This window comes from Oncorhynchus masou, unplaced genomic scaffold (assembly GCF_036934945.1).
Source record: "Oncorhynchus masou masou isolate Uvic2021 unplaced genomic scaffold, UVic_Omas_1.1 unplaced_scaffold_1751, whole genome shotgun sequence".
NCBI classification, from domain to species: domain Eukaryota; kingdom Metazoa; phylum Chordata; class Actinopteri; order Salmoniformes; family Salmonidae; genus Oncorhynchus; species Oncorhynchus masou.
The window spans coordinates 42,769-114,857 of record NW_027007671.1 but is presented as its reverse complement, the minus strand read 5'-3'; the positions used below and the strand labels follow the sequence as shown (position 1 = coordinate 114,857).

The window sequence follows — 72,089 nt, the reverse complement described above, 5'->3', positions numbered from 1 at the left end:
GTTTACAGTCTGCTACAGTATATTGGAGAATATGTTGGCAGTCTGCTACAGTATATTGGAGAATATGTTGGAAGTCTGCTACAGTATATTGGAGAATATGATGGTAGTCTGCTACAGTATATTGGAGAATATGTTGACAGTCTGCTACAGTATATTGGAGAATATGTCGGCAGTCTGCTACAGTATATTTGAGAATATGTTGACAGTCTGCTACAATATACTGGAGAATATGTTGGCAGTCTGCAACAGTATACTGGAGAATATGTTGGCAGTCTGCTACAGTATACTGGAGAATATGTTGGCAGTCTGCTACAGTATATTGGAGAATATGTTGGCAGTCTGCTACAGTATATTGGAGAATATGTTGACAGTCTGCTACAGTATATTGAGAATATGTTGACAGTCTCCTACAGTATATTGAGACTATGCTGGCAGTCTGCTACAGTATATTGGAGAATATGTTGGCAGTCTGCTACAGTATATTGGAGATATGTTGGCAGTCTGCTACAGTATATTGGAGAATATGTTGACAGTCTGCTACAGTATATTGGAGAATATGATGGCAGTCTGCGACAGTATATTGGATAATATGTTGGCAGTCTGCTACAGTATATTGGAGAATATGTTGGCAGTCTGCTACAGTATATTGGAGAATATGTTGGCAGTCTGCTACAGTATATTGGAAAATATGTTGGCAGTCTGCTACAGTATATTGGAGAATATGTTGGCAGTCTGCTACAGTATATTGGAGAATATGTTGGCAGTCTGCTACAGTATATTGGAGAATATGTTGACAGTCTGCTACAGTATATTGGAGAATATGTTGGCAGTCTGATACAGTATATTTGAGAATATGTTGACAGTCTGCTACAGTATACTGGAGAATATGTTGGCAGTCTGCTACAGTATACTGGAGAATATGTTGGCAGTCTGCTACAGTATACTGAGAATATGTTGGCAGTCTGCTACAGTATATTGGAGAATATGTTGACAGTCTGCTACAGTATACTGGAGAATATGTTGGCAGTCTGCTACAGTATATTGGAGAATATGTTGGCAGTCTGCTACAGTATATTGGAGATATGTTGGCAGTCTGCTACAGTATATTTGAGAATATGTTGACAGTCTGCTACAGTATATTGGAGAATATGTTGGCAGTCTGCTACAGTATACTGGAGAATATGTTGACAGTCTGCTACAGTATATTGGAGAATATGTTCTGACAGTCAGTCGCTACAGTATATTGGAGAATATGTTGACAGTCTGCTACATATACTGGATAATATGTTGGCAGTCTGCTACAGTATACTGGAGAATATGTTGGCAGTCTGCTACAGTATACTGGAGAATATGTTGGCAGTCTGCTACAGTATATTGGAGAATATGTTGACAGTCTGCTACAGTATACTGGAGAATATGTTGGCAGTCTGCTACAGTATATTGGAGAATATGTTGGCAGTCTGCTACAGTATATTGGAGTATATGTTGGCAGTCTGCTACAGTATATTTGAGAATATGTTGACAGTCTGCTACAGTATATTGGAGAATATGTTGGCAGTCTGCTACAGTATACTGGAGAATATGTTGGCAGTCTGCTACAGTATATTGGAGAATATGTTGGCAGTCTGCTACAGTATATTGGAGTATATGTTGGCAGTCTGCTACAATATATTGGAGAATATGTTGACAGTCTGCTACAGTATATTGGAGAATATGATGGCAGTCTGCTACAGTATATTGGATAATATGTTGGCAGTCTGCTACAGTATATTGGAGAATATGTTGTCAGTCTGCTACAGTATATTGGAGAATATGTTGGCAGTCTGCTACAGTATATTGGAAAATATGTTGGCAGTCTGCTACAGTATACTGGAAAACATGATGGCAGTCTGCTACAGTATACTGAAGAATATGTTGACAGTCTGCTACAGTATACTGGAGAATATGTTGGCAGTCTGCTACAGTATATAGAGAATATGTTGGCAGTCTGCTACAGTATATTGGAGAATATGTTGACAGTCTGCTACAGTATATTGGAGAATATGATGGCAGTCTGCTACAGTATATTGGATAATATGTTGACAGTCTGCTACAGTATATTGGAGAATATGTTGGCAGTCTGCTACAGTATATTGGAGAATATGTTGGCAGTCTGCTACAGTATATTGGAGAATATGTTGGCAGTCTGCTACAGTATATTTGAGAATATGTTGACAGTCTGCTACAGTATATTGGAGAATATGATGGCAGTCTGCTACAGTATATTGGATAATATGTTGGCAGTCTGCTACAGTATATTGGAGAATATGTTGGCAGTCTGCTACAGTATATTGGAGAATATGTTGGCAGTCTGCTACAGTATATTGGAGAATATGTTGGCAGTCTGCTACAGTATATTGGAGAATAAGTTGGCAGTCTGCTACAGTATATTGGAGAATATGTTGACAGTCTGCTACAGTATATTGGAGAATATGTTTGCAGTCTGCTACAGTATATTGGAGTATATGTTGGCAGTCTGCTACAGTATATTGGAGAATATGATGGCAGTCTGCTACAGTATATTGGATAATATGTTGGCAGTCTGCTACAGTATATTGGAGAATATGTTGGCAGTCTGCTACAGTATATTGGATAATATGTTGGCAGTCTGCTACAGTATACTGGAGAATATGATGGCAGTCTGCTACAGTATATTGGAGAATATGTTGGCAGTCTGCTACAGTATATTGGAGAATATGTTGGCAGTCTGCTACAGTATATTGGAGAATATGTTGCCAGTCTGCTACAGTATATTGGAGAATATGTTGACAGTCTGCTACAGTGTACTGGAAAATATGATGGCAGTCTGCTACAGTATATTGGAGAATATGTTGGCAGTCTGCTACAGTATACTGGAGAAAATGTTGGCAGTCTGCTACAGTATATTGGAGAATATGTTGGCAGTCTGCTACAGTATATTGGAGAATATGTTGACAGTCTGCTACAGTATATTGGAGAATATGTTGGCAGTCTGCTATAGTATACTGGAGAATATGTTGGCAGTCTGCTACAGTATACTGGAGAATATGTTGACAGTCTGCTACAGTATACTGGATAATATGTTGGCAGTCTGCTACAGTATATTGGATAATATGTTGGCAGTCTGCTACAGTATATTGGAGAATATGTTGGCAGTCTGCTACAGTATATTGGAGAATATGTTGACAGTCTGCTACAGTATATTGGAGAATATGTTGGCAGTCTGCTACAGTATATTGGAGAATATGTTGGCAGTCTGCTACAGTATACTGGGGAATATGTTGACAGTCTGCTACAGTATATTGGAGAATATGTTGGCAGTCTGCTACAGTATATTGGAGAATATGTTGGCAGTCTGCTACAGTATATTGGAGAATATGTTGGCAGTCTGCTACAGTATACTGGAGAATATGATGGCAGTCTGCTACAGTATACTGGAGAATATGTTGACAGTCTGCTACAGTATATTGGAGAATATGTTGGCAGTCTGCTACAGTATATTGGAGAATATGATGGCAGTCTGCTACAGTATACTGGAGAATATGTTGACAGTCTGCTACAGTATACTGGAGAATAGTCTGTTGAGAATAAGTTGGCAGTCTGCTACAGTATATTGGAGAATATGTTGGCAGTCTGCTACAGTATACTGGAGAAAATGTTGGCAGTCTGCTACAGTATATTGGAGAATATGTTGGCAGTCTGCTACAGTATATTGGAGAATATGTTGACAGTCTGCTACAGTATATTGGAGAATATGTTGGCAGTCTGCTACAGTATACTGGAGAATATGTTGGCAGTCTGCTACAGTATACTGGAGAATATGTTGACAGTCTGCTACAGTATACTGGAGAATATGTTGGCAGTCTGCTACAGTATATTGGATAATATGTTGGCAGTCTGCTACAGTATATTGGAGAATATGTTGGCAGTCTGCTACAGTATATTGGAGAATATGTTGACAGTCTGCTACAGTATATTGGAGAATATGTTGGCAGTCTGCTACAGTATATTGGAGAATATGTTGGCAGTCTGCTACAGTATACTGGGGAATATGTTGACAGTCTGCTACAGTATATTGGAGAATATGTTGGCAGTCTGCTACAGTATATTGGAGAATATGTTGGCAGTCTGCTACAGTATATTGGAGAATATGTTGGCAGTCTGCTACAGTATACTGGAGAATATGATGGCAGTCTGCTACAGTATACTGGAGAATATGTTGACAGTCTGCTACAGTATATTGGAGAATATGTTGGCAGTCTGCTACAGTATATTGGAGAATATGATGGCAGTCTGCTACAGTATACTGGAGAATATGTTGACAGTCTGCTACAGTATACTGGAGAATATGTTGGCAGTCTGCTACAGTATATTGGAGAATAAGTTGGCAGTCTGCTACAGTATATTGGAGAATATGTTGACAGTCTCCTACAGTATATTGGAGAATATGTTGGCAGTCTGCTACAGTATATTGGAGAATATGTTGGCAGTCTGCTACAGTATATTGGATAATATGTTGGCAGTCTGCTACAGTATATTGGAGAATATGTTGGCAGTCTGCTACAGTATATTGGAGAATATGTTGGCAGTCTGCTACAGTATATTGGAGAATATGTTGACAGTCTGCTACAGTATATTGGATAATATGTTGACAGTCTGCTACAGTATACTGGAGAATATGTTGGCAGTCTGCTACAGTATATTGGAGAATATGTTGGCAGTCTGCTACAGTATACTGGAGAATATGATGCAGTCTGCTACAGTATACTGGAGAATATGTTGGCAGTCTGCTACAGTATACTGGAGAATATGATGGCAGTCTGCTACAGTATATTGGAGAATATGTTGGCAGTCTGCTACAGTATACTGGAGAATATGTTGTCAGTCTGCTACAGTATACTGGAGAATATGTTGACAGTCTGCTACAGTATACTGGAGAACATGATGGCAGTCTGCTACAGTATATTGGAGAATATGTTGGCAGTCTGCTACAGTATATTGGATAATATGTTGACAGTCTGCTACAGTATATTGGAGAATATGTTGACAGTCTGCTACAGTATATTGGAGAATATGTTGGCAGTCTGCTACAGTATATTTGAGAATATGTTGACAGTCTGCTACAGTATACTGGAGAATATGTTGGCAGTCTGCTACAGTATACTGGAGAACATGATGGCAGTCTGCTACTGTATACTGGAGAATATGTTGACAGTCTGCTACAGTATACTGGAGAATATGTTGGCTGTCTGCTACAGTATACTGGAGAATATGTTGACAGTCTGCTACAGTATATTGGAGAATATGTTGACAGTCTGCTACAGTATACTGGAGAATATGTTGGCTGTCTGCTACAGTATATTGAAGAATATGTTGGCTGTCTGCTACAGTATACTGGGGAATATGTTGACAGTCTGCTACAGTATATTGGAGAATATGTTGGCAGTCTGCTACAGTATATTGGAGAATATGTTGACAGTCTGCTACAGTATATTGGAGAATATGTTGGCAGTCTGCTACAGTATACTGGAGAATATGTTGACAGTCTGCTACAGTATATTGGAGAATATGTTGGCAGTCTGCTACAGTATACTGGAGAACATGATGGCAGTCTGCTACAGTATACTGGAGAATTTGTTGACAGTCTGCTACAGTATATTGGAGAATATGTTGACAGTCTGCTACAGTATATTGGAGAATATGTTGGCAGTCTGCTACAGTATATTGGAGAATATGTTGGCAGTCTGCTACAGTATATTGGAGAATATGTTGACAGTCTGCTACAGTATATTGGAGAATATGTTGGCAGTCTGCTACAGTATATTGGAGAATATGTTGGCAGTCTGCTACAGTATACTGGAGAATATGTTGGCAGTCTGCTACAGTATATTGGAGAATATGTTGGCAGTCTGCTACAGTATATTGGAGAATATGTTGGCAGTCTGCTACAGTATATTGGAGAATATGTTGGCAGTCTGCTACAGTATATGGATAATATGTTGAGTCTGCTAATATACTGGAGAATATGATGGCAGTCTGCTACAGTATATTGGAGAATATGTTGGCAGTCTGCTACAGTATACTGGAGAAATATGTTGGCAGTCTGCTACAGTATATTGGAGAATAAGTTGGCAGTCTGCTACAGTATATTGGAGAATATGTTGACAGTCTGCTACAGTATATTGGAGAATATGTTGACAGTCTGCTACAGTATATTGGATAATATGTTGGCAGTCTGCTACAGTATATTGGAGAATATGTTGACAGTCTGCTACAGTATACTGGAGAATATGTTGGCAGTCTGCTACAGTATACTGGAGAATATGTTGGCAGTCTGCTACAGTATACTGGAGAATATGTTGGCAGTCTGCTACAGTATACTGGAGAATATGTTGGCAGTCTGCTACAGTATATTGAGTATATGTTGGCAGTCTGCTACAGTATATTGGAGAATATGTTGACAGTCTGCTACAGTATATTGGAGAATATGTTGGCAGTATACTGGAGAATATGTTGGCAGTCTGCTACAGTATATTGGAGAATATGTTGGCAGTCTGCTACAGTATATTGGAGTATATGTTGGCAGTCTGCTACAGTATATTGGAGAATATGTTGACAGTCTGCTACAGTATATTGGAGAATATGTTGGCAGTCTGCTACAGTATATTGGAGAATATGTTGGCAGTCTGCTACAGTATATTGGAGAATATGTTGGCAGTCTGCTACAGTATATTGAGAATATGTTGGCAGTCTGCTACAGTATATTGAGTATATGTTGGCAGTCTGCTACAGTATATTGGAGAATATGTTGACAGTCTGCTACAGTATATTGGAGAATATGTTGACAGTCTGCTACAGTATATTGGATAATATGTTGGCAGTCTGCTACAGTATATTGGAGAATATGTTGACAGTCTGCTACAGTATATTGGAGAATATGTTGGCAGTCTGCTACAGTATATTGGATAATATGTTGGCAGTCTGCTACAGTATATTGGAGAATATGTTGGCAGTCTGCTACAGTATATTGGAGAATATGTTGGCAGTCTGCTACAGTATATTGGAGAATATGTTGGCAGTCTGCTACAGTATACTGGAGAATATGTTGGCAGTCTGCTACAGTATATTGGAGAATATGTTGGCAGTCTGCTACAGTATATTGGAGAATATGTTGGCAGTCTGCTACAGTATATTGGAGAATATGTTGGCAGTCTGCTACAGTATACTGGATAATATGTTGGCAGTCTGCTACAGTATACTGGAGAATATGATGGCAGTCTGCTACAGTATATTGGAGAATATGTTGGCAGTCTGCTACAGTATACTGGAGAATATGTTGGCAGTCTGCTACAGTATATTGGAGAATAAGTTGGCAGTCTGCTACAGTATATTGGAGAATATGTTGACAGTCTGCTACAGTATATTGGAGAATATGTTGACAGTCTGCTACAGTATACTGGAGAATATGTTGGCAGTCTGCTACAGTATACTGGAGAATATGTTGGCAGTCTGCTACAGTATACTGGAGAATATGTTGGCAGTCTGCTACAGTATATTGGAGAATATGTTGACAGTCTGCTACAGTATACTGGAGAATATGTTGGCAGTCTGCTACAGTATATTGGAGTATATGTTGGCAGTCTGCTACAGTATATTTGAGAATATGTTGACAGTCTGCTACAGTATATTGGAGAATATGTTGGCAGTCTGCTACAGTATACTGGAGAATATGTTGGCAGTCTGCTACAGTATATTGGAGAATATGTCGGCAGTCTGCTACAGTATATTGGAGTATATGTTGGCAGTCTGCTACAGTATATTGGAGAATATGTTGACAGTCTGCTACAGTATACTGGAGAATATGTTGGCAGTCTGCTACAGTATACTGGAGAATATGTTGGCAGTCTGCTACAGTATACTGGAGAATATGTTGGCAGTCTGCTACAGTATATTGGAGAATATGTTGACAGTCTGCTACAGTATACTGGAGAATATGTTGGCAGTCTGCTACAGTATATTGGAGAATATGTTGGCAGTCTGCTACAGTATATTGGAGAATATGTTGGCAGTCTGCTACAGTATACTGGAGAATATGTTGGCAGTCTGCTACAGTATATTGGAGAATATGTTGACAGTCTGCTACAGTATACTGGAGAATATGTTGGCAGTCTGCTACAGTATATTGGAGAATATGTTGGCAGTCTGCTACAGTATATTGGAGATATGTTGGCAGTCTGCTACAGTATATTGGAGAATATGTTGACAGTCTGCTACAGTATATTGGAGAATATGATGGCAGTCTGCTACAGTATATTGGATAATATGTTGGCAGTCTGCTACAGTATATTGGAGAATATGTTGGCAGTCTGCTACAGTATATTGGAGAATATGTTGGCAGTCTGCAACAGTATATTGGATAATATGTTGGCAGTCTGCTACAGTATATTGGAGAATATGTTGGCAGTCTGCTACAGTATATTGGAGAATATGTTGGCAGTCTGCTACAGTATACTGGAGAATATGTTGGCAGTCTGCTACAGTATATTGGAGAATAAGTTGGCAGTCTGCTACAGTATATTGGAGAATATGTTGACAGTCTCCTACAGTATATTGGAGAATATGTTGGCGGTCTGCTACAGTATATTGGAGAATATGTTGGCAGTCTGCTACAGTATATTTGAGAATATGTTGACAGTCTGCTACAGTATATTGGAGAATATGATGGCAGTCTGCTACAGTATATTGGATAATATGTTGGCAGTCTGCTACAGTATATTGGAGAATATGTTGGCAGTCTGCTACAGTATATTGGAGTATATGTCGGCAGTCTGCTACAGTATATTGGAGAATATGTTGACAGTCTGCTACAGTATACTGGATAATATGTTGGCAGTCTGCTACAGTATACTGGAGAATATGTTGGCAGTCTGCTACAGTATACTGGAGAATATGTTGGCAGTCTGCTACAGTATATTGGAGAATATGTTGACAGTCTGCTACAGTATACTGGAGAATATGTTGGCAGTCTGCTACAGTATATTAGAGAATATGTTGGCAGTCTGCTACAGTATATTGGAGTATATGTTGGCAGTCTGCTACAGTATATTGGAGAATATGATGGCAGTCTGCAACAGTATATTGGATAATATGTTGGCAGTCTGCTACAGTATATTGGAGAATATGTTGGCAGTCTGCTACAGTATATTGGAGAATATGTTGGCAGTCTGCTACAGTATACTGGAGAATATGTTGGCAGTCTGCTACAGTATATTGGAGAATAAGTTGGCAGTCTGCTACAGTATATTGGAGAATATGTTGACAGTCTCCTACAGTATATTGGAGAATATGTTGGCGGTCTGCTACAGTATATTGGAGAATAAGTTGGCAGTCTGCTACAGTATATTGGAGAATATGTTGACAGTCTCCTACAGTATATTGGAGAATATGTTGGCGGTCTGCTACAGTATATTGGAGAATATGTTGGCAGTCTGCTACAGTATATTTGAGAATATGTTGACAGTCTGCTACAGTATATTGGAGAATATGATGGCAGTCTGCTACAGTATATTGGATAATATGTTGGCAGTCTGCTACAGTATATTGGAGAATATGTTGGCAGTCTGCTACAGTATATTGGAGAATATGTTGGCAGTCTGCTACAGTATATTGGAGAATATGTTGGCAGTCTGCTACAGTATATTGGAGAATATGTTGACAGTCTGCTACAGTATATTGGAGAATATGTTGACAGTCTGCTACAGTATACTGAGAATATGTTGACAGTCTGCTACAGTATATTGGAGAATATGTTGACAGTCTGCTACAGTATACTGGAGAATATGTTGGCAGTCTGCTACAGTATATTGGAGAATATGTTGACAGTCTGCTACAGTATATTGGAGAATATGTTGGCAGTCTGCTACAGTATATTGGAGAATATGTTTGCAGTCTGCTACAGTATATTGGAGTATATGTTGGCAGTCTGCTACAGTATATTGGAGAATATGATGGCAGTCTGCTACAGTATATTGGATAATATGTTGGCAGTCTGCTACAGTATATTGGAGAATATGTTGGCAGTCTGCTACAGTATACTGGAGAATATGATGGCAGTCTGCTACAGTATATTGGAGAATATGTTGGCAGTCTGCTACAGTATATTGGAGAATATGTTGGCAGTCTGCTACAGTATATTGGAGAATATGTTGACAGTCTGCTACAGTCTGCAGTCTGCTACAGTATATTGGAGAATATGTTGACAGTCTGCTACAGTATACTGGAGAATATGTTGGCAGTCTGCTACAGTATACTGGAGAATATGTTGGCAGTCTGCTACAGTATACTGGAGAATATGTTGGCAGTCTGCTACAGTATATTGGAGAATATGTTGGCAGTCTGCTACAGTATACTGGAGAATATGTTGGCAGTCTGCTACAGTATATTGGAGTATATGTTGGCAGTCTGCTACAGTATATTTGAGAATATGTTGACAGTCTGCTACAGTATATTGGAGAATATGTTGGCAGTCTGCTACAGTATACTGGAGAATATGTTGGCAGTCTGCTACAGTATATTGGAGAATATGTTGGCAGTCTGCTACAGTATATTGGAGTATATGTTGGCAGTCTGCTACAGTATATTGGAGAATATGTTGACAGTCTGCTACAGTATACTGGAGAATATGTTGGCAGTCTGCTACAGTATACTGGAGAATATGTTGGCAGTCTGCTACAGTATACTGGAGAATATGTTGGCAGTCTGCTACAGTATATTGGAGAATATGTTGACAGTCTGCTACAGTATACTGGAGAATATGTTGGCAGTCTGCTACAGTATATTGGAGAATATGTTGGCAGTCTGCTACAGTATATTGGAGATATGTTGGCAGTCTGCTACAGTATACTGGAGAATATGTTGGCAGTCTGCTACAGTATATTGGAGAATATGTTGACAGTCTGCTACAGTATACTGGAGAATATGTTGGCAGTCTGCTACAGTATATTGGAGAATATGTTGGCAGTCTGCTACAGTATATTGGAGTATATGTTGGCAGTCTGCTACAGTATATTGGAGAATATGTTGACAGTCTGCTACAGTATATTGGAGAATATGATGGCAGTCTGCTACAGTATATTGGATAATATGTTGGCAGTCTGCTACAGTATATTGGAGAATATGTTGGCAGTCTGCTACAGTATATTGGAGAATATGTTGGCAGTCTGCAACAGTATATTGGATAATATGTTGGCAGTCTGCTACAGTATATTGGAGAATATGTTGGCAGTCTGCTACAGTATATTGGAGAATATGTTGGCAGTCTGCTACAGTATACTGGAGAATATGTTGGCAGTCTGCTACAGTATATTGGAGAATAAGTTGGCAGTCTGCTACAGTATATTGGAGAATATGTTGACAGTCTCCTACAGTATATTGGAGAATATGTTGGCGGTCTGCTACAGTATATTGGAGAATATGTTGGCAGTCTGCTACAGTATATTTGAGAATATGTTGACAGTCTGCTACAGTATATTGGAGAATATGATGGCAGTCTGCTACAGTATATTGGATAATATGTTGGCAGTCTGCTACAGTATATTGAGAATATGTTGGCAGTCTGCTACAGTATATTGGAGTATATGTCGGCAGTCTGCTACAGTATATTGGAGAATATGTTGACAGTCTGCTACAGTATACTGGATAATATGTTGGCAGTCTGCTACAGTATACTGGAGAATATGTTGGCAGTCTGCTACAGTATACTGGAGAATATGTTGGCAGTCTGCTACAGTATATTGGAGAATATGTTGACAGTCTGCTACAGTATACTGGAGAATATGTTGGCAGTCTGCTACAGTATATTAGAGAATATGTTGGCAGTCTGCTACAGTATATTGGAGTATATGTTGGCAGTCTGCTACAGTATATTGGAGAATATGATGGCAGTCTGCAACAGTATATTGGATAATATGTTGGCAGTCTGCTACAGTATATTGGAGAATATGTTGGCAGTCTGCTACAGTATATTGGAGAATATGTTGGCAGTCTGCTACAGTATACTGGAGAATATGTTGGCAGTCTGCTACAGTATATTGGAGAATAAGTTGGCAGTCTGCTACAGTATATTGGAGAATATGTTGACAGTCTCCTACAGTATATTGGAGAATATGTTGGCGGTCTGCTACAGTATATTGGAGAATAAGTTGGCAGTCTGCTACAGTATATTGGAGAATATGTTGACAGTCTCCTACAGTATATTGGAGAATATGTTGGCGGTCTGCTACAGTATATTGGAGAATATGTTGGCAGTCTGCTACAGTATATTTGAGAATATGTTGACAGTCTGCTACAGTATATTGGAGAATATGATGGCAGTCTGCTACAGTATATTGGATAATATGTTGGCAGTCTGCTACAGTATATTGGAGAATATGTTGGCAGTCTGCTACAGTATATTGGAGAATATGTTGGCAGTCTGCTACAGTATATTGGAGAATATGTTGGCAGTCTGCTACAGTATATTGGAGAATATGTTGACAGTCTGCTACAGTATATTGGAGAATATGTTGACAGTCTGCTACAGTATACTGGAGAATATGTTGACAGTCTGCTACAGTATATTGGAGAATATGTTGACAGTCTGCTACAGTATACTGGAGAATATGTTGGCAGTCTGCTACAGTATATTGGAGAATATGTTGACAGTCTGCTACAGTATATTGGAGAATATGTTGGCAGTCTGCTACAGTATATTGGAGAATATGTTTGCAGTCTGCTACAGTATATTGGAGTATATGTTGGCAGTCTGCTACAGTATATTGGAGAATATGATGGCAGTCTGCTACAGTATATTGGATAATATGTTGGCAGTCTGCTACAGTATATTGGAGAATATGTTGGCAGTCTGCTACAGTATACTGGAGAATATGATGGCAGTCTGCTACAGTATATTGAGAATATGTTGGCAGTCTGCTACAGTATATTGGAGAATATGTTGGCAGTCTGCTACAGTATATTGGAGAATATGTTGCCAGTCTGCTACAGTATATTGGAGAATATGTTGACAGTCTGCTACAGTATATTGGAGTCTGCTAATATGTTGGCAGTCTGCTACAGTATACTGGAGAATATGTTGGCAGTCTGCTACAGTATATTGGAGAATATGTTGGCAGTCTGCTACAGTATATTGGAGAATATGTTGACAGTCTGCTACAGTATATTGGAGAATATGTTGGCAGTCTGCTATAGTATACTGGAGAATATGTTGGCAGTCTGCTACAGTATACTGGAGAATATGTTGACAGTCTGCTACAGTATACTGGATAATATGTTGGCAGTCTGCTACAGTATATTGTAGAATATGTTGCCAGTCTGCTACAGTATATTGGAGAATATGTTGCCAGTCTGCTACAGTATACTGGAAAATATGATGGCAGTCTGCTACAGTATATTGGAGAATATGTTGGCAGTCTGCTACAGTATACTGGAGAATATGTTTACAGTCTGCTACAGTATATTGGAGAATATGTTGGCAGTCTGCTACAGTATACTGGAGAATATGTTGACAGTCTGCTACAGTATACTGGAGAATATGTTGGCAGTCTGCTACAGTATATTGGAGAATAAGTTGGCAGTCTGCTACAGTATATTGGAGAATATGTTGACAGTCTCCTACAGTATATTGGAGAATATGTTGGCAGTCTGCTACAGTATATTGGAGAATATGATGGCAGTCTGCTACAGTATACTGGAGAATATGTTGACAGTCTGCTACAGTATACTGGATAATATGTTGGCAGTCTGATACAGTATATTGGAGAATATGTTGGCAGTCTGCTACAGTATATTGGAGAATATGTTTACAGTCTGCTACAGTATATTGGAGAATATGTTGGCAGTCTGCTACAGTATATTGGAGAATATGTTGGCAGTCTGCTACAGTATATTGGAGAATATGATGGTAGTCTGCTACAGTATATTTGAGAATATGTTGACAGTCTGCTACAGTATACTGGAGAATATGTTGGCAGTCTGCTACAGTATACTGGAGAACATGATGGCAGTCTGCTACTGTATACTGGAGAATATGTTGACAGTCTGCTACAGTATACTGGAGAATATGTTGGCTGTCTGCTACAGTATACTGGAGAATATGTTGACAGTCTGCTACAGTATATTGGAGAATATGTTGACAGTCTGCTACAGTATACTGGAGAATATGTTGGCTGTCTGCTACAGTATATTGAAGAATATGTTGGCAGTCTGCTACAGTATACTGGGGAATATGTTGACAGTCTGCTACAGTATATTGGAGAATATGTTGGCAGTCTGCTACAGTATATTGGAGAATATGTTGACAGTCTGCTACAGTATATTGGAGAATATGTTGACAGTCTGCTACAGTATATTGGAGAATATGTTGACAGTCTGCTACAGTATATTGAAGAATATGTTGGCAGTCTGCTACAGTATATTGGAGAATATGTTGGCAGTCTGCTACAGTATATTGGAGAATATGATGGTAGTCTGCTACAGTATATTGGAGAATATGTTGGCAGTCTGCTACAGTATATTGGAGAATATGATGGTAGTCTGCTACAGTATATTGGAGAATATGTTGGCAGTCTGCTACAGTATATTGGAGAATTTGTTGACAGTCTGCTACAGTATATTGGAGAATATGTTGACAGTCTGCTACAGTATATTGGAGAATATGTTGGCAGTCTGCTACAGTATATTGGAGAATATGTTGGCAGTCTGCTACAGTATATTGGAGAATATGTTGACAGTCTGCTACAGTATATTGGAGAATATGTTGGCAGTCTGCTACAGTATATTGAGAATATGTTGGCAGTCTGCTACAGTATACTGGAGAATATGTTGGCAGTCTGCTACAGTATATTGGAGAATATGTTGGCAGTCTGCTCATATTGAGAATATGTTGGCAGTCTGCTACAGTATATTGGAGAATATGTTGGCAGTCTGCTACAGTATACTGGATAATATGTTGGCAGTCTGCTACAGTATACTGGAGAATATGATGGCAGTCTGCTACAGTATATTGGAGAATATGTTGGCAGTCTGCTACAGTATACTGGGGAATATGTTGGCAGTCTGCTACAGTATATTGGAGAATAAGTTGGCAGTCTGCTACAGTATATTGGAGAATATGTTGACAGTCTGCTACAGTATATTGGAGAATATGTTGACAGTCTGCTACAGTATATTGGATAATATGTTGGCAGTCTGCTACAGTATATTGGAGAATATGTTGACAGTCTGCTACACTTTTTACCGATTCTCCCTGTAGATTTTGGGATTCTGTCCTGTGTTCCCTTTACCTGAGAGCCAAGGGCTGAATCCCCCAACTTGAGAAACGGAATGCCAACTTGAGGTTGTGCATACATTAGGCATCGATGGTAGTAAGAGATTTGTTAGGTAACTTCATAAGCCCCAATAGAACAATTGCTTTGTGCTTTGAGATACCAGTTAAAACACAGACTGGATTAGACTTGGCGTAGTCATGAATTATATATTTTTTAAAGACAGACATTTCTAAGTATAATCAAACATTTTTTTTACAGTGTTTGTTGTTTTACAAATTTAGGGTTGGGCTTTTCATTTTACTCTGTCATGAGGCAACTTCACATCGCCCCTCATAACGCCATAGGACTTCATAAGCCCACAGGACTTCATAAGCCACAGGACTTCATAACGCCACAGGACTTCATAATGCCACAGGACTTCATAAGCCACAGGACTTCATAACCCCATAGGACTTCATAACCCCATAGGACTTCATAACGCCACAGGACTTCATAATGCCACAGGACTTCATAAGCCACAGGACTTCATAATGCCACAGGACTTCATAACCCCATAGGACTTCATAATGCCACAGGACTTCATAACGCCATAGGACTTCATAAGCCACAGGACTTCATAAGCCACAGGACTTCATAACCCCATAGGACTTCATAATGCCACAGGACTTCATAACGCCATAGGACTTCATAATGCCACAGGACTTCATAAGCCACAGGACTTCATAACGCCATAGGACTTCATAATGCCACAGGACTTCATAACGCCATAGGACTTCATAATGCCACAGGACTTCATAATGCCACAGGACTTCATAAGCCACAGGACTTCATAACCCCATAGGACTTCATAATGCCACAGGACTTCATAACGCCATAGGACTTCATAATGCCACAGGACTTCATCATCCATAGGACTTCATAAGCCACAGGACTTCATAACGCCATAGGACTTCATCATCAATAACGCACAGGACTTCATAAGCCACAGGACTTCATAACGCACAGGACTTCATAATGCCGTATCAGATATTCTCTATTAGCGTTCCTCAACACCACATAATTACACCCATCAGCAAGACAGGGCATCATGATGATCATCAATCGCATCAGATTCCTAATCATCAGCAGGGTTCATCATCAATCGCATCAGATTCCTAATCATCAGCAGGGTTCATCATCAATCGCATCAGATTCCTAATCATCAACAGGGTTCCTCATCAATCGCATCAGATTCCTAATCATCAACAGGGTTCCTCATCAATAGCATCAGATTCCTAATCATCAACAGGGTTCCTCATCAATAGCATCAGATTCCTAATCATCAACAGGGTTCCTCATCAATAGCATCAGTAGAACAGACACCAGGTAGCTGCATACATGATAGAGCCAGTAAAACAACAAACAAAACATACATCAAGGCTTTCTTCACAAGCACATTGTATTTCATATAATAACATCTCCAATTGGTTGTTTTGTTTGTATAACATATAGGACCATTATATATAGGTACATTATGTATGTTGCGTGTATATAAAATAGTCACTTCATTAAAAAAAGTCAGAATTCATCTCAGATAAATCAAGAAATCTGTCATTCATTTAGACATTTTTTTTTTTGCTGAGGAGATCTTCGTTGCGCAATTTAACATCTAGCTAAGGTGTTTGGTGCAGTATTTCTCCATTTCAAAATGTGCCTGAAAAACTGGTCAGTGCACTGCATTCAGTCTATCGAGTCGGGAAAGTCTGGCTGTGCTCAGGACTGATTTCTGAGAACTATAACCTGTCTACAACTTCATCATCCGCAAGCTGTCAAACTATGGTAAATAAAGCACAAGCTAAATGCTGTTTATCAGCCCCCCCCCCAAAAAAAATGCTATTTGGCTAAGTTCTAACTCTGTGTTTGTCAATGAGGCTAGCAGTCACATGGAGCAACCAGGCCACAATTTAATTACATTTTTATTTATTTAACTAGGCAAGTCAGTTAAGAACAAATTCTTATTTACAATGACGGCCTACCCCGGGACAAACCCGGAGAACTCTGGGCCAATTGTGCGCTGTCCTATGGGACTCCCAATCAACTTATCAAGTCACTGGGCAAGTGGGCATGATCCTAATCAAATCAAATTGTATTTGTCATATGAACCTAATCCATATCCACCCATCCTGTATGTCAAACATAGTTTTGGACGAGTCTGACTTTATGGCCAAAATGATCCTATTTACACTTTGTAGTCAATTTTGACACTATAATCAATGTTTCTGACTCATACCCAGCTAGCACAGTGGATCTGGGCTGATTCCAGCTGAGTCGGGGGACTCAGCCAAGAGTCAGGTGTGAGTTATCTGGCCCAAATGTATCACTTGGACCTCGGGCCGATTCGGGCTACTCTCTGGCAGATGATTACAAGGGCTGCTTTATATAATTAACATATGGTTATTTATTTTTCCATATTTTCTCATTGTTTCTGTGATCAAAAAATACAAATAACATTTAAACTAAATTATTTAAGAGTACTGTGTAGTATTTTAGTATTTTGATACTTTGTGCAAGGCAATTGATAGGCATTAAAAACTTTGTGGATGGAGCCTCCCGACTGTATGTATAAAATGTATAATAGTGATATTTAAAATTACTAAATTGGGTAGTTTTGTATACATTTATAAAAATTTGGATCGGGCCGCTTCTGGTGATTCTGGTGAGATGCTGGCAAAGTCGGCTGAATTCCAGTAGATGGAAACAGGCCGATGTACTTGGGCCGGTTCTGGGCAGTCGTTAATTTTGATTCTGTGTCGAGTCCAACACCCGATTCTGGGCCGATTCAATCAGTTCCGGTCTCCCGGAAGATGGCCGCTTCTGGGCCAGATTCCTCATTGCTAGCTGGGTATCGATGCCACTTAGGCCGTTTAAAACCACAGAAGTTGGTTCTAAAGGAAAAGGAGCATTGGAATATGTCTGATCACATCTTATAGTACTTTCCGCATCCCAAATGACACTCTATCCCAAATATACGGCCCTGATCAACAGTAGTACGCTATATAGGGAATAGGGTACCATTTGCGACGCAGACCCTAGTCCCTTTGCACTATTTCAATCTGATGATGTCATGGGCTCTCCAGTAATGTCCAGTAATGTCTACGTATGTCCTGTAATGTCCTGTAATGTTCAGGAATGTCCTGTAATGTCCAGTAATGTCCTGTAATGTCCTGTAATGTCCAGTAATGTCCAGTAATGTCCTGTAATGTCCTGTAATGTCCTGTAATGTCCAGTAATGTCCAGTAATGTCCAGTAATGTCCTGTAATGTCCTGTAATGTCCAGTAATGTCCAGTAATGTCCAGTAATGTCCTGTAATGTCCTGTAATGTCCAGTAATGTCCAGTAATGTCCTGTAATGTCCTGTAATGTTCAGGAATGTCCTGTAATGTCCAGTAATGTCCTGTAATGTCCTGTAATGTCCAGTAATGTCCTGTAATGTCTACTTATGTCCTGTAATGTCCAGTAATGTCTACGTATGTCCTGTAATGTCCTGTAATGTCCAGTAATGTCCAGTAATGTCCAGTAATGTCCAGTAATGTCCTGTAATGTCCAGTAATGTCCAGTAATGTCCTGTAATGTCCAGCAATGTCCTGTAATGTCCAGTAATGTCCTGTAATGTCCAGTAATGTCCAGTAATGTCCTGTAATGTCCTGTAATGTCCTGTAATGTCCTGTAATGTCCAGTAATGTCCAGTAATGTCCAGTAATGTCCTGTAATGTCCAGTAATGTCCTGTAATGTCCTGTAATGTCCAGTAATGTCCTGTAATGTCCTGTAATGTCCTGTAATGTCCTGTAATGTCCTGTAATGTCCTGTAATGTCCTGTAATGTCCTGTAATGTCCAGTAATGTCCAGTAATGTCCTGTAATGTCCAGTAATGTCCTGTAATGTCCTCTAATGTCCTGTAATGTCCTGTAATGTCCAGTAATGTCCTGTAATGTCCAGTAATGTCCTGTAATGTCCTGTAATGTCCTGTAATGTCCTGTAATGTCCAGTAATGTCCAGTAATGTCCTGTAATGTCCAGTAATGTCCTGTAATGTCCAGTAATGTCCAGTAATGTCCTGTAATGTCCTGTAATGTCCAGTAATGTCCTGTAATGTCCTGTAATGTCCTGTAATGTCCTGTAATGTCCTGTAATGTCCTGTAATGTCCAGTAATGTCCTGTAATGTCCAGTAATGTCCTAATGTCCTGTAATGTCCTGTAATGTCCTGTCCAGTAATGTCCTGTAATGTCCTGTAATGTCCTGTAATGTCCTGTAATGTCCTGTAATGTCCTGTAATGTCCTGTAATGTCCTGTAATGTCCTGTAATGTCCTGTAATGTCCTGTAATGTCCTGTAATGTCCTGTAATGTCCTCTAATGTCCTGTAATGTCCTGTAATGTCCTGTAATGTCCTGTAATGTCCAGTAATGTCCTGTAATGTCCAGTAATGTCCTGTAATGTCCAGTAATGTCCAGTAATGTCCTGTAATGTCCTCTAATGTCCTGTAATGTCCTGTAATGTCCTGTAATGTCCTGTAATGTCCTGACCTTGATTTTTTTGCAGAAGTATTTTTAGAACTCAGACTTTCGAAGATGAGTCTTTAAAAAAAATGTAAAACTCAACAACAACAAAAAAACATCTGCTTAAGTGTGTGTACATTACTGTATTTACTTGGGATATTGTTTTTCAATGGGAAAGGCTCCAAACTAGCTGAATCTGGAGGGCGTCTTTAATGACCCGTCATGTTCTATGGAGTTCAGAGCACTTCTCTACAGAGCTACGGTAGCTACAAGTATCATCTACAAAGACATTTCAAAAACACAATGGTCAAAAGAAAGACAAAACCGAATGTAAAGTGAGCGCTGTCTATTGTTAGGAGGAGAGGTCAAACCAGAATGCAGATCTAGAAGATGACAGTTAGGGGGTAGAGCAAAGGCTTGGATAACAACCTTGTGTGTGTGTGTGTGTGTGTGTGTGTGTGTGTGTGTGTGTGTGTGTGTGTGTGTGTGTGTGTGTGTGTGTGTGCATTTGCGTCATATGCATGTGCACATGCGTGTTGGCCCACAGGTTGAAATTGTGTACTGTATGTATGATTATGAGAAATCAGGTCGTAGGGAAAGCAACCCGTTTAATAGCTGCCTATGTTTGGCTGTTACAGTACATAACTCTCCTCCCTCCTCCCCCTGTGTGGTTGGACTGTGTTTGGCTGTTACTGTAGGTGTACGTACCCCTCCTGACTCTACACCCTTTGTGGTTGGGTCGTTCTGCAGCTGTGGTGATGAGACAACAAGGCCGTTCTCTCACTGGGGCTGAAAATCTCCTCTGGTGAGATGGCCTGGTCTATATGAGGACAGTCTTCATTGGCTAGAGCTGCGTTGGCCGCCTCCCCATTCAGCTTGGAATCTTCAGACAGACACACAGGAGATTCCATGGAAATAGAATTAGAACAGGAGATTCCATAGAAAGAATTAGAACAGGAGATTCTGTGGAAACAGAATTAGAACAGGAAATTCCATGGAAACAGAATTAGAACAGGAGATTCCATATACAGTGGTGCAAAAAAGTATTTAGTCAGCCACCAATAAGGCAAGTTCTCCCACTTAAAAAGATGAGATAGGCATGTCATTTTGTCTGTCATAGTTGACCTATGATGAAAATTACAGGCCTCTCTCATCTTTTTAAGTGGGAGAACTTGCACAATTGGTGGCTGACTGAATACTTTTTTGCCCCACTGTAAATATAATTAGAACAGGAGATTCCATAGAAATAGAATTAGAACAGGAGATTCCATTTAGAACAGGAGATTCCATAGAAATAGAATAAGAACAGGAGATTCCATAGAAATATAATTAGAACAGGAGATTCCATGGAAATAGAATTAGAACAGGAGATTCCATTGAAATAGAATTAGAACAGGAGATTCAATAGAATTAGAATTAGAACAGGACATTCCATGGAAATAGAATTAGAACTGGAGAATCCATGTAAATAACATTAGAACAGGAGATTCCATAGAAACAGAATTAGAACAGGAGATTCAATAGAATTAGAATTAGAACAGGACATTCCATGGAAATAGAATTAGAAGAAATAGAATTAGAACAGGAGATTCTATATCAATAGAATTAGAACAGGAGATTCCATAGAAATTGGAATTAGAAAAGGACAATCCATAGAAATAGATTTAGAACAGGAGATTCCATAGAAATAGAATTAGAACAGGAGAATCCATGTAATTAACATTAGAACAGGAGATTCCAAAGAAATATAATTAAAATTAGAACAAGAGATTCAATAGAATTAGAATTAGAACAGGAGATTCTATATCAATAGAATTAGAACAGGAGATTCCATAGAAATAGAATTAGAACAGGACAATCCATGTAAATAACATTAGAACAGGAGATTCCATAGAAACAGAATTAGAACAGGAGATTCCATAGAAACAGGATTAGAACAGGAGATTCCATGGAAATAGAATTAGAACAGGAGATTCAATGGAAATAGAATTAGAACAGGAGATTCCATAGAAACAGAATTAGAACAGGAGATTCCATGGAAATAGAATTAGAACAGGAGATTCCATGGAAATAAAATTAGAACAGGAGATTCTGTGGAAACAGAATTAGAACAGGGGATTCCATAGAAATTGAATTAGAACAGGAAAATCCATGTAAATAACATTAGAACAGGAGATTCCAAAGAAATATAATTAAAATTAGAACAAGAGATTCATTAGAATTAGAACAGGAGATTCCATAGAAACAGAATTAGAACAGGAGATTCCATAGAAACAGAATTAGAACAGGAGATTCCATAGAAACAGAATTAGAACAGGAGATTCCATAGAAACAGAATTAGAACAGGAGATTCCATAGAAACAGAATTAGAACAGGCGATTCCATAGAAACAGAATTAGAATAGGACATTCCATAGAAACAGAATTAGAACAGGACATTCCATAGAAACAGAATCAGATCAGGAGATTCCATAGAAGTAAAATTAGAATATAATTTCTCCAGGAGATACAGACAACAAGGTCAAACACTCTGATCAAATAAAACATTTAAATGCTTCTTGTCCAACTGCCAACCAAGAGACCAGAGCAGAGAACTGCAACAATTAGATAAACGGGCATCCCAATTCAATTCAATACAACTTCATTCCTTCCCTCAGAGGCTAACCTCCCTTTAATCAGTGCTGAAGTCTGGCAAAAGTTAATCATATGATGTTTAGTAACAAACAACAACATTACCAGCTTAAAGGAGCTACATATAGGATTTTTTAAACAACAAAAACATAATTTAAAGAAAATATCCATAATATAGCTGCAGTAATAGGGGAATGATATTGTTTTAAAGTGCTACTTACCCGCCAGTGTTGTGCTTGGCTGTGATATTCGCCTATTGATTTCTGCCGCTGGAGAGGCATCTGTTGTCAAAATGGGAAAACTGTTTTGACTTTGTGGCTGTGTTATCTAGTGGAAGTAGGGTCAAGTGACCAATATAGAAAATTCATAATTTCCTGGTTACTAAAATTCGACACTGTTTGCTCTATTTTGGGTTTATGTGAGGAAACAAGCATTGAACAGCGTAAGGAATTATTGTGTTATCTAAATCGCTGTGAAATATCTTTTAACCAAAATCAAAAGTGAAAAACGTAACTCTCCGTTATGTTACAGGGAAATTGGATGCAGGGGAGAAAATAAGTTTTGAATGGAGCATAGTGCTGTTGCAATTCACCTATCTTACAATGCTTTTTAAATGTATTTAACCTTAACTAGGCAAGTCAGTTAACAACAAATTCTTATTTACAATGACGGCCTACCCCGGCCAAACTCGGACGACACTGGGCCAATTGTGCACCGCTCCATGGGACTCCCAATCACGGCTGGATGTGACACAGCCTGGATTCGAACCAGGCACTGCAGTGACGCGTCTTGCACTGAAATGCTGTGCCACTCGGAAGCCCACATAGGGGAGAAGGTCTGAGAAATTCTAGGTGCAGCACCTTCAATTAGAAGGTACAATACATTCTGTATTGCACATATCCCAGCATGATTCAAATAAAATATTACTGACTGTTTAACCTCTCATGGGTAGGGGGCAGTATTTTCACTTCCGGATGAAAAGCGTGCCCAAAGTAAACTGCCTGTTACTCAGGCCCAGAATGGCTGTCACTTTAATTATAAGGCGAAGTCTTCCCAGATTGCAGTTCAAAGGGCTTCCACTAGATGTCAACAGTCTTTAGAAAGAGTTTCAGGCTTGTTTTTGGAAAAATGAGCCCGAAATTGTAGTTTTTCTAAGTGGCTCCCATTGTGGCTGTAGTTTTTCCAAGCGAGTAGACGAGAGTGAGTTCTTTGGTATTCTTCTCCGGTAAAGACAATAATGATTCTACGTCTTAAATTTTTACATTTATTTACATATTAGGGTACCTAAGGTTTCATTAGTAACGTTGTTTGACTTGTTTGGAATAGTTTATTAGTAATGTTTGGGATTCATTTTTTATGCATTTTGATGGAGGGAAACTGGGTGGATTATTGACTGAAGCGCGCCAGCTAAACTGAGTTTTATGGATATAAAGACGGACATTATCGAACAAAAGGACCATTTGTGATGTAACTGGGACCTTTAAGAGTGCCAACAGAAGATGATCATCAAAGGTAAGGCAATTATTATATTGCTATTTCTGACTTTCGTGTCGCACCTGCCTGGTTGAAATATGTTTTTCATGGTTTTGTATGCGTGGCGCTGTCCTCAGATAATCTCATGGTCTGCTTTCGTCGTAAAGCCTTTTTGAAATCTGACACAGCGGCTGGATTAACAAGAAGTTAAGCTTTATTTTGATGTATTACACTTTGCGATTTTATGAAAGTTAAATATTTATAATTCTGTAGTTTGAATTTCGAGCTCTGCAATTTCACCGGATGTTGGCCAGGTGGGACGCCCATAAGAAGCTAAATAAATTATACTAGCACTGATTCGGACAGTCAAAAGCAGGATTTGAAGCATGCTACAGAAGGATATTACAGTGTGTACAGTAGTAGTGGTGGTGATGGTGTCTGGACTCAGATGGTTAGTGGCGGGTGCATTTCAGTATGCTACGTCAGGTTAGTGGCGGGTGCATTTCAGTATGCTACGTCAGGTTAGTGGCGGGTGCATTTCAGTATGCTACGTCAGGTTAGTGGCGGGTGCATTTCAGTATGCTACGTCAGGTTAGTGGCGGGTGCATTTTAGTATGCTACGTCAGGTTAGTGGCGGGTGCATTTCAGTATGCTACGTCAGGTTAGTGGCGGGTGCATTTTAGTATGCTACGTCAGGTTAGTGGCGGGTGCATTTTAGTATGCTACGTCAGGTTAGTGGCGGGTGCATTTCAGTATGCTACGTCAGGTTAGTGGCGGGTGCATTTTAGTATGCTACGTCAGGTTAGTGGCGGGTGCATTTCAGTATGCTACGTCAGGTTAGTGGCGGGTGCATTTTAGTATGCTACGTCAGGTTAGTGGCGGGTGCATTTTAGTATGCTACGTCAGGTTAGTGGCGGGTGCATTTTAGTATGCTACGTCGGATGGTGCCAACGTGAGACAAGTATGTCAGCCTTAAAAAACATCAACCCACTTGACCTGACAAGTAGCAGCCTATTACCTCGGTAGCGCATGTTAGTCGCCTGCATTCAATGATCAGCACAAGTTTATGTGTGCCATGCTTGTCCATGTTAGTTAATGTGTGCCATGCTTGTCCATGTTAGTTCATGTGTGCCATGCTTGTCCATGTTAGTTCATGTGTGCCATGCTTGTCCATGTTAGTTCATGTGTGCCATGCTTGTCCATGTTAGTTAATGTGTGCCATGCTTGTCCATGTTAGTTAATGTGTGCCATGCTTGTCCATGTTAGTTCATGTGTGCCATGCTTGTCCATGTTAGTTCATGTGTGCCATGCTTGTCCATGTTAGTTAATGTGTGCCATGCTTGTCCATGTTAGTTAATGTGTGCCATGCTTGTCCATGTTAGTTCATGTGTGCCATGCTTGTCCATGTTAGTTCATGTGTGCCATGCTTGTCCATGTTAGTTCATGTGTGCCATGCTTGTCCATGTTAGTTAATGTGTGCCATGCTTGTCCATGTTAGTTAATGTGTGCCATGCTTGTCCATGTTAGTTCATGTGTGCCATGCTTGTCCATGTTAGTTCATGTGTGCCATGCTTGTCCATGTTAGTTAATGTGTGCCATGCTTGTCCATGTTAGTTCATGTGTGCCATGCTTGTCCATGTTAGTTAATGTGTGCCATGCTTGTCCATGTTAGTTCATGTGTGCCATGCTTGTCCATGTTAGTTCATGTGTGCCATGCTTGTCCATGTTAGTTAATGTGTGCCATGCTTGTCCATGTTAGTTCATGTGTGCCATGTACGGGTATTTAGTTTTACAGAATCTTTTACATATCTTTTCATTGCCTTGATGTAAGCCCCTTACACATATATGAATCTTCATTACATAATTATTACTATATAGGTGTGTGTGACACGGATGCAGACGCCTGACTGGCTGTGAGAGTGCTAGGAAGGTGGCAGTGAGTCATGTGCTACGTCCCAAGGGCTACATCTCAATCTGCTAATCATGAAGCTTATTGATCTTTTAATAAATGAGAGATGAATTTGTTCAATCAGAAGTTGCCGAGTTACCTGGTTGAGCCACTGGGAGTAGAGGGAGGGCGTCTACAGATAAACAGCGAGACAGACAGCGAGACAAACAGCGAGACAGACAGCGAGACAGACAGCGAGACCGACAGCGAGACCGACAGCGAGACAGACAGTGAGACCGACAGCGAGACCGACAGTGAGACCGACAGCGAGACCGACAGCGAGACAGACAGTAAGACAGACAGCGAGACCGACAGCGAGACCGACAGCGAGACAGACAGTAAGACAGACCGTGAGACAGACAGCGAGACCGACAGCGAGACAGACAGCGTTACGGACAGCGAGACGGACAGCGAGACGGACAGCGAGACAGACAGCGAGACAGACAGCGAGACAGACAGCGAGACAGACAGCGAGACCGACAGCTGGACCGACAGCGAGACAGACAGCATTACAGACAGCGAGACAGACAGCGAGACAGACAGCGAGACCGACAGCGAGACAGACAGTAAGACAGACAGCGAGACCGACAGCGAGACCGACAGCGAGACAGACAGTAAGACAGACCGTGAGACAGACAGCGAGACCGACAGCGAGACAGACAGCGTTACGGACAGCGAGACGGACAGCGAGACGGACAGCGAGACCGACAGTGAGACCGACAGCGAGACCGACAGCGAGACAGACAGTAAGACAGACAGCGAGACCGACAGCGAGACCGACAGCGAGACAGACAGTAAGACAGACCGTGAGACAGACAGCGAGACCGACAGCGAGACAGACAGCGTTACGGACAGCGAGACGGACAGCGAGACGGACAGCGAGACAGACAGCGAGACAGACAGCGAGACAGACAGCGAGACAGACAGCAAGACAGACAGCGAGACCGACAGCTGGACCGACAGCGAGACAGACAGCATTACAGACAGCGAGACAGACAGCGAGACCGACAGCGAGACAGACAGTAAGACAGACAGCGAGACCGACAGCGAGACCGACAGCGAGACAGACAGTAAGACAGACCGTGAGACAGACAGCGAGACCGACAGCGAGACAGACAGCGTTACGGACAGCGAGACGGACAGCGAGACGGACAGCGAGACAGACAGCGAGACAGACAGCGAGACAGACAGCGAGACCGACAGCTGGACCGACAGCGAGACAGACAGCATTACAGACAGCGAGACAGACAGCGAGACAGACAGCGTTACAGACAGCGAGACCGACAGCGAGACAGACAGTGAGACAGACCGTGAGACAGACAGCGAGACCGACAGCGAGACAGACAGCGTTACGGACAGCGAGACGGACAGCGAGACAGACAGCGAGACCGACAGCGAGACCGACAGCGAGACAGACAGCGTTACAGACAGCGAGACAGACAGCGTTATAGACAGCGAGACAGACAGCGAGACAGAGTGAGACAAATAGTGAGACAGACAGCGAGACACACAGCGAGACAGACAGCGAGACAGACAGTGAGAGAGACAGCGAGACAGACAGTGAGACACACAGCGTTACAGACAGCGAGACAGACAGTGAGAGAGACAGCGAGACAGACAGTGAGAGAGACAGTGAGAGAGACAGTGAGACACACAGCGAGACAGACAGTGAGAGAGACAGCGAGACAGACAGTGAGACACACAGCGAGACAGACAGTGAGAGAGACAGCGAGACAGACAGTGAGAGAGACAGCGTTACAGACAGCGAGACAGACAGTGAGAGAGACAGCGAGACAGACAGTGAGAGAGACAGCGAGACAGACAGCGAGACAAACAGCTGAATAGGATGTTGCAGGAGAGTTTGACTACAGAGAAGAGAAGAAATTAAGAGAGAAGGAGAGGAGAGAAAAGAAGAGATTTCTCACCTGGAAACTTCACTTTGAAGACGTCATCGTGTGTCAGAGTAATGTTTTGAGCCAGAGCCAAAACGGGGTGGACTAATTTCGGGCTTTCAGGAAGGAGCGGTGCTTTATGGGGCGTTGGAGGAGAGTTGATGCTGGACTTATAGTAGTTGGGTGATCCTGGTTGGGGTGCTCGTGGGATATGCTTGTTCTTCTTCTTTGGTAGCTTCTGCTTCGCCATGGCCAAGGAGTAATACATTCCAAAGTTGTTGACGATCACGGGGACGGGCATGGCGATGGTCAGTACACCCGACAAGGCGCACAGCGCTCCGACAAGCATGCCAGACCACGTCTGGGGGTACATGTCGCCGTAACCAAGGGTCGTCATGGTAACGACGGCCCACCAGAATCCGATGGGGATGTTCTTGAAGTGTGTGTGCTCGCTGGCGCGCGGGTCGGTCGGGTCCGCTCCCATCCGTTCGGCGTAGTAGATCATCGTGGCGAAGATGAGGACTCCGAGTGCGAGGAAGATGATGAGGAGTAGGAACTCATTGGTGCTAGCTCGTAACGTGTGACCCAGAACCCTCAGGCCCACGAAGTGACGGGTCAGCTTGAAGATACGCAGGATCCTGACGAACCTCACCACCCTCAGGAAACCCAGAACGTCCTTAGCCGCTTTAGACGACAGCCCACTCAGCCCGACCTCCAGGTAGAACGGTAAGATAGCCACGAAGTCGATAACGTTGAGAGCTTTCTTCATGAACTCCATCTTATCCGGACAGAATATGACTCTCATCATGAACTCAAAGGTAAACCAGACCACGCAGACGCCCTCGATATAGGTGAGATAGACCACCGTCTCCGTCTCCTGGTACACATGCTCCACCGTCACGTTGTCCACCAGCTCCAGCTCGGTGCGGTTCACGATGGGGTTGAAGAACTCGTGGGTCTCCAGGCAGAAGGTGGAGATGGACACGAGGATGAAGAACAGAGAGGCCAGGGCTATCCACTGTGGAGGGAGAGATGGGAGGAGAGAGGAGGGAAATGGAGAGGAGGACAGAGAGAAAGAGAGAGAGAGTGAAAAAGGGAGAGAGTAATGGGGGAGGGAGAGAGTGGGATAGGGAGTGAGGGGAGGAGTGGATAGAGGGGCGAGGAGGAGAGAGGGGAGTGGAGAGGAAAGGAGTGGGGAGGAGAGGGGAGGGGTATGGGAGAGCAGAGGAGTGGAGAGAGGGGAGGAAAGTGAGAAGTAGAGAGAGGGGAGAAGTGGAGAGAGGGGAGTGGAGGAGAGAAGAAAGGGGAGGAGTGGAGAGAAGGGAGGGGAGGAGAGAGTTTGGGATTTAGGGAATGATTTGACCCAAATACAATGCTTTTAGTTTTTTAAATATTTAGGACTAACATTTCTTGCCACCCATTCTGAAACTGAGTCGTTGCTGAGGAGCTGCTGACTTGACAGGAACTAATGGGGATCCATAATAAACCCCAGGAAGAGTAGCTGCTGCCTTGACAGGAACTAATGGGGATCCATAATAAACCCCAGGAAGAGTAGCTGCTGCCTTGACAGGAACTAATGGGGATCCATAATAAACCCCAGGAAGAGTAGCTGCTGCCTTGACAGGAACTAATGGGGATCCATAATAAACCCCAGGAAGAGTAGCTGCTGCCTTGACAGGAACTAATGAGGATCCATAATAAACCCCAGGAAGAGTAGCTGCTGCCTTGACAGAAACTAATGAGGATCCATAATAAACCCCAGGAAGAGTAGCTGCTGCCTTGGCAGGAACTAATGAGGATCCATAATAAACCCCAGGAAGAGTAGCTGCTGCCTTGACAGGAACTAATGGGGATCCATAATAAACCCCAGGAAGAGTAGCTGCTGCCTTGGCAGGAACTAATGAGGATCCATAATAAACACCAGGAAGAGTAGCTGCTGCCTTGACAGGAACTAATGAGGATAATTAATAAACCCCAGGAAGAGTAGCTGCTGCCTTGGCAGGAACTAATGGGTATCCATAATAAACCCCAGGAAGAGTAGCTGCTGCCTTGACAGGAACTAATGGGGATCCATCATAAACCCCAGGAAGAGTAGCTGCTGCCTTGGCAGGAACTAATGGGTATCCATGATAAATATAAATACAGGATATTTTGTGTGAAGTGACAATGTAGACCTCTTTCTGGGTTTATGGAAAAGTATGTGAACCCTTGGATTTAATAACTGGTTGACCCTCCTTTGGCAGCAATAACCTCAACCAAACGTTTTCTGTAGTTGCGGATCAGAACTGCACAACGGTCAGGAGGAATTTTGGACCATTCCTCTTTACAAAACTGTTTTCATTTCAGTAATATTCTTGTGATGTCTGGTGTGAACCGCTCTCTTGAGGTCATGCCACTGAATCTCAATCGGCTTGAGGTCAGGACTCTGACTGGGCCAATCCAGAAGGCGTGTTTTCTTCTGTTCAAGCCATTCTGTTGTTGATTTACTTCTGTGTTTTGGGTTGTTTCCTGTTGCGTCACCCAACTTCTGTTGAGCTTCAATTGGCCGACAGATAGCCTTACATTCTCCTGCAAAATGCCTCGATAAACTTGGGAATTCATTTTTCCGTCGATGATAGCAAAGCAGTCTGGGCCCTGAGGCAGCAAAGCAGCCCCAAACCATGATGCTCCCTCCACCAGACTTTACAGCTGGGATGAGGTGTTGATGTCGCTGTGCTGTGCTTTTTTTCATAGTGATGTGTGTTCCTTCCAAACGACTCAACTGTAGTTTCATCTGTCCACAGTTACCTTTGCAGGACGGCCACTCCTAGGGAGAGTAGCAACAGTGCTGAACTTTAGAGACAAATTGTCTTACTGTGGACTGATGAACGTCAAGGCTATTAGAGATACTTTTGTAATCCTTTCCAGCTTTATGCACGTTAACAATTCTTAATCTTAGGTCTTCTGAGATCTCTTTTGTTCGAGGCATTGATTCTCATCAGGCAATGCTTCCTGTGAACAGCAAACTAACATTTTGAGAGGTTTTTTTATAGGGCAAGGCAGCTCTAACCAACATCTCCAATCTTGTCTCATTGATTGGACTCCAGGTTAGCTGACTCCTGACTCCAATTAGCTTTTGGAGAAGTCATTAGCCTTTGAAGGTTCACATACTTTTCCCAACCTACACTGTGAATGTTTAAATGATGTATTCAATATAAACAGGAAAAATACAATAATTTGTGTGATAATAGTTTAAGCAGACTGTGTTTGTCTATTGTTGTGACTTAGATGAAGGTCAGATCAAATGTTATGGCCAATTTATGCAGAAATCCAGGTGATTCCAAAGGGTTCACATACTTTTTCTTGCCACTGTGTGTCTCCTCCTCACTACGCCCCGTGCTACGGGGTGGCAGGAAGCCTAGTGGGTAGAGCGTTGGGCTAGTAACCGAAAGGTTGCTAGATCGAATCCCCGAGCTGACAAGATAAAGAAATCTGTCATTCTGCCCCAGAACAGGCAGTTAACCCACTGTTCCAAGGCCGTTATTGTAAATAAGAATTTGTTCTTAACTGACTTGCCTGGTTAAAATGAAAAACAGGTCTCCTCCTCACCTGTTTCTCGTCTGTCTGTCAATAAATCTAATATGGAAGGAGAGTGACACTCCACTGCTGAAAAGAAAGACACTAAGAACGAGGTTGTTGTTACAGTAGAACAAAACACAAGCATCATCGTGAGGAGACAGAGTCGCGCTCAGGTTGTCATCTTGATAACACGACCTTGTCGCCAAGGACTCTGTTAGACGGCGTAAGTGGGGAAAACCCACTGCTAAATAAATTAGTTAGGTTCTCAAGGGTTTTGACTAGAGTGTTGACAACTACTGACAGAAGAGACATTTTCATACCAGCTTAGTAGAACCTTCGCAAAAGGTTAGGAGAATTAGGTTAAGGTTACCTAAAATTCTCTCCTTCTAACCTTCTACGAAAGTCACTTCTGTTCATAGCTGTACTCCATCTAGTCACAACCGTTTTCTAGTGCAGTCGTTAGTCTCACGTCACCATACTGCCAAGTTTAGTTCATTAACTCATGCAAGAAGCCAGCTAGAATCAAAGCTATAGGTTGTTCTAAGATTGTATTTTTCAAGCCGGAGAGTGAGGTTACAAAATCCAATTCTTACAAGAGCAACAGAAATTAATTTATACACTAAGCCAGGTGTTTTACACAGTGAGCTGCAGAAGTACATTCATCCTTTGTACCCGTAAGATATGGGTTCAAATACTGTTCAAAAATAGAATACTTTAGCCGAGCTCGATTGAGTATGTGTAAAGGAACTAATAGAACAGCCACAAAAGTGCAAACCCCTACCATCTGGTACTCCAGACAGGCTAAAGCAAGCACTCAACGTCTTTGAAAGACTTCAGATAGTATTTGAACCCAGACCCAGTACTCACAGAGACATGTCTATGCTTGTACCAACCAGCCAGTCAGGCAGACTAATGGAATGAATTATACATCTGGGAGGGGTGGGGGTGTGTGTGTGTGTGTGTGTGTGTGTCTGTGTGTGTGTGTGTGTGTGTGTTGCTAAGTGAGAGAAGTCTGGGTATGATTGAAGCTCAGAGTTAATGCAACACACACACACACATACTGTACACACACACACACACACACATACTGTACACACACACACTCAGTCATCGTCAGACCTTAAAGAGAATACATAGTAGAAAGAGTAGTTAGGTAGTCAGTGGGGTTTTACCTGGGAGAGAGCAGGCTGGGCAGGTAACAGGTTGGCTACAGTAGAGCTATAGCTGAGTTTTGTTTAAGGCAAACAGTTGCTGCCGGAAGAGTTCATTTCTTAGTCTTTGTCAACATCCTGTTTATTTTCTGTACAAAATGTATTGACCAATTAGTCTCGCATATGTTAATATTGTAAATAAAATCCTCTAAGATAGGTGAGCACCAGAACATCCTGTCTGTCTCCTCACTGTCCGTTCCGCCTCTTCGGGTACAGAACATCCTGTCTATCTCCTCACTGTCCGTTCCGCCTCTTCGGATACAGAACATCCTGTCTCTCTCCTCACTGTCCGTTCCGCCTCTTCGGGTACAGAATATCCTGTCTGTCTCCTCACTGTCCGTTCCGCCTCTTCGGGTACAGAACATCCTGTCTGTCTCCTCACTGTCCGTTCAGTCTCTTCGGGTACAGAACATCCTGTCTGTCTCCTCACTGTCCATTCCGCCTCTTCAAGGGTACATAACATCCTGTCTGTCTCCTCACTGTCCGTTCCGCCTCTTCGGGTACAGAACATCCGGTCTGTCTCTTCACTGTCCGTTCCTCCTCTTCGGGTACAGAACATCCTGTCTGTCTCCTCACTGTCCGTTCCGCCTCTTCGGGTACAGAACATCCTGTCTGTCTCCTCACTGTCCGTTCTGCCTCTTCAAGGGTACATAACATCCTGTCTGTCTCCTCACTGTCCGTTCCGCCTCTTCGGGTACAGAACATCCTGTCTGTCTCCTCACTGTCCGTTCCGCCTCTTCGGATACAGAACATCCTGTCTGTCTCCTCACTGTCCGTTCTGCCTCTTCGGATACAGAACATCCTGTCTGTCTCCTCACTGTCCGTTCTGCCTCTTTGGGTACATAACATCCTGTCTGTCTCCTCACTGTCCGTTCTGCCTCTTCGGGTACAGAACATCCTGTCTGTCTCCTCACTGTCCGTTCTGCCTCTTCGGGTACAGAACATCCTGTCTGTCTCCTCACTGTCCGTTCTGCCTCTTCGGGTACATAACATCCTGTCTGTCTCCTCACTGTCCGTTCTGCCTCTTCGGGTACAGAACATCCTGTCTGTCTCCTCACTGTCCGTTCTGCCTCTTTGGGTACATAACATCCTGTCTGTCTCCTCACTGTCCACTCAGCCTCTTTGGGTACATAACATCCTGTCTGTCTCCTCACTGTCCGTTCCGCCTCTTCGGGTACATAACATCCTGTCTGTCTCCTCACTGTCCGTTCTGCCTCTTTGGGTACATAACATCCTGTCTGTCTCCTCACTGTCCGTTCTGCCTCTTCGGGTACAGAACATCCTGTCTGTCTCCTCACTGTCCACTCAGCCTCTTCAAGGGTACAGAACATCCTGTCTGTCTCCTCACTGTCCGTTCTGCCTCTTTGGGTACATAACATCCTGTCTGTCTCCTCACTGTCCGTTCTGCCTCTTCGGGTACAGAACATCCTGTCTGTCTCCTCACTGTCCACTCAGCCTCTTCAAGGGTACAGAACATCCTGTCTGTCTCCTCACTGTCCGTTCTGCCTCTTCAAGGGTACAGAACATCCTGTCTGTCTCCTCACTGTCCACCCAGGCTCTTCAAGGGTACATAACATCCTGTCTGTCTCCTCACTGTCCGTTCCGCCTCTTTGGGTACAGAACATCCTGTCTGTCTCCTCACTGTCCACCCAGGCTCTTCAAGGGTACATAACATCCTGTCTGTCTCCTCACTGTCCGTTCCGCCTCTTCGGGTACAGAACATCCTGTCTGTCTCCTCACTTGGAGGCTGAGTTAAACATTTTGGGAACCCCTGGCCTAAAGTGACATCCTATTCTTGTCTCCTTGTCTCCTTCCCCAATCAGTAGTGGTATGGAGGTATTTGACTGTTGAAAGATACAATCGTCTAGGCATGGTTAATGTTGCTTTATCCTTCCCATGTGTTATCAGATAGGTGTGTAGAAGAAGGAGAAGAGGTGAAGAGTGGAAACCAGCCGGATCCCTCATCAACTTATCTTTGCACGAACAGTCAAGTTAGTACTCAATCACAACATCAGCTAAAATAAAGCCCCTTGGTCTTCTGCCCTCTGAACAACTGAAGCCCTCTTCATTACCGTAGACTAGATTACATTTTCAGTTCTGATTAATGTGTAACTCCATGTATCTGCTATTTGTGTTTCCAGATAAGACCCGTCATATGTTCCCTGATTTAAGAGGTGATGACCAATCCACTACCAGTGTCAACTCTTCTCCTGACATGAACTGAAGCCATGTACCATGTGCCCTCATCCATTGGAGCATTGCATGCTTCCTCTTCAAGCACTGTGAGTAGCCCAGCCAATGTTATTTCATTACTGTGTGAACGGTCAATGAAAATTCAGTAACAAAATCACATTATTACACATCAATGAGATTTTACTCCCTGCTTGGACTAGATCATTCATTCATAGCTGTGTTGTCTAACTGTGTTGGGTATTGGTGTTTTTTTTGTTGTGTTTCCAGTGAAATCCTGTCCTGCCCTCAGCGGAAGATTTGAGCTCTTCTCCAACACCCTCCATCCAAGATGAGCCTGTCATGCCCTGAAGTCAAGCTTCTGAAGACATCAAACCGTCCTGTCGTGCCCTGAAGTCAAGCTTCTGAAGACATCAAACCGTCCTGTCATGTCCTGAAGTCAAGCCTACATCACTATAGCCTGAGTACCGTGGATGGTTTACATCACTATAGCCTGAGTACCGTGGATGGTTTACATCACTATAGCCTGAGTACCGTGGATGGTTTACATCACTATAGCCTGAGTACCGTGGATGGTTTACATCACTATAGCCTGAGTACTGTGGATGGTTTACATCACTATAGCCTGAGTACTGTGGATGGTTTACATCACTATAGCCTGAGTACTGTGGATGGTTTACATCACTATAGCCTGAGTACGGTGGATGGTTTACATCACTATAGCCTGAGTACGGTGGATGGTTTACATCACTATAGCCTGAGTACCGTGGATGGTTTACATCACTATAGCCTGAGTACCGTGGATGGTTTACATCACTATAGCCTGAGTACTGTGGATGGTTTACATCACTATAGCCTGAGTACTGTGGATGGTTTACATCACTATAGCCTGAGTACCGTGGATGGTTTACATCACTATAGCCTGAGTACGGTGGATGGTTTACATCACTATAGCCTGAGTACCGTGGATGGTTTACGTCACTATAGCCTGAGTACGGTGGATGGTTTACATCACTATAGCCTGAGTACCGTGCCTCACTTCAACAGCTGATGAACATAGAAATACAATAACCTGCATTCCAAAAGTCAACCTATTCCCTATATAGTGCACTACTTTACACCAGAGCCCGATAGAACCTTATTCCCTGTATAGTGCACTACTTTAGACCAGAGCCCTATTCCCTATATAGTGTACAACATTAGACCATAACCCAATTCACTATATAGTGCACCATCCTATTCCCTATATAGTGCACTACTTTAGACCAGAGCCCTATAGAACCCTATTCCCTATATAGTGCACTACTTTAGACCAGAGCCCTATAGAACCCTATTCCCTATATAGTGCACTACTTTAGACCAGATCCCTATAGAACCCTATTCCCTATATAGTGCACTACTTTAGACCAGAGCCCTATAGAACCCTATTCCCTATATAGTACACTACTTTAGACCAGAGCCCTGTAGAACCCTATTCCCTATATAGTGCACTACTTTAGACCAGAGCCCTATAGAACCCAATTCCCTATATAGTACACTACTTTAGACCAGAGCCCTATAGAACCCTATTCCCAATATAGTGCACTACTTTAGACCAGACCCCTATAGAACCCTATTCCCTATATAGTGCACTACTTTAGACCAGAGCCCTATAGAACCCAATTCCCTATATAGTACACTACTTTAGACCAGAGCCCTATAAAACCCTATTCCCAATATAGTGCACTACTTTAGACCAGACCCCTATAGAACCCTATCCCCTATATAGTGCACTACTTTAGACCAGAGCCCTATAGAACCCTATTCCCTATATAGTGCACTACTTTAGACCAGATCCCTATAGAACCCAATTCCCTATATAGTACACTACTTTAGACCAGAGCCCTATAGAACCCTAGGTCAGGCCCACCATCAGAACTGAAACAAATCAGTCAGGCCCACCATCAGAACTGAAACAAATCAGTCAGGCCCACCATCAGAACTGAAACAAATCAGCCAGGCCCAGCATCAGAACTGAAACAAATCAGTCAGGCCCACCATCAGAACTGAAACAAATCAGTCAGGCCCACCATCAGAACTGAAACAAATCAGTCAGGCCCACCATCAGAACTGAAACAAATCAGTCAGGCCCACCATCAGAACTGAAACAAATCAGCCAGGCCCACCATCAGAACTGAAACAAATCAGTCAGGCCCACCATCAGAACTGAAACAAATCAGTCAGGCCCACCATCAGAACTGAAACAAATCAGCCAGGCCCACCATCAGAACTGAAACAAATCAGTCAGGCCCACCATCAGAACTGAAACAAATCAGTCAGGCCCACCATCAGAACTGAAAGAAATCAGCCAGGCCCACCATCAGAACTGAAACAAATCAGTCAGGCCCACCATCAGAACTGAAACAAATCAGTCAGGCCCACCATCAGAACTGAAACAAATCAGTCAGGCCCACCATCAGAACTGAAACAAATCAGTCAGGCTCACCATCAGAACTGAAACAAATCAGTCAGGCTCACCATCAGAACTGAAACAAATCAGTCAGTCCCACCATCAGAACTGAAACAAATCAGTCAGGCCCACCATCAGAACTGAAACAAATCAGCCAGGCCCACCATCAGAACTGAAACAAATCAGCCAGGCCCACCATCAGAACTGAAACAAATCAGTCAGGCCCACCATCAGAACTGAAACAAATCAGTCAGGCCCACCATCAGAACTGAAACAAATCAGTCAGGCCCACCATCAGAACTGAAACAAATCAGCCAGGCCCACCATCAGAACTGAAACAAATCAGTCAGGCCCACCATCAGAACTGAAACAAATCAGTCAGGCCCACCATCAGAACTGAAACAAATCAGCCAGGCCCACCATCAGAACTGAAACAAATCAGTCAGGCCCACCATCAGAACTGAAACAAATCAGCCAGGCCCACCATCAGAACTGAAACAAATCAGCCAGGCCCACCATCAGAACTGAAACAAATCAGTCAGGCCCACCATCAGAACTGAAACAAATCAGTCAGGCCCACCATCAGAACTGAAACAAATCAGTCAGGCCCACCATCAGAACTGAAACAAATCAGTCAGGCCCACCATCAGAACTGAAACAAATCAGCCAGGCCCACCATCAGAACTGAAACAAATCAGTCAGGCCCACCATCAGAACTGAAACAAATCAGTCAGGCCCACCATCAGAACTGAAACAAATCAGTCAGGCCCACCATCAGAACTGAAAAATCAATGTGTCTCCCCGACAATTGTCAAAGATATCAGTCACCCCCCAAGAGACAAAGTACAATTTCCATCCTGAAACAGTCAACCACACACTTCCTCTGAAAGAAATTAGAAACAAACCATTAAAAACCTTTTTGTTGACAAACATGTCACTCTGTGAAAGTGAACCCCTTTGGATCTGTACTGTTGTTCAAAGGCTGTTTCAATTGAAAGCGGGCCGTGCTCCTGTTTCTGAACAGTGGACTGGGTACAGCATAGCCTGTAACACTATCCGTGCTGTCAAATGAGCTCAAAGCTTCTTTCATCAGTCGCTTTCATTGTAGCAGACTTCAGTTGCTTCCAAAATGGCAAACTATTCCCTATATATTGCACTCCTTTTCACCAGGGCTCTGTTCAAAAGTAGTACACTATATGGGGAATAGGGTGCTACAGTATTTGGGACAAGCGCTCATTCCCTGTGATGTCCTCCTGCCTCTCTGCCACAGCCACAGAGGCTCAGTGCTAACAGAGGCTCAGTGCTAGCCCTCATTCTGCCACAGAGGCTCAGTGCTAACAGAGGCTCAGTGCTAGCCCTCATTCTGCCACAGAGGCTCAGTGCTAACAGAGGCTCAGTGCTAGCCCTCATTCTGCCACAGAGGCTCAGTGCTAACAGAGCCTCAGTGCTAGCCCTCATTCTGCCACAGAGGCTCAGTGCTAACAGAGCCTCAGTGCTAGCCCTCATTCTGCCACAGAGGCTCAGTGCTAACAGAGCCTCAGTGCTAGCCCTCATTCTGCCACAGAGGCTCAGTGCTAACAGAGCCTCAGTGCTAGCCCTCATTCTGCCACAGAGGCTCAGTGCTAACAGAGGCTCAGTGCTAACAGAGGCTCAGTGCTAACAGAGCCTCAGTGCTAGCCCTCATTCTGCCACAGAGGCTCAGTGCTAACAGAGGCTCAGTGCTAACAGAGCCTCAGTGCTAGCCCTCATTCTGCCACAGAGGCTCAGTGCTAACAGAGCCTCAGTGCTAGCCCTCATTTTGCCACAGCGGCTCAGTGCTAACAGAGTATTTAGACAAATGCACTTATACACTATATGACCAAAAGTATGCGCTTGTCGGAACATCTATTTCCAAAATCATGGGCATTATTATGGAGTTGGTCCTCGCCTCGCCTCCACTCTTCTGGGCTTTCTACTAGATGTTGGAACATTGCTGCTATAACAGCCTCCACTCTTCTGGGAAGGCTTTCCACTAGATGTTGGAACATTGCTGCTATAACAGCCTCCACTCTTTTGGGAAGGCTTTACACTAGATGTTGGAACATTGCTGCTATAACAGCCTCCACTCTTCTGGGAAGGCTTTCCACTAGATGTTGGAACATTGCTGCTATAACAGCCTCCACTCTTCTGGGAAGGCTTTCCACTAGATGTTGGAACATTGCTGCTATAACAGCCTCCACTCTTCTGGGCTTTCTACTAGATGTTGGAACATTGCTGCTATAACAGCCTCCACTCTTCTGGGAAGGCTTTCCACTAGATGTTGGACCATTGCTGCTATAATAGCCTCCACTCTTCTGGGCTTTCTACTAGATGTTGGAACATTGCTGCTATAACAGCCTCCACTCTTCTGGGCTTTCCACTAGATGTTGGAACATTGCTGCTATAACAGCCTCCACTCTTCTGGGAAGGCTTTCCACTAGATGCTGGAACATTGCTGCTATAACAGCCTCTACTCTTCTGGGCTTTCTACTAGATGTTGGAACATTGCTGCTATAACAGCCTCCACTCTTCTGGGAAGGCTTTCCACTAGATGTTGGACCATTGCTGCTATAAACAGCCTTCACTCTTCTGGGAAGGCTTTCCACTAGATGTTGGAACATTGCTGCTATAACAGCCTCCACTCTTCTGGGCTTTCCACTAGATGTTGGAACATTGGGAGGTTGAGCACTGATGTTGGGCGATTAGGCCTGGCTCGCAGTCGGCGTTCCGTTTAATCCCAAAGGTGTTCGCATGGGGTTGAGGTGCACGGGGGGGGTATTGTCATGTCATGCTGAAACAGGAAACTGTTTCCACAAAGTCGGAAGCACAGAATTGTCTAGATTATTATTGTATGCAAGGGGTCCAAACCATGAAAAACAGCCTCACACCATTTTTACTCCTCCACCAAACTTTACAGTTGTCACTAAGCATTGTGGTAGGATTCGTTCTCCTGGCATCCGCCAAACCCAGATTCGTCCGTCGGACTAACAGATGGTGAAGCAAGATTCATCACAACAGAGAACGTGTATCTACTGCTTCAGAGTCCAATGGTGGCGAGCTTTATACCACTCCAGCCGACGCTTGGCATTGCGCATGGTGATCTTAGGCTTGTGTGCGGCTGCTTGGCCATGGAAAGACATTTCACAAACAGTTCTTGTGCTGATGTTGCTTTCCAGAGGCAGTTTGGAACTCTGTAGAAAGTGTTGCAACCGAGGACAGACGATTTTTACACGTTACTTGCTTCGGCACTCGGCAGTCCCGTTCTGTGAGCTTGTGTGGCCTACCACTTCGTGGCTGAGCCGTTGTTGCTCCTAGAAGTTTCCACTTCACAATACTAGCACTTACAGTTGACCGGGGCAACTCTAGCAGGACAGAAATTTGACAAACTGACTTGTTGGAAAGGTGGCATCCTATGATGGTGCCACGTTGAAAGTCACTGCACTCTTCCATATGGGCCATTCTACTGCCAATGTTTGTCAATGGAGATTGAATGTCTGTGGGCTCGATTTTTAGACACTTGTCACCAGGGAGTGGCTGAAATAGCCAAATCCACTAATTTAAATGGGTGTCCACATACTTTTGTATATACAGTGCCTTCAGAAAGTATTCAGAATATGTAAATAAGTTATTTCCAGTTTTTTATTTTCTAATACATTTGCAAACATTCTAAAAACCTGTTTTTGTTTTGTCATTATGGAGTATTGTGATGTCATTATGGGGTATTGTGATGTCATTATGGGGTATTGTGTGTAGATTGATGAGGGGAAAAAACTATTTAATCAATTTTAGAAAAAGGCTTGCAACGTAACAGAATGTGGAAAAGGTCAAGGGGTCTGAATACTTTCTGAATGCACCGTATAGTGTATGTGTATTAAAGAAAATCATTTTTTGAGGGGCAAAATGTTATATACAGTATCAGCTTCACTCTCAGTGAAGTACGTAGTACTGCTAGGATATAAAGTTAATTTCTTTGCCATATGTCTTGCAGTATTACTTGAGTGCCTTGTTGCGAACAGGTGGCATGCTTTGTGTTTTTGACGATCAGGGTTGTTTTGTCCTCTATGGTGACGATCAGGGTTGATCAGGGTTGTTTTGTCCTCTATGGTGACGATCAGGGTTGTTTTGTCCTCTATGGTGACGATCGGGGTTGTTTTGTCCTCTATGGTGACGATCAGGGTTGTTTTGTCCTCTATAGTGACGATCAGAGTTGATCAGGGTTGTTTTGCGCTCTATGGTGACGATCAGAGTTGATCAGGGTTGTTTTGTCCTCTATAGTGACGATCAGAGTTGATCAGGGTTGTTTTGTGCTCTATGGTGGCGATCAGGGTTGTTTTGTCCTCTATGGTGACGATCAGGGTTGTTTTGTCCACTATAGTGACGATCAGAGTTGATCAGGGTTGTTTTGTCCTCTATAGTGACGATCAGAGTTGATCAGGGTTGTTTTGTGCTCTATGGTGACGATCAGAGTTGTTTTGTCCTCTATAGTGACGATCAGAGTTGATCAGGGTTGTTTTGTGCTCTATGGTGGCGATCAGGGATGTTTTGTCCTCTATGGTGGCGATCAGGGTTGTTTTGTGCTCTATGGTGACGATCAGAGTTGTTTTGTCCTCTATAGTGACGATCAGAGTTGATCAGGGTTGTTTTGTGCTCTATGGTGGCGATCAGGGTTGTTTTGTCCACTATAGTGACGATCAGAGTAGATCAGGGTTGTTTTGTCCTCTATAGTGACAATCAGAGTAGATCAGGGTTGTTTTGTCCTCTATAGTGACGATCAGAGTAGATCAGGGTTGTTTTGTCCTCTATAGTGACGATCAGAGTTGATCAGGGTTGTTTTGCGCTCTATGGTGACGATCAGAGTTGATCAGGGTTGTTTTGTCCTCTATAGTGACGATCAGAGTTGATCAGGGTTGTTTTGTGCTCTATGGTGGCGATCAGGGTTGTTTTGTCCACTATAGTGACGATCAGGGTTGTTTTGTCCTCTATAGTGACGATCAGAGTTGATCAGGGTTGTTTTGTCCTCTATAGTGATGATCAGAGTTGATCAGGGTTGTTTTGTGCTCTATGGTGGCGATCAGGTTGTTTTGGGCTCTATGGTGGCGATCAGGGTTGTTTTGTCCTCTATAGTGACGATCAGGGTTGTTTTGTCCTCTATAGTGACGATCAGAGTTGATCAGGGTTGTTTTGTGCTCTATAGTGACGATCAGAGTTGACCAGGGTTGTTTTGTCCTCTATGGTGACGATCAGAGTTGATCAGGGTTGTTTTGTGCTCTATGGTGACGATCAGAGTTGATCAGGGTTGTTTTGTGCTCTATGGTGGCGATCAGGGTTGTTTTGTGCTCTATAGTGACGATCAGAGTTGATCAGGGTTGTTTTGTGCTCTATGGTGGCGATCAGGGTTGTTTTGTCCTCTATAGTGACGATCAGAGTTGATCAGGGTTGTTTTGTCCTCTATGGTGGCGATCAGGGTTGTTTTGGGCTCTATGGTGGCGATCAGGGTTGTTTTGTCCTCTATAGTGACGATCAGGGTTGTTTTGTCCTCTATAGTGATGATCAGAGTTGATCAGGGTTGTTTTGTGCTCTATGGTGACGATCAGAGTTGATCAGGGTTGTTTTGTCCTCTATAGTGATGATCAGAGTTGATCAGGGTTGTTTTGTGCTCTATGGTGACGATCAGAGTTGATCAGGGTTGTTTTGTGCTCTATGGTGACGATCAGAGTTGATCAGGGTTGTTTTGTGCTCTATGGTGGCGATCAGGGTTGTTTTGTGCTCTATAGTGACGATCAGAGTTGTTTTGTCCTCTATAGTGACGATCAGAGTTGATCAGGGTTGTTTTGTGCTCTATAGTGACGATCAGGGTTGTTTTGTCCTCTATAGTGACGATCAGAGTTGATCAGGGTTGTTTTGTGCTCTATGGTGGCGATCAGGGTTGTTTTGTCCTCTATAGTGACGATCAGAGTTGATCAGGGTTGTTTTGTGCTCTATGGTGGCGATCAGGGTTGTTTTGTCCTCTATAGTGACGATCAGAGTTGATCAGGGTTGTTTTGTCCTCTATAGTGACGATCAGAGTTGATCAGGGTTGTTTTGCGCTCTATGGTGAAGATCAGGGTTGTTTTGTCCTCTATAGTGACGATCAGAGTTGATCAGGGTTGTTTTGTGCTCTATGGTGGCGATCAGGGTTGTTTTGTCCTCTATAGTGATTATCAGGGTTGTTTTGTCCTCTATAGTGACAATCAGAGTTGATCAGGGTTGTTTTGTCCACTATAGTGACGATCAGAGTTGATCAGGGTTGTTTTGTCCACTATAGTGACGATCAGAGTTGTTTTGTCCTCTATAGTGACGATCAGAGTTGATCAGGGGTTGTTTTGTGCTCTATGGTGGCGATCAGGGTTGTTTTGTCCTCTATAGTGATTATCAGGGTTGTTTTGTCCTCTATAGTGACAATCAGAGTTGATCAGGGTTGTTTTGTCCACTATAGTGACGATCAGAGTTGATCAGGGTTGTTTTGTGCTCTATAGTGACGATCAGGGTTGTTTTGTCCTCTATAGTGACGATCAGAGTTGATCAGGGTTGTTTTGTGCTCTATGGTGGCGATCAGGGTTGTTTTGTCCTCTATAGTGACGATCAGAGTTGATCAGGGTTGTTTTGTGCTCTATGGTGGCGATCAGGGTTGTTTTGTCCTCTATAGTGACGATCAGAGTTGATCAGGGTTGTTTTGTCCTCTATAGTGATGATCAGAGTTGATCAGGGTTGTTTTGTGCTCTATGGTGACGATCAGAGTTGATCAGGGTTGTTTTGTCCTCTATAGTGACGATCAGAGTTGATCAGGGTTGTTTTGTGCTCTATAGTGACGATCAGAGTTGATCAGGGTTGTTTTGTCCTCTATGGTGACGATCAGAGTTGATCAGGGTTGTTTTGTGCTCTATGGTGGCGATCAGGGTTGTTTTGTCCTCTATAGTGACGATCAGAGTTGATCAGGGTTGTTTTGTGCTCTATGGTGGCGATCAGGGTTGTTTTGTCCTCTATAGTGACGATCAGAGTTGATCAGGGTTGTTTTGTCCTCTATGGTGGCGATCAGGGTTGTTTTGTCCTCTATAGTGACGATCAGAGTTGATCAGGGTTGTTTTGTCCTCTATAGTGATGATCAGAGTTGATCAGGGTTGTTTTGTGCTCTATGGTGGCGATCAGGGTTGTTTTGGGCTCTATGGTGGCAATCAGGGTTGTTTTGTCCACTATAGTGACGATCAGAGTTGATCAGGGTTGTTTTGTCCTCTATAGTGATGATCAGAGTTGATCAGGGTTGTTTTGTGCTCTATGGTGGCGATCAGGGTTGTTTTGGGCTCTATGGTGGCGATCAGGGTTGTTTTGTCCACTATAGTGACGATCAGAGTAGATCAGGGTTGTTTTGTCCTCTATAGTGACGATCAGAGTTGATCAGGGTTGTTTTGTGCTCTATGGTGGCGATCAGGGTTGTTTTGTCCTCTATAGTGATTATCAAGGTTGTTTTGTCCACTATAGTGACGATCAGAGTTGATCAGGGTTGTTTTGCGCTCTATGTTGAAGATCAGGGTTGTTTTGTCCTCTATAGTGACGATCAGAGTTGATCAGGGTTGTTTTGTGCTCTATGGTGGCGATCAGGGTTGTTTTGTCCTCTATAGTGATTATCAGGGTTGTTTTGTCCTCTATAGTGACAATCAGAGTTGATCAGGGTTGTTTTGTCCACTATAGTGACGATCAGAGTTGATCAGGGTTGTTTTGTCCTCTATAGTGACGATCAGGGTTGTTTTGTCCTCTATAGTGACGATCAGAGTTGTTTTGTCCACTATAGTGACGATCAGAGTTGATCAGGGTTGTTTTGTCCTCTATAGTGACGATCAGAGTTGATCAGGGTTGTTTTGTCCTCTATAGTGACGATCAGAGTTGTTTTGTCCACTATAGTGACGACCAGGGTTGTTTTGTGCTCTATAGTGACGATCAGAGTTGATCAGGGTTGTTTTGTGCTCTATGTGACGATCAGAGTTGATCAGGGTTGTTTTGTGCTCTATGGTGGCGATCAGGGTTGTTTTGTCCTCTATAGTGACGATCAGGGTTGTTTTGTCCACTATAGTGACGATCAGAGTTGATCAGGGTTGTTTTGTGCTCTATGGTGGCGATCAGGGTTGTTTTGTCCTCTATAGTGACGATCAGAGTTGATCAGGGTTGTTTTGTCCTCTATAGTGATGATCAGAGTTGATCAGGGTTGTTTTGTGCTCTATGGTGGCGATCAGGGTTGTTTTGTCCTCTATAGTGACGATCAGGGTTGTTTTGTCCACTATAGTGACGATCAGAGTTGATCAGGGTTGTTTTGTGCTCTATGGTGGCGATCAGGGTTGTTTTGTCCTCTATAGTGACGATCAGAGTTGATCAGGGTTGTTTTGTCCTCTATAGTGATGATCAGAGTTGATCAGGGTTGTTTTGTGCTCTATGGTGGCGATCAGGGTTGTTTTGTGCTCTATAGTGACGATCAGAGTTGATCAGGGTTGTTTTGTCCACTATAGTGATTATCAGGGTTGTTTTGTCCTCTATAGTGACGATCAGAGTTGATCAGGGTTGTTTTGTCCACTATAGTGACGATCAGAGTTGATCAGGGTTGTTTTGTCCTCTATAGTGACGATCAGGGTTGTTTTGTCCTCTATGGTGACGACCAGGGTTGTTTTGTGCTCTATAGTGACGATCAGAGTTGATCAGGGTTGTTTTGTGCTCTATGGTGGCGATCAGGGTTGTTTTGTGCTCTATGGTGACGATCAGGGTTGTTTTGGCCTCTATGGTGACGATCAGGGTTGTTTTGTCCTCTATAGTGATGATCAGAGTTGATCAGGGTTGTTTTGTGCTCTATGGTGGCGATCAGGGTTGTTTTGTCCTCTATATTGACGATTAGGGTTGTTTTGTCCACTATAGTGACGATCAGAGTTGATCAGGGTTGTTTTGTGCTCTATGGTGGCGATCAGGGTTGTTTTGTCCTCTATAGTGACGATCAGAGTTGATCAGGGTTGTTTTGTCCTCTATAGTGATGATCAGAGTTGATCAGGGTTGTTTTGTGCTCTATGGTGGCGATCAGGGTTGTTTTGTGCTCTATAGTGACGATCAGAGTTGATCAGGGTTGTTTTGTCCACTATAGTGATTATCAGGGTTGTTTTGTCCTCTATAGTGACGATCAGAGTTGATCAGGGTTGTTTTGTCCACTATAGTGACGATCAGAGTTGATCAGGGTTGTTTTGTCCTCTATAGTGACGATCAGGGTTGTTTTGTCCTCTATGGTGACGACCAGGGTTGTTTTGTGCTCTATAGTGACGATCAGAGTTGATCAGGGTTGTTTTGTGCTCTATGGTGGCGATCAGGGTTGTTTTGTGCTCTATGGTGACGATCAGGGTTGTTTTGGCCTCTATGGTGACGATCAGGGTTGTTTTGGCCTCTATGGTGACGACCAGGGTTGTTTTGGCCTCTATGGTGACGACCAGGGTTGTTTTGTCCTCTATGGTGACGACTAGGGTTGATCAGGGTTGTTTTGGCCTCTATGGTGACGACCAGGGTTGTTTTGGCCTCTATGGTGACGACCAGGGTTGTTTTGGCCTCTATGGTGACGACCAGGGTTGATCAGGGTTGTTTTGGCCTCTATGGTGACGACCAGGGTTGTTTTGGCCTCTACAGTGACGACCAGGATTGTTTTGCCCATAGAAGTAGAAAGACTAGATAATGACTAGATTATATTTCTTAGTTGTTTCCCCGGTTGGCTAATCCTAGTTGATGTTCACTATGACTTAACCTAGTTAAATAAAATTTAAATAAAAAAAGTAATGAGTGACAACAGAGACAGTGATAGGGAGTTGTTCCACTGTCACGTGATGTGTCCACTGTGAATACTACAGTCTGTAATTAACACTTGGAATAATTAACCACATGCCGTGCTTCAAGCTCTGTCAAACCTTGCCCTACTTCAATGTGAAACTGAATCACATCTGAATCTGAATCAAACAGAAATCTGAATCTGAACCACACAGAATTCTGAATCTGAATCTAGCTAAATACTGTCATGTCTTGTTATGTCTGTTCCTGTCCTTTCTCTTCACTCTCTCTCTCTGCTGGTCTTTTTAGGTTACCTTCTCTGTCTCTCATTCTTCAGCTGTTCTTCATCTCCTCTAACTAGCTCATTCACTCTTTCACACCTGTTCTCTCTTCCCCCTCTGATTAGGTCTCTATTTCTTTCTCTGTTCCTGCTACTTTCAGGGTCTGATTCTTGTTTGTGTTTTTTGATGCCAGAAGCAAGCTGTTGTCTCGTTTGCTTCCACCTTGTCCTGTCCTGTCGGAGTCTGCCTGGCAGGTGCCACCTGCACTATACTAACGTTCTTTTTGTTCCGCTGACAACGTTGGAAGAGGATTTATGCCATTCCTGTTTTTCATTAAAGAACTCTGTTTTCTGTTAAAACCGCTTTGGGTCTTCACTCAAGTTCATAACAGAAGAATCAGACCAAGAATGGACCCAGCGGCTCCGGACCCTTTTCACTCCGCCGTCGAGATCCAGGGAGCGATGCTAGGCAGACACGAGGAGGAATTGTCTGCTGCTCGACATGCCGTTGAGACCCTGGCCGTCCAAGTCTCCGACCTCACAAGACAGGTTCACCAACTCCACCTCGATCCACCGCCCACTTCCAGGGTTTCCGAGTCTCCGGAGCCCAGGATCAACAACCCGCCGTGTTACTCTGGGGAGCCCACTGAGTGCCGCTCATTCCTCACTCAGTGTGATGTGGTGTTCTCTCTCCAGCCCAACACTTACTCCAGGAGCGCAGCCCGCATCGCCTACGTCATTTCTCTCCTTAGCGGACGGGCGCGTGAGTGGGGCACGGCAGTCTGGGAGGCGAGGGCTGAGTGTATTAACCAGTATCAAGACTTTAAGGAGGAGATGATACGGGTTTTTAACCGTTCTGTTTTTGGGGAGGAGGCTTCCAGGGCCCTGTCGTCCCTATGTCAGGGGAATCGATCCATAACGGATTATTCTATTGAGTTTCGCACTCTCGCTGCCTCAAGTGACTGGAACGAGCCGGCTTTGCTCGCTCGTTTTCTGGAGGGTCTCCTCGTCGAGGTTAAGGACGAGATCCTCTCCCGGGAGGTTCCTTCCAGTCTGGACTCCTTAATAGCTCTCGCTATTCGCATAGAGCGACGGTTTGATCTTCGTCGCCGAGCTCGAGGAAAGGAGCTCGCGTTCTCCGCTGCTCCCTCTCCACATCACTGCCACCTGCCGCATCACTGCCACCCTCCTCCGCCGGCTCGGATGCTGAGCCTATGCAGCTGGGGGGTATCCGCATCTCGGCCAAGGAGAAGGAACGGAGAATCACCAATCGCCTCTGTCTCTACTGCGGCTCCGCTGGTCATTTTGTCACCTCATGTCCAGTAAAAGCCAGAGCTCATCAGTAAGAGGAGGGCTACTGGTGAGCGCAACTACTCAGGCCTCTCCTTCTGGATCACGCACTACTTTTCCGGTCCATCTCCGCTGGCCCGGTTCATCTGCTTCCTGCAGTGCCTTGATAGACTCTGGGGCGGAGGGCTGTTTTATGGACGAGACCTGGGCTCGGGAACATGACATTCCTCTCAGACAGTTAGGGAGCCCACGGCCTTGTTCGCTTTTGATGGTAGTTCTCTCCCCAAGATTCAGCGTGAGACGCTGCCTTTAACCCTCACTGTCTCTGGTAATCATAGCGAAACCATTTCTTTTTTAATTTTTCGTTCACCTTTTACACCTGTTGTTTTGGGTCATCCCTGGCTAGTGCGCCATAACCCTTCTATTAATTGGTCTAGTAATACTATCCTATCCTGGAATGTTTCTTGTCATGTAACCTGTTTAATGTCTGCTATCCCTCCTGTTTCCTCTGTCTCTACTTCACAGGAGGAGCCTGGCGATTTGACAGGGGTGCCGGAGGAGTATCACGATCTGCGCACGGTGTTCAGTCGTTCCAAGGCCACTTCTCTCCCTCCACACCGGTCGTATGACTGTAGTATTGATCTCCTTCCGGGAACTACTCCCCCCGGGGTAGATTATACTCTCTGTCGGCTCCCGAACGTAAGGCTCTCGAGGATTATTTGTCGGTTTCGCTCAACGCCGGTACCATTGTCTCCTCCTCCTCTCCCGCCGGAGCGGGGTTTTTTTTTGTTCAGAAGAAGGACGGGTCCCTGCGCCCATGCGTGGATTATCGAGGGCTGAATGACATAACAGTTAAGAATCGTTATCCGCTTCCTCTTATGTCTTCAGCCTTCGAGATCCTGCAGGGAGCCAGGTTTTTCACCAAATTGGACCTTCGTAACGCCTACCATCTCGTGCGCATCAGGGAGGGGGACGAGTGGAAGACGGCGTTTAACACTCCGTTAGGGCACTTTGAATACCGGGTTCTTCCTTTCGGCCTCGTTAACGCTCCAGCTGTCTTTCAGGCACTAGTTAACGACGTCCTGAGAGACATGCTGAACATTTTTGTTTTCGTTTACATGGATGATATCCTGATTTTTCTCCGTCTCTCTCGATTCATGTTCAGCACGTGCGACGCGTCCTCCAGCGCCTTTTGGAGAACTGTCTTTATGTGAAGGCTGAGAAGTGCATTTTTCATGCCGCCTCTGTCCCTTTTCTCGGTTCCGTTATTTCCGCTGAGGGCATTAAGATGGATCCCGCTAAGGTCCAGGCTGTCATTGATTGGCCCGTTCCTAAGTCACGCGTCGAGCTGCAGCGCTTTCTGGGCTTCGCTAATTTCTATCGTCGTTTCATCCGTAATTTCGGTCAGGTGGCAGCTCCCCTCACAGCCCTTACTTCTGTTAAGACGTGCTTTAAGTGGTCCGTTTCCGCCCAGGGAGCTTTTGATCTTCTTAAGAATCGTTTTACATCCGCTCCTATTCTTGTTACACCTGACATCTCTAGCCAGTTTGTTGTTGAGGTTGACGCGTCAGAGGTGGGCGTGGGAGCCATTCTTTCTCAGCGCTCTCTCTCTGACGGCAAGGTCCATCCTTGCGCGTTTTTCTCTCATCGCTTATCGCCGTCAGAACGTAACTATGATGTTGGTAATCGCGAACTGCTCGCCATCCGCTTAGCCCTAGGCGAATGGCGACAGTGGTTGGAGGGGCGACCGTTCCTTTTGTCGTTTGGACTGACCATAGGAACCTTGAGTACATCCGTTCAGCCAAACGACTTAATGCGCGTCAGGCTCGTTGGGCTCTGTTTTTCGCTCGTTTCGAGTTTGTTATTTCTTATCGTCCGGGCTCAAAAAACACCAAGCCTGATGCTTTATCTCGTCTCTTCAGTTCTTCTGAGGTCTCCACCGACCCCGAGGGGATTCTCCCTGACGGGCGTGTTGTCGAGTTGACTGTCTGGGAATTGAGAGGCAGGTAAAGCAAGCACTCGCTCACACTCCGTCGCCGCGAGCTTGTCCTAGGAACCTTCTGTTCGTTCCCGTTCCTACTCGTCCGGCCGTTCTTCAGTGGGCCCACTCTGCCAAGTTAGCCGGCCACCCCGGCGTTCGGGGTACGCTCGCTTCCATTCGCCAGCGTTTCTGGTGGCCCACTCGGGAACGTGACGCGTCGATTTGTCGCCGCTTGTTCGGTCTGCGCGCAGACTAAATCTGGGAACTCTCCTCCTGCCGGCCGTCTCAGACCGCTTCCCATTCCCTCTCGACCGTGGTCTCACATCGCTTTAGATTTTATCACCGGACTGCCTTCATCAGCGGGGAAGACAGTTATTCTTACGGTTGTCGATAGATTCTCTAAGGCGGCTCATTTCATTCCTCTCGATAAGCTCCCTTCTGCTAAGGAGACGGCTCAGATCATTATCGAGAATGTTTTCCGAATTCATGGCCTTCCGTCTGACGTCGTTTCCGACAGAGGCCCGCAGTTCACGTCTCAATTTTGGAGGGAGTTTTGCCGTTTGATTGGGGCTTCCGTCAGTCTCTCGTCCGGCTTTCATCCCCAGTCTAACGGTCAAGCCGAACGGGCCAATCAGACTGTTGGTCGCATTTTACGCAGTCTTTCTTTTCGTAACCCTGCGTCTTGGTCAGAACAGCTCCCCTGGGCAGAGTACGCCCACAACTCCGCTTCCTCGTCTGCTACCGGTCTATCCCCTTTTCAGTGTAGCCTCGGGTACCAGCCTCCGCTGTTCTCATCTCAGCTCGCCGAGTCCTGCGTCCCCTCCGCTCAGGCTTTTGTCCAGCGTTGCGAGCGCACCTGGAAGGGGGTCAGGTCGGCACTTTGCCGTAATAGGGCGCAGACTGTGAGGGCCGCTAATAAGCGTAGGACCAAGAGTCCTAGATATTGTTGCGGTCAGAGAGTATGGCTCTCCACTCAGAACCTTCCCCTTAAGACAGCTTCTCGCAAGTTGGCCCCGCGGTTCATTGGTCCGTTCCGTATTTCCCAGGTCATTAATCCTGTCGCAGTGCGACTTCTTCTCCCGCGCTATCTTCGTCGCGTTCACCCGGTCTTCCATGTCTCCTGTGTTAAGCCCGTTCTTCGCGCCCCCGCTCGTCCCTCCCCCCATCCTTGTCGAGGCGCACCCATCTACAGGGTTCGTAAGATTTTGGACATGCGCCCTCGGGGCCGTGGTCATCAGTACCTAGTGGATTGGGAGGGGTACGGTCCTGAGGAGAGGAGTTGGGTTCCCTCTCGGGACGTGCTGGACCGTTCGCTGATCGATGATTTCCTCCGTTGCCGCCAGGTTTCCTCCTCGAGTGCGCCAGGAGGCGCTCGGTGAGTGGGGGGGGGTACTGTCATGTCTTGTTATGTCTGTTCCTGTCCTTTCTCTTCACTCTCTCTCTCTGCTGGTCTTTTTAGGTTACCTTCTCTGTCTCTCATTCTTCAGCTGTTCTTCATCTCCTCTAACTAGCTCATTCACTCTTTCACACCTGTTCTCTCTTCCCCCTCTGATTAGGTCTCTATTTCTTTCTCTGTTCCTGCTACTTTCAGGGTCTGATTCTTGTTTGTGTTTTTTGATGCCAGAAGCAAGCTGTCGTCTCGTTTGCTTCCACCTTGTCCTGTCCTGTCGGAGTCTGCCTGGCAGGTGCCACCTGCACTATACTAACGTTCTTTTTGTTCCGCTGACAACGTTGGAAGAGGATTTATGCCATTCCTGTTTTTCATTAAAGAACTCTGTTTTCTGTTAAAACCGCTTTTGGGTCTTCACTCAAGTTCATAACAAATACTGCCTATAATTAACAGTGATTTAGTCCTAGTCAATTACATTCTGTTCTCCATAAATAAAGCTCTGTCAAACTTCACTGCTGAGGTCCTGTCTTGCTCACACTGAAATGTATGGCTTATTGGCTTTCACAATTTAATATATAGCTTTCATGGAAACATGTGGCTCTCACACTGAAATGCATGGCAGCTCTGAATGGTTTCCGGTGGGGTCCGAGTAAAGAGTTATGTGAAACTCATTTTTAAAAATAAAACAAAAACTTGAGGATGAGATGCTACGGATTTGAGAAGTCAGCTACTTTTTAAATAATAATCACCAATCAACTTGTCGTCCGTGTCTACCACACAACAAGAGCCAGTCAGGCATAACCAATCAATCAACAACTCCAATCTGAACGGCTACTCAATTAATAATCAACTCTATTTCTGATCTCAACGGTGTTGTGTAGTTCGGACCTGTAAATTCTCGTACTTCTAAAGTGGGTGATAACATCAGAGTGTTAACTTCATGTTGATTGGCCGTGTGCCCACCTTATCCTGTAATTGTATCAATCGCCATGTCGCACAGCTGCAGGAGCAGCACGACACACAGACTGCAGTATTTGGGTAGAGGGTTTCACCTGGCTGGTCTAAAGAGTGGGAAATATTAGATAATAGAAACCTTCTACTTGGAGCATTGTGATGCAGTTACAATACATGGTTAGACTTGTCATGTATAATCCTTTATAATGTCTTATAATCATCTAATACTCATCCTGACGATACCAGACATTTTCACTCAATTTAAAATGTTGATACTTTACAAGCCTTATCAATAGTATTATATGATTTCATACATACTTACAGCAAGTTATAATGCATTATAACAGCAGGCTTTACTTACAGCAAGTTATAATGCATTATAACAGCAGGCTTTACTTACAGCAAGTTATAATGCATTATAACAGCAGGCTTTACTTACAGCAAGTTATAATGCATTATAACAGCAGGCTTTACTTACAGCAAGTTATAATGCATTATAACAGCAGGCTTTACTTACAGCAAGTTATAATGCATTATAACAGCAGGCTTTACTTACAGCAAGTTATAATGCATTATAACAGCAGGCTTTACTTACAGCAAGTTATAATGCATTATAACAGCAGGCTTTACTTACAGCAAGTTATAATGCATTATAACAGCAGGCTTTACTTACAGCAAGTTATAATGCATTATAACAGCAGGCTTTACTTACAGCAAGTTATAATGCATTATAACAGCAGGCTTTACTTACAGCAAGTTATAATGCATTATAACAGCAGGCTTTACTTACAGCAAGTTATAATGCATTATAACAGCAGGCTCTACTTACAGCAAGTTATAATGCATTATAACAGCAGGCTTTACTTACAGCAAGTTATAATGCATTATAACAGCAGGCTCTACTTACAGCAAGTTATAATGCATTATAACAGCAGGCTTTACTTACAGCAAGTTATAATGCATTATAACAGCAGGCTTTACTTACAGCAAGTTATAATGCATTATAACAGCAGGCTTTAGCAGCAAGTTATAATGCATTATAACAGCAGGCTTTATTACAGCAAGTTATAATGCATTATAACAGCAGGCTTTACTTACAGCAAGTTATAATGCATTATAACAGCAGGCTTTACTTACAGCAAGTTATAATGCATTATAACAGCAGGCTCTACTTACAGCAAGTTATAATGCATTATAACAGCAGGCTTTACTTACAGCAAGTTATAATGCATTATAACAGCAGGCTTTACTTTCAGCAAGTTGTAATGCATTATAACAGCAGGCTTTACTTACAGCAAGTTATAATGCATTATAACAGCAGGCTTTACTTACAGCAAGTTATAATGCATTATAACAGCAGGCTTTACTTACAGCAAGTTATAATGCATTATAACAGCAGGCTCTACTTACAGCAAATTATAATGCATTATAACAGCAGGCTCTACTTACAGCAAGTTATAATGCATTATAACAGCAAGCTTTACTTACAGCAAGTTATAATGCATTCTAACAGCAGGCTTTACTTACAGCAAGTTATAATGCATTATAACAGCAGGCTTTATTACAGCAAGTTATAATGCATCATAACAGCAGGCTTTACTTTCAGCAAGTTATAATGCATTATACCAGCAGGCTTTACTTACAGCAAGTTATAATGCATTATAACAGCAGGCTTTATTACAGCAAGTTATAATGCATTATAACAGCAGGCTTTATTACAGCAAGTTATAATGCATTATAACAGCAGGCTTTACTTTCAGCAAGTTATAATGCATTATACCAGCAGGCTTTACTTACAGCAAGTTATAATGCATTATAACAGCAGGCTTTATTACAGCAAGTTATAATGCATTATAACAGCAGGCTTTACTTACAGCAAGTTATAATGCATTATAACAGCAGGCTTTACTTACAGCAAGTTATAATGCATTATAACAGCAGGCTTTACTTACAGCAAGTTATAATGCATTATAACAGCAGGCTTTATTACAGCAAGTTATAATGCATTATAACAGCAGGCTTTATTACAGCAAGTTATAATGCATTATAACAGCAGGCTTTATTACAGCAAGTTATAATGCATTATAACAGCAGGCTTTACTTGCAGCAAGTTATAATGCATTATACCAGCAGGCTTTATTACAGCAAGTTATAATGCATTATAACAGCAGGCTTTACTTACAGCAAGTTATAATGCATTATAACAGCAGGCTTTACTTACAGCAAGTTATAATGCATTATAACAGCAGGCTTTATTACAGCAAGTTATAATGCATTATAACAGCAGGCTTTACTTTCAGCAAGTTATAATGCATTATAACAGCAGGCTTTATTACAGCAAGTTATAATGCACTATAACAGCGGGCTTTACTTACAGCAACTTATAATGCATTATAACAGCAGGCTCTACTTACAGCAAGTTATAATGCATTATAACAGCAGGCTTTACTTTCAGCAAGTTATAATGCATTATAACAGCAGGCTCTACTTACAGCAAGTTATAATGCATTATAACAGCAGGCTTTACTTACAGCAAGTTATAATGCATTATAACAGCAGGCTTTACTTACAGCAAGTTATAATGCATTATAACAGCAGGCTTTACTTTCAGCAAGTTATAATGCATTATAACAGCAGGCTTTATTACAGCAAGTTATAATGCATTATAACAGCAGGCTTTATTACAGCAAGTTATAATGCATTATAACAGCAGGCTTTACTTACAGCAAGTTATAATGCATTATACCAGCTGGCTTTACTTACAGCAAGTTATCATGCATTATAACAGCAGGCTTTACTTACAGCAAGTTATAATGCATTATAACAGCAGGCTTTACTTACAGCAAGTTATAATGCATTATACCAGCAGGCTTTACTTACAAGTAAATTCCCAATCTGGCCCTCAAACCATCACGGTCACCTAATAATCCCCAGTTTACAATTGGCTCAATAATCCCCCATCCTCTCACCTGTAACTATTCCCCAGGTCGTTGCTGAAAATGAGAATGTGTTCTCAGTCACCTTACCTGGTAAAATAACGGATAAATAAATAAAAATAAATAAAATGGTTATAATGCTTCAAATAAAATGTTATCAAAATGTCTTAGGGTGCAAACTCGTTTCACTATCACCACCATCGAGGACCATAGGACCAGGCCAGATGGAAGCCTGCCCGGAATCACAAGTCCAAGAACCTCATCTCTCCAACCGTGGAGCAGAAAACTGTGTACCATGTCAGTCTGGAGGTCTGCCATCAGATACTGCCAACTGCTGCTGGCGCTAAAGATCTGCTTTTACTCAACATGCTGACCTGACCTATTTAACCAACACTACCTGCCAATATCCACCCAGCCAGGTATTCTAACCAACACTACCTGCCAATATCCACCCAGCCAGGTATTCTAATCAACCACCAGAACCACCCAGCCAGGTATTTTAACCAACTCTACCTGCCAATATCCACCCAGCCAGGTATTCTAACCAACACTACCTGCCAATATCCACCCAGCCAGGTATTCTAACCAACCACCAGAACCACCCAGCCAGGTATTTTAACCAACTCTACCTGCCAATATCCACCCAGCCAGGTATTCTAACCAACACTACCTGCCAATATCCACCCAGCCAGGTATTCTAACCAACACTACCTGCCAATATCCACCCAGCCAGGTATTCTAACCAACATTACCTGCCAATATCCACCCAGCCAGGTATTCTAACCAACACTACCTGCCAATATCCACCCAGCCAGGTATTCTAACCAACACTACCTGCCAATATCCACCCAGCCAGGTATTCTAATCAACCACCAGAACCACCCAGCCAGGTATTCTAATCAACCACCAAAACCACCCAGCCAGGTATTCTAATCAACACTACCTGCCAATATCCACCCAGCCAGGTATTCTAACCAACACTACCTGCCAATATCCACCCAGCCAGGTATTCTAATCAACACTACCTGCCAATATCCACCCAGCCAGGTATTCTAACCAACACTACCTGCCAATATCCACCCAGCCAGGTATTCTAATCAACACTACCTGCCAATATCCACCCAGCCAGGTATTCTAACCAACCACCAGAACCACCCAGCCAGGTATTCTAATCAACACTACCTGCCAATATCCACCCAGCCAGGTATTCTAACCAACACTACCTGCCAATATCCACCCAGCCAGGTATTCTAATCAACACTACCTGCCAATATCCACCCAGCCAGGTATTCTAACCAACACTACCTGCCAATATCCACCCAGCCAGGTATTCTAACCAACACTACCTGCCAATATCCACCCAGCAAGGTATTCTAATCAACCACAAGAACCACCCAGCCAGGTATTCTAATCAACACTACCTGCCAATATCCACCCAGCTAGGTATTCTAACCAACACTACCTGCCAATATCCACCCAGCCAGGTATTCTAACCAACACTACCTGCCAATATCCACCCAGCCAGGTATTCTAACCAACACTACCTGCCAATATCCACCCAGCCAGGTATTCTAACCAACACTACCTGCCAATATCCACCCAGCCAGGTATTCTAACCAACACTACCTGCCAATATCCACCCAGCCAGGTATTCTAATCAACCACAAGAACCACCCAGCCAGGTATTCTAACCAACCACCAGAACCACCCAGCCAGGTATTCTAACCAACACTACCTGCCAATATCCACCCAGCCAGGTATTCTAACCAACACTACCTGCCAATATCCACCCAGCCAGGTATTCTAATCAACACTACCTGCCAATATCAAACCCAGTCAGGTATTCTAATCAACACTACCTGCCAATATCCACCCAGCCAGGTATTCTAATCAACACTACCTGCCAATATCCACCCAGCCAGGTATTCTAACCAACACTACCTGCCAATATCCACCCAGCCAGGTATTCTAATCAACCACCAGAACCACCCAGCCAGGTATTCTAATCAACCACCAGAACCACCCAGCCAGGTATTCTAATCAACCACCAGAACCACCCAGCCAGGTATTCTAATCAACCACCAGAACCACCCAGCCAGGTATTCTAATCAACCACCAGAACCACCCAGCCAGGTACTCTAATCAACCACCAGAACCACCCAGCCAGGTATTCTAATCAACCAGCAGATCCACCCAGCCAGGTATTCTAATCAACCACCAGAACCACCCAGCCAGGTATTCTAATCAACACTAACTACCAATGTCAAACCCAGTCAGGTATTCTAATCAACCACCAGAACCACCCAGCCAGGTATTCTAACCAACACTAACTGCCAATATCAAACCCAGCCAGGTATTCTAACCAACACTAACTGCCAATATCCACCCAGCCAGGTATTCTAATCAACCACCAGAACCACCCAGCCAGGTATTCTAATCAACACTAACTACCAATGTCAAACCCAGTCAGGTATTCTAATCAACCACCAGAACCACCCAGCCAGGTATTCTAATCAACACTAACTACCAATGTCAAACCCAGTCAGGTATTCTAATCAACCACCAGAACCACCCAGCCAGGTATTCTAACCAACACTAACTGCCAATATCAAACCCGGCCAGGTATTCTAACCAACACTAACTACCAATATAAAACCCAGTCAGGTATTCTAACCAACACTAACTGTCCACTTCCCAGGTATTCTCTAACTGCCAACCTCCCAGGTATTCTCAAACTGACAACTTCCCAGGTATTCTCAAACTGCCAACTTCCCAGGTATTCTCAAACTGACAACTTCCCAGGTATTCTCTAACTGCCAACCTCCCAGGTATTCTCTAACTGCCAACCTCCCAGGTATTCTCTAACTGCCAACCTCCCAGGTATTCTCAAACAGCCAACCTCCCAGGTATTCTCAAACTGCCAACTTCCCAGGTATTCTCAAACTGCCAACCTCCCAGGTATTCTCAAACTGCCAACCTCCCAGGTATTCTCAAACTGCCAACTTCCCAGGTATTCTCAAACTGTCCACATCCCACCCAGGTATTCCAGTCTCATGTCCATGAGTAGCCTGGTTGGTGCTGTATTGCCAACTCCTATGGCCATTGTCACACTCACTAAGACAGCACAGACAGTTCTGTCCCCAGGCTAGTCCAAGAGGATTCATAGACCTTGTTTAACCAAACTAAATGCCAACATAAATACCCACATCCCAGGTAAGCTAACCTCATGTTCAGGAGGTTCTTGGTACAAAGACATATAGCACCTTTTCACACTATTGTCACAAAACCTGAACCATAGGCAGACCGTGCTGTCTTTGATATTTTATTTTCTCATCGTCCTTTCCAGCACTGTTCCAAGAACCATGGTGGATGTTTAAACAGGCCAGTGCAGTACAGCTCAGCTGGACACGGTTTGGGTCGGCTTAGTAAGAGAAGGTTATAATACTCGTGGTGAGATTACACTCGTCTTTCTCTGTTTTTTTGTTGTTGACATCATCTGTGTCCCTGACGGTTCCCTATTCAGTGTCCTACTTTTGATCAGAGTCCCATGGACCACAATCTAGGGGTGAAAATAGGCTAGTAGTTACGATCCATTGGTCAACATTTATACCTTCCATCTGAATGTTACAGTAGCATTCTCCTGCTGTAGAGCTCCCTGATGAGTCCCTGGGGAGTAGACTAGCCTACCATCTCAAGGTCACTCTCACACAGACCCCTCCACATCACATGGCTGGAAGTCCTCTATCAATCTCCATCTCTATAAATCTCTCATTCATCATTAACTGCATATCCATCATTAGGCTTAAAATCAATTGGAAAGGAAAATAGACATTATGGACAGTAGAGAAATATCTATCTTACTCACCCTTGCATATTTAGAAGAGTAGGGGTCTTCAAACAGAGCCCACATGCGTTTCTGCCAACGACCCCACAGCCCCCTCGCCTTAATGTCGGTAGAGTCCCCCTGCGCCAGTCTCCTCGTCATCTCATCTGCCTCATCGCCAACCACATCCCCGGGTCGGTCCGACCTCCGGGTCCTGATCATCATTACTGGTTAGGTCGAGCAGGGCACCCCCGCCGAAACTATCGAGCGCTTCCTCCGCCTCCCGATGCTGGCTATAGGTCATCCAGCAGCAAGGCTCCACGTCCGTCTCATCGATGCCCCAGAATGCCAATTCCTCCTCGTAAAGAGGCCCGCAGACATCGGCAGGGCAGTGTAGTTTACCGGTCCGGTAATAGTTAAGGATATGGGCGAAAACGGCAGGATGGCGGTCGAAAAAGAATTCCTCATGTTTGTCGTCCCAGTCAAAGTGACTAGGCGCGTCGGGTTCGGCCAGACAGGATAAGCGGGTGCCGGGCAGGGTACGTAGGGTACCGCGGTATGTCTGGTGCTTGGTCCCTCCCACGTTTATCACAATGCGATCCTTTTCGTCGCTCAAGCCCATTGCGTCCCTTAGGCATGTCTCCAATAAGTCCCCAGCATCACAGCGGACGCTCTATGAGCACCGCACGCCACAGTGGGAGGGGGGGAAACGCGTGCAACACATGCACAACCGGGGTTACCAGGGGAAGAAGAGGGAAGAGATACGGCTAGGCTGCTGCTGGTTGCAGGCTATATATATATCCTAAATAATAAGTGCAGGCCTATAGGACTAATCAGCACATATTCCTACTGATGATGCCGGACGCCCCAATGTTTCCACAACCTGTCATGAAAATCAACCCACAAGACCTACCGGAGGGAAAACATTTAAATCCAAAAATGATAGCAAGTGTAGCCAATGGCATGCCATTAACAATGGATGGTGGTTTAAATCCACAACAATGGATGGTGGTTTAAATCCAAAAGGTGAAGAAGATAAAAATGGGTGTTGCTCATTCTTTCTAATCCGAATCCAACACAAAGACTCTCTTCCTGTTGTGGTGGTTTTGGTAGAACCTGTGAATGATATTCATAGACAGCAAGGTGACTGCGGGTGTGGTGCTGAAAGGACAGCACCGGTCTCTCTCTCTCCCCTTCTCTCTCTCTCTCTCTCTCTCTCTCTCTCTCTCTCTCTCTCTCTCTCTCTCTCTCTCTCTCTCTCTCTCTCTCCCCCTCTCTTTCTCTTTCTCCCTCTCTCTTTCTCTTTTTCTCTCTCTCTCTCTCTCTCTCTCTCTCTCTCTCTCTCTCTCCCTTCTCTCTCTCTCTCTGTCTCTGTCTCTCTCTCTGTCTCTGTGTCTCTCTCTCTATCTCGGAGACACTCTGCTTGCTATTTAGAATGGTATCCTTCCTCTCATGTATCTACTGTCGCTTACCTTCTCCCCCGAAAACGACACATTCAAATCAAGTTTTCCGTTGAAAGAAACAGTGAACAGCAACCGGTAGCTTTAGCCTACTAGGACTAGATCAGGCGCCACGCATTTTCCCATTCGCGCAGATGTCTGTGACTGTGTTTATCTTCGGCGGGGTACATTGTTATTTTCGTGTATGCATTTTTAGCGGATCAATGCCTGTGATTATCTCGTGTTCGAGACTGCAGGAGAGCGAGCAGCCCACTGTGACACCATATGAAGTATGAACACGGAAGGACAGGAGGCAGGAAGGTACGCGCACGTCCTCTGTGTTCTCTGACTGAGCAATGCTCGCGGTGATGATTCTCTTGAGAATCCTCCGAATTGACTCGAAGAAGAGACGCGGTTGTTCTGGAAACACAGTGGAAGAAGAAGAAGAAGAGGAAGAATGAGAATACGCGTGGAGAATGATATGGAGCATTCCCAGTCAGAACCATTGTTTGTTGAAACTGTCTTCTGAGTTCATGCATTCACTGATTGTTTGCCTCCATGCAGCCAGGCACCGCCACCCGCTCACCCCTCCCTTTTCCTTTCACTTCCTCCATGTCTTTGTACAGGACGTATAGCCTCAGTATTTTGGACCATATGCAGTTAAACAGCCTGACATAGTCAATCATTTTATGAGGGTATGACCCTGAAACCACTTGGCTAAATGCAAAAATCCATGCTATATTAAACACTGAAAATAATTCATCCATTTGAGAATTATTAGAGAGATACAGTACCATCAGATGAATGGAAACGTGCAATGTGTGGCCCCTCTTTATACAACGTGATTTCCTATGAACAAAGACACAGAAGGCCAGTGATGCCACAACAGTCTATACATTCAGTTCCCTCTCTCTCGTCACTATATGGTGGGAGTAAGTCATGATGGTGTTGTTATTGGCATTGCCAACAGAGAGCGGTGTTGCCCATGTACTGTAGTTCCCTGCATGTGCCTTTGTCCTCTTTGTGTCTCTGCAATGATCCAAATAGCATCCCAAATAGAACCCTTTTCCCTATTTAGTGGAACCCTATTCCCTAATTAATAGAACCCTATTCCCTATTTAGTGGAACCCTATTCCTTATTTAGTTGAACCCTATTCCCTATTTAGTGGAACCCTATTCCCTAATTAAGAGAACCCTATTCCATATTTTGTGGAACCTTGTTCCCTATTTAATAGAACCCCTTTCGCAATTGAATAAAACTATATTCCCTATTTAGTGGAACCCTGTTCTCTATTTAGTGGAACCCTATTCCCTATTTAATAAAACCAAATTCGCTATTGAATAGAACCACATTCCCCATTTAGTGGAACCCTATTCCCTCTTTAGTGGAACCCTATTCCCTATTTATTGGAACACTCTTCCCTATTTAGTGGAACCATATTCCCTATTAAATAGAGCCATATTCCTTATTAAATGGAATCCTATTCCCTATTTAATAGAACCCTATTCCCTATTTAATAAAACCCTATTCCCTATTTATTGGAACCCTATTCCCTATTTACTGGAACCCTATTCCTATTTAGTGAAACCCTATTCACTATTGAATAGAACCCTGTTACCTATTTAGTGGAACCATATTTCCTATTTAATGTAACCCTATTCCCTATTTAGTGGAACCCTATTCCCTATTTAGTGGAACCCTATTCCCTGTTTAATAAAACCCTATTCCCTATTTAGTGGAACCCTATTTGCTATTTAATAGAACCATATTCCCAATCTAGGGAACCATATTCCCTATTTAATATTTCCAATTCCCTATTTAGTGGAACCCTATTCCCTATTTAGTGGAACTCTATTCCTTATTTAATAGAACCCTATTCCCTATTTCGTGGAACCATTTCCACTATTGAATAGAACCCTATTCCCTATCTATTGGAACCCTATTCCTTATTTAATAGAACCCTATTCCCTATTTCGTGGAACCCTATCCACTATTGAGTAGAACCCTGTTCCCTATTTAGTGGAACCCGTTTCCCTATTTAGTGGAACCATATTTCCTATTTAATGGAACCCGTTTCCCTATTTAGTGGAACCCTATTCCCTATTTAATAAAACCCTATTCCCTATTTATTGGAACCCTATTCCCTATTTAGTGGAACCCTATTCCCTATTTAGTGGAACCCTATTCACTATTGAATAGAACCCTGTTAACTATTTAGTGGAACCATATTTCCTATTTAATGGAACCCTATTCCCTATTTAATGGAACCCTATTCCCTATTTAGTGGAACCCTATTCCCTGTTTAATAAAACCCTATTCCCTATTTAGTGGAACCCTATTTGCTGGGGAATAGAACCATATTCCCCATCTAGAGAACCATATTCCCTATTTAATATTTCCAATTCCCTATTTAGTGGAACCCTATCTGCTATTGAATAGAACCATATTCCCTATTTAGTGGAACCCTATTCCCTATTTAGTGGAACCCTATTCCTTATTTAATAGAACCCTATTCCCTATTTCGTGGAACCCTTTCCACTATTTAATAGAACCCTATTCCCTATTTAGCGGAACCCTATTCCCTATTTAGTGGAAACATATTCCCTATTTAATAGAGCCCTATTCCTTATTAAATGGAATCCTATTCCCTATTTAATAGAACCCTATTCCCTATTTAATAAAGCTCTAATCCCTATTTATTGGAACCCTATTCCCTATTTATTGGAACCCTATTCCCTATTTAGTGTTACCCTACTCCCTATTTAGTGGAAACCTATTCACTATTGAATAGAACCCTGTTACCTATTTAGTGGAACCATATTTCCCATTTAATAAAACCCTATTCACTATTTAGTGGAACCCTATGTGCTATTGAATAGAACCCTAATCCCAATCTAAATAACCATATTTCCTATTTTGTAACGGCGTTCTTGTTTAGTTGAAGGAGAGTCGGACCGAAATGCAGCGTGTAAGTTACTCATGTTTATTAAGTGAAGACAAAACGAACGAACTAACACGAATAACTAATAAATACAAAGAAAACAACAAACAGAACAAAACCTAATACAGCCTGACTGGTGAAACTAACACAGAGACAGGAACAATCACCCACGAAATGCAAAGCGAAATACAGGCTACCTAAATACGGTTCCCAATCAGCGACAACGAGAAGCACCTGACTCTGATTGAGAACCGCCTCAGGCAGCCAACCTATATAACACACACACACACCCCTAATCAACTACAATCCCAAACACTACAAACCCCAATACGAAAAACCAATACATAACCCCATGTCACACCCTGGTCTGACTAACTAATAAACTAAAACACACAATACTAAGACCAAGGCGTGACATATTTAATATTTCCAATTCCCTATTTAGTGGAACCCTATTCACTATTTAGTGGAACCCTATCTGCTATTGAATAGAACCCTATTCCCTATTTAGTGGAACCCTATTCCTTATTTAATAGAACCATATTCCCTATTTCGTGGAACCCTTTCCACTATTGAATAGAACCCTATTCAATATTTAGTGGAACCCATTTCCCTATTTAGTGGAACCCTATTCCCTATTTAATGGAACCCGTTCCCTATTGAATAGAACCCTATTCGCTATTGAATATAATCCGTTTCCCTATTTAGTGGAACCCTATCTGCTATTTAATAGAGCTCTATTCCCTATTTAGTGGAACCCTATTCCCTATTTAATAGAACTCTATTCCCTATTTAGTGGAACCCTTTACCCTATTTAGTGGAACCCTAATCCCTATTGAATAGAACCCTATTCACTATTTAATAGAAACATATTCGCTATTGAATAGAATCCTGTTCCCTATTTAGTGGAACCCTATCCACTATTTAATAGAACCCTATTCCCTATTTAGTGAAACCCTGTTACCTATTTAATAGAACCATTTTCGCAGTTGAATAGAACTCTTTTCCCTATTTTGTGGAACCCTATTCTCTATTTAATAGAACCCTATTCCCTATTTTGTGGAACCCTATCCACTATTGAATAGAAACCCTATTCCCTATTTAGTGGAACCCATTTCCCTATTTAGTGGAACCCTATTCCCTATTTAATGGAACCCGTTCCCTATTGAATAGAACCCTATTCGCTATTGAATAGAACCCTGTTCCCTATTTAATGGAAACCGATTCCCTATTTAGCGGAACCCTATTCCCTGTTTACTGGAACCCTATTCCCTATTTAATGGAACCATATTCGCTATTGAATAGAACCCTGTTCCCTATTTAATGGAACCCTATTCCCTATTTAGCGGAACCCTATTCCCTATTTATTGGAACCCTATTCCATATTTAGTGGAAACATATTCCCTATTTAATAGAGCCCTATTCCTTATTAAATGGAATCCTATTCCCTATTTAATAGAACCCTATTCCCTATTTAATAAAACCCTATTCCGTATTTATTGGAACCCTATTCCCTATTTAGTGGAACCCTATTCCCTATTTAGTGGAACCCTATTCACTATTGAATAGAACCCTGTTACCTATTTAGTGGAACCATATTTCCTATTTAATGTAACCCTATTCCCTATTTAATGGAACCCTATTCCCTATTTAGTGGAACCCTATTCCCTGTTTAATTAAACCCTATTCCCTATTTAGTGGAACCCTATTTGCTATTGAATAGAACCCTATTCCCAATTTAGTGGAACCATATTCCCGATTTAATATTTCCAATTCCCTATTTAGTGGAACCCTATTCCCTATTTAGTGGAACCCTATTCCCTATTTAGTGGAACCCTATTCACTATTGAATAGAACCCTGTTACCTATTTAGTGGAACCATATTTCCTATTTAATGTAACCCTATTCCCTATTTAATGGAACCCTATTCCCTATTTAGTGGAACCCTATTCCCTGTTTAATTAAACCCTATTCCCTATTTAGTGGAACCCTATTTGCTATTGAATAGAACCCTATTCCCAATTTAGAGAACCATATTCCCGATTTAATATTTCCAATTCCCTATTTAGTGGAACCCTATTCCCTATTTAGTGGAACCCTATCTGCTATTGAATAGAACCATATTCCCTAATTAATAGAACCCTATTCCCTATTTAGTGGAACCCTATTCCTTATTTAGTTGAACCCTATTCCCTATTTAGTGGAACCCTATTCCCTAATTAAGAGAACCCTATTCCATATTGTGTGGAACCTTGTTCCCTATTTAATAGAACCCCTTTCGCAATTGAATAAAACTATATTCCCTATTTAGTGGAACCCTGTTCTCTATTTAGTGGAACCCTATTCCCTATTTAATAAAACCATATTCGCTATTGAATAGAACCACATTCCCCATTTAGTGGAACCCTATTCCCTCTTTAGTGGAACCCTATTCCCTATTTATTGGAACCCTCTTCCCTATTTAGTGGAACCATATTCCCTATTAAATAGAGCCATATTCCTTATTAAATGGAATCCTATTCCCTATTTAATAGAACCCTATTCCCTATTTAATAAAACCCTATTCCCTATTTATTGGAACCCTATTCCCTATTTACTGGAACCCTATTCCCTATTTAGTGAAACCCTATTCACTATTGAATAGAACCCTGTTACCTATTTAGTGGAACCATATTTCCTATTTAATGTAACCCTATTCCCTATTTAGTGGAACCCTATTCCCTATTTAGTGGAACCCTATTCCCTGTTTAATAAAACCCTATTCCCTATTTAGTGGAACCCTATTTGCTATTTAATAGAACCATATTCCCAATCTAGGGAACCATATTCCCTATTTAATATTTCCAATTCCCTATTTAGTGGAACCCTATTTGCTATTGAATAGAACCCTATTCCCAATTTAGAGAACCATATTCCCGATTTAATATTTCCAATTCCCTATTTAGTGGAACCCTATTCCCTATTTAGTGGAACCCTATCTGCTATTGAATAGAACCATATTCCCTAATTAATTGAACCCTATTCCCTATTTAGTGGAACCCTATTCCTTATTTAGTTGAACCCTATTCCCTATTTAGTGGAACCCTATTCCCTAATTAAGAGAACCCTATTCCATATTTTGTGGAACCTTGTTCCCTATTTAATAGAACCCCTTTCGCAATTGAATAAAACTATATTCCCTATTTAGTGGAACCCTGTTCTCTATTTAGTGGAACCCTATTCCCTATTTAATAAAACCAAATTCGCTATTGAATAGAACCACATTCCCCATTTAGTGGAACCCTATTCCCTCTTTAGTGGAACCCTATTCCCTATTTATTGGAACCCTCTTCCCTATTTAGTGGAACCATATTCCCTATTAAATAGAGCCATATTCCTTATTAAATGGAATCCTATTCCCTATTTAATAGAACCCTATTCCCTATTTAATAAAACCCTATTCCCTATTTATTGGAACCCTATTCCCTATTTACTGGAACCCTATTCCCTATTTAGTGAAACCCTATTCACTATTGAATAGAACCCTGTTACCTATTTAGTGGAACCATATTTCCTAGTTAATGTAACCCTATTCCCTATTTAGTGGAACCCTATTCCCTATTTAGTGGAACCCTATTCCCTGTTTAATAAAACCCTATTCCCTATTTAGTGGAACCCTATTTGCTATTTAATAGAACCATATTCCCAATCTAGGGAACCATATTCCCTATTTAATATTTCCAATTCCCTATTTAGTGGAACCCTATTTGCTATTGAATAGAACCCTATTCCCAATTTAGAGAACCATATTCCCGATTTAATATTTCCAATTCCCTATTTAGTGGAACCTTGTTCCCTATTTAATAGAACCCCTTTCGCAATTGAATAAAACTATATTCCCTATTTAGTGGAACCCTGTTCTCTATTTAGTGGAACCCTATTCCCTATTTAATAAAACCAAATTCGCTATTAAATAGAACCACATTCCCCATTTAGTGGAACCCTATTCCCTCTTTAGTGGAACACTATTCCCTATTTATTGGAACCCTCTTCCCTATTTAGTGGTACCATATTCCCTATTAAATAGAGCCATATTCCTTATTAAATGGAATCCTATTCCCTATTTAAGAGAACCCTATTTCCTATTTAATAAAACCCTATTCCCTATTTATTGGAACCCTATTCCCTATTTACTGGAACCCTATTCCCTATTTAGTGAAACCCTATTCACTATTGAATAGAACCCTGTTACCTATTTAGTGGAACCATATATCCTATTTAATGTAACCCTATTCCCTATTTAGTGGACCCTATTCCCTATTTAGTGGAACCCTATTTGCTATTTAATAGAACCATATTCCCAATCTAGGGAACCATATTCCCTATTTAATATTTCCAATTCCCTATTTAGTGGAACCCTATTCCATATTTAGTGGAACCCTATCTGCTATTGAATAGAAACCTATTCCCTATTTGGTGGAACCCTATTCCCTATTTAGTGGAACTCTATTCCTTATTTAATAGAACCCTATTCCCTATTTCGTGGAACCATTTCCACTATTGAATAGAACCCTATTCCCTATCTATTGGAACCCTATTCCTTATTTAATAGAACCCTATTCCCTATTTCATGGAACCCTATCCACTATTGAGTAGAACCCTGTTCCCTATTTAGTGGAACCCGTTTCCCTATTTAGTGGAACCATATTTCCTATTTAATGGAACCCGTTTCCCTATTTAGTGGAACCCTATTCCCTATTTAATAAAACCCTATTCCCTATTTATTGGAACCCTATTCCCTATTTAGTGGAACCCTATTCCCTATTTAGTGGAACCCTATTCACTATTGAATAGAACCCTGTTACCTATTTAGTGGAACCATATTTCCTATTTAATGGAACCCTATTCCCTATTTAATGGAACCCTATTCCCTATTTAGTGGAACCCTATTCCCTGTTTAATAAAACCCTATTCCATATTTAGTGGAACCCTATTTGCTGGGGAATAGAACCCTATTCCCCATCTAGAGAACCATATTCCCTATTTAATATTTCCAATTCCCTATTTAGTGGAACCCTATTCCCTATTTAGTGGAACCCTATCTGCTATTGAATAGAACCCTATTCCCTATTTAGTGGAACCCTATTCCCTATTTAGTGGAATCCTATTCCTTATTTAATAGAACCCTATTCCCTATTTCGTGGAACCCTTTCCACTATTTAATAGAACCCTATTCCCTATTTAGCGGAACCCTATTCCCTATTTAGTGGAAACATATTCCCTATTTAATAGAGCCCTATTCCTTATTAAATGGAATCCTATTCCCTATTTAATAGAACCCTATTCCCTATTTAATAAAACTCTAATCCCTATTTATTGGAACCCTATTCCCTATTTATTGGAACCCTATTCCCTATTTAGTGTTACCCTACTCCTATTTAGTGGAAACCTATTCACTATTGAATAGAACCCTGTTACCTATTTAGTGGAACCATATTTCCCATTTAATAAAACCCTATTCACTATTTAGTGGAACCCTATGTGCTATTGAATAGAACCCTAATCCCAATCTAAATAACCATATTTCCTATTTTGTAACGGCGTTCTTGTTTAGTTGAAGGAGAGTCGGACCGAAATGCAGCGTGTAAGTTACTCATGTTTATTAAGTGAAGACAAAACGAACGAACTAACACAAATAACTAATAAATACAAAGAAAACAACAAACAGAACGAAACCTAATACAGCCTGACTGGTGAAACTAACACAGAGACAGGAACAATCACCCACGAAATGCAAAGCGAAATACAGGCTACCTAAATACGGTTCCCAATCAGCGACAACGAGAAGCACCTGACTCTGATTGAGAACCGCCTCAGGCAGCCAACCTATATAACACACACACACCCCTAATCAACTACAATCCCAAACACTACAAACCCCAATACGAAAAACCAATACATAACCCCATGTCACACCCTGGTCTGACTAACTAATAAACTAAAACACACAATACTAAGACCAAGGCGTGACATATTTAATATTTCCAATTCCCTATTTAGTGGAACCCTATTCACTATTTAGTGGAACCCTATCTGCTATTGAATAGAACCCTATTCCCTATTTAGTGGAACCCTATTCCCTATTTAGTGGAACCCTATTCCTTATTTAATAGAACCATATTCCCTATTTCGTGGAACCCTTTCCACTATTGAATAGAACCCTATTCAATATTTAGTGGAACCCATTTCCCTATTTAGTGGAACCCTATTCCCTATTTAATGGAACCCGTTCCCTATTGAATAGAACCCTATTCGCTATTGAATATAATCCGTTTCCCTATTTAGTGGAACCCTATCTGCTATTTAATAGAGCTCTATTCCCTATTTAGTGGAACCCTATTCCCTATTTAATATAACTCTATTCCCTATTTAGTGGAACCCTTTACCCTATTTAGTGGAACCCTAATCCCTATTGAATAGAACCCTATTCACTATTGAATAGAAACATATTCGCTATTGAATAGAATCCTGTTCCCTATTTAGTGGAACCCTATCCACTATTTAATAGAACCCTATTCCCTATTTAGTGAAACCCTGTTACCTATTTAATAGAACCATTTTCGCAGTTGAATAGAACTCTTTTCCCTATTTAGTGGAACCCTATTCCCTATTTAATAGAACTATATTCCCTATTTAGTGGAACCCTATCTGCTATTGAATAGAACCCTATTCCCTATTTTGTGGAACCCTATTCTCTATTTAATAGAACCCTATTCCCTATTTTGTGGAACCCTATCCACTATTGAATAGAAACCCTATTCCCTATTTAGTGGAACCCATTTCCCTATTTAGTGGAACCCTATTCCCTATTTAATGGAACCCGTTCCCTATTGAATAGAACCCTATTCGCTATTGAATAGAACCCTGTTCCCTATTTAATGGAACCCGATTCCCTATTTAGCGGAACCCTATTCCCTGTTTACTGGAACCCTATTCCCTATTTAATGGAACCCTATTCCCTATTTATTGGAACCCTATTCCATATTTAGTGGAAACATATTCCCTATTTAATAGAGCCCTATTCCTTATTAAATGGAATCCTATTCCCTATTTAATAGAACCCTATTCCCTATTTAATAAAACCCTATTCCGTATTTATTGGAACCCTATTCCCTATTTAGTGGAACCCTATTCCCTATTTAGTGGAACCCTATTCACTATTGAATAGAACCCTGTTACCTATTTAGTGGAACCATATTTCCTATTTAATGTAACCCTATTCCCTATTTAATGGAACCCTATTCCCTATTTAGTGGAACCCTATTCCCTGTTTATTTAAACCCTATTCCCTATTTAGTGGAACCCTATTTGCTATTGAATAGAACCCTATTCCCAATTTAGAGAACCATATTCCCGATTTAATATTTCCAATTCCCTATTTAGTGGAACCCTATTCCCTATTTAGTGGAACCCTATCTGCTATTGAATAGAACCATATTCCCTATTTAGTGGAACCCTATTCCCTATTTAGTGGAACATTATTCCTTATTTAATAGAACCCTATTCCCTATTTCGTGGAACCCTTTCCACTATTGAATAGAACCCTATTCCCTATTTAGCGGAACCCTATTCCCTATTTATTGGAACCCTATTCCCTATTTAGCGGAACCCTATTCCTTGTTTAGTGGAACCCTATTCCCTATTTAGAGGACTACTTTTGACCAGGGACCATAGTCTAGATATGTGGAAAAAGTCCCTATGCTCTTTTTTATCTCAATATTGAGACATGTTGAACACAGCAGCTTAATATTGATGTTTAGGTGGAAAATAAATGTGGTATGTTTGTGTTCTGAATACTTGTTTGTAGTGGAAGAATAACAACAACAAAAACCCTGAGCATAAAAACAGAATATTGCTCCTCCCAACTCCTGTAGTTTATGAAGATTTATATTTTTTATTTACTTTTATTTAACGAGATCAGGGTCTCTCCTTCCCAAATGATGCCCTGAGTA

The 72,089-nt window shown here is 42.6% G+C and overlaps 1 pseudogene; it reads right to left on the bottom strand.

Annotated features, from left to right (window-relative positions):
- Window positions 1-18,113: 18,113 nt before the first annotated feature.
- On the bottom strand, window positions 18,114-60,621 carry LOC135532168 (potassium voltage-gated channel subfamily C member 1-like; annotated as a pseudogene).
- Between the last annotated feature and the right edge of the window lie 11,468 nt (window positions 60,622-72,089).